Source organism: Martes martes, assembly GCF_963455335.1.
Source record: "Martes martes genome assembly, chromosome: 6".
NCBI classification, from domain to species: Eukaryota; Metazoa; Chordata; class Mammalia; order Carnivora; family Mustelidae; genus Martes; species Martes martes.
The window spans coordinates 48,734,794-48,806,882 of NC_137893.1; the positions used below are offsets into that span (position 1 = coordinate 48,734,794).

Consider the following 72,089-nt stretch of genomic DNA (forward strand, 5'->3'; position numbering starts at 1 on the left):
CATTTGAAGAGCATCGCTTCTTACCTACTCCACCCTTTGACCCAGTTTCTACTAAAAGCTGGCACCACAGCTGTGATACTGCATATAGTTCAGAAATTTTGAATTGGCTTTAAACCTGTCTCTGCAATTGCCAGCCAGGCTATTTAACTTAGTCTGGAAAGGGCAAAAGTCGGAAGACACATATGCAACGAGATTGTTAGGTTCATGCTCTTGCTCACCAATTTCTTAGATCCACCCCTTTTCATCCATACCGAGGTGTAAATGTGCAGATGAGTTAGGGTGGACCCTTCAGTTGGGTCACAAAGAACTTGAGAGGGCCATACAAATGTTGTCAGCTCTGAGAGCTCTCCAGAAACCATGGAAACTCCATATGATGTGGTTCCATGGAGGACAGCCCATTTCACTTAGAAAGTTTGGGTTACCCTGGTTTCCTTTATGATCAGGAAAGGTCCGCTCCTAACATTTGTGAGCTCCACGGCAAGAGTACAAATAGAGGTCCATACACCATATATCTAAACATTTAAATGTTATAGGTCAGACTAACAAGCTGTAAAATGAAGTATGTTCTCTCCTCCTACTGAAACAACAGTACATTTATAATAACAAAAATAAAATATGTGTTTAAAGCTATGGCTAGTTTTTACTGTTAGTTGGCAAAACATAAAAGACGTTTGAATTTAATTATTACTCTACATTTTAGGGATTTTTTGTTGATAGGCCAGAGATGTTTATATTAATAATAACATAAAACTCTATAATTTATAAATAATTTCTAATTTAACTTCACAAATTCATTTTTCTTACTTTCATTAGAAAAAGATCACTCACTGTATTATTCCAGTAAAGATTTTTACATTCTTTGTGTTCTATTGACAGTAAAGAGCCAAAAGATTAAAAATTAATTGCAACTATGTTAAGAGTACAAAATTTGAGTGTATTTTTGCAAAATTAAAATAAATATAAAAGTCAAGATATTTTACATATATTTTTCCAAAAAGTCATTTTCTTCTAAAATATTCAAATTATATGTACATTAAGATTAAGTCAAAATACAAATTCTAATCAATGCATATAAAACAAAATTTTTTAAAGATTTTATTTAATTATTTATTTGACAGAGAGAGAGAGTACAAGCAGGGGGAGCAGCAGGCAGAGGGGGAAGCAGCCTCCCCACTAAGCAGGGAGGCCAATGTGGGACTCAATCCCAGGACCCTGGGATCATGATGTGAGCTGAAGGCAGCCGCTTTACCAAATGAGCCACCCAGGTGCCGGCATATGAAAAATTGTAATCAAAGTTATTAAATAAAGTTGATTTTCTAAATCATTTTTAAATATTTAACTAAATCTTAGTAGACCTTTTTATAAAAATGAAAATATCCACCCATGGACCTTGAGGGCATCATGATAAATGAAAAAGATCAGACAAAAATAAATGCTGTATGATCTCACTTATATGTGAGATGGTAAAATAAAGCAAAACAAAAACCCTAAACTCACAGATGCAGAGAACAGACTCCTGGTTGCCAGAGATGGGGGGTGAGGGCTGAAAAAAAATAGGAAAAGGTGGTCAAAAGGTAAAAATTTTCAATTAAACAATAAATAAGTTCTAGGGATGCAATGTACCACATAGTGACTCCAGTTAATTATACTGTATTATATACTTAAAAGTTGCTAAGAGAGTAGATCTTAAAAGTTCTCATCATAAGGAGAAAAGTGTGTAATTATGTGTGGTGACAGATGTTAACTAGACTTATTCTGGTGATCACTTCATAATACATACAAATATTAAATCATTATGTTGTTCACCTGAAAGTAATATTTGTCAGTTTTATCTCAATTAAAAAAAACTATTCACAATTCTAGCATTGCATGTCCATGTAATTGTTAATTAAGAATCAGTATCATACTTTATAAATATTATGTCTAGATCGGCACTGTCCAATAGAAATGTAGTGCAAGCCACATGCATGACTTTTAATTTTTTACATTAAAAGTTTTCCTATGTTAGAATTAAAAAGTAAACATTTAAAATAATTGAAATTAATTTTAATAATATATTTTATTGAATGCAAAGTATTAAAATATTGTTCCAACATGTAATCTATATAACAATAATTAATGAGGTCTTTCACATTCTTTTTTCATACTGCGTGTGAAAAATTCGATGTCTCTGTTACACTTGTAGCACTTCTCTGTGAGACTACTTACATTTCAGGTGCCTCAACAACCACATGTGGTTAAGGCTACCATACTAGACAGCCATGTAAACTGTTACAAATACCATATTAATTGGTAAAGGCCTTCAGACCCATACATTGAAACACAAAGAGAAGCAAGGAAATGGATGTTCCGCACTACTGGGAATGATGTTAAGAGGAAGAATTTGACAAGTTAATTAGTCTTTTTCTTACCTAAGCACTTCTACCACTAACTGCTCTGAAGCAGTGTCCATCTCCACCGTTGGCAGTGGTACAACCAAAAAACCTTCATGGGGGCAGGTGCCTCTTGTTTCAAAAGTCCTAGGACAAAAGGTTTGGAGAAGCATTTCCTTGGGGCTTGAATGGGGTTAGGACAAGGGTGGGTGTTTAGGGTTACAAATCACACTGTGTAATGCTGAGCAATGGATGAATAACAAAGATTGAACATGTTTGTTAATAAAAGTATTTGTTGGTGTATATGTGAAACTTGGGGCTTAGGCGAGGGGATCTTGCCCTGGTATGAGGGAGGTACTGGATCAGGCATGCCTAGAGCTAGATGGGCTTCCTGGGGGTACAGCAGAATAGGAGGGAGGGAGATAGGCCAGGCCTCCGAGGACTGGGCTATACAGGGACTGTGAATCCACAATCACATGAGTTTCTCAGTGTTGACTTATTGAAATGTTCAGCATAAGGATGTTCACTGTATATATTTTTCTTTCTGCTGTGTTTTTTGATGCATTGGCTCCAATATCAAGGTTAAGTTTGAAAAAAGCAAGGACAGAAGAGAGAGATACCTTTTGCAAGATACATAATAATGACTGATCCGACCTCCCTCACCAACCTCCCATCTCTCAAACACACAGATATATCCCTTACCATACACACACACAAATATGCACAACTCCAGGGGTAAAGTATTGTAGGGTATTACTTTTATGACTTTGTTTTTAAAAATGTGTGTGATAAAATACACGAGAGGACACAGAACCTCCCAGAAATACTTGCTGTCAATACATTTTGCTGAAACTGACTTTCAAAACTTTCACCTGTATTTCATTTTATAACTGAACCTGACAGTTTCCCTGAAAGCCCTGTGAAGAGGAGTTGCACAGGAGCTTTCTGCCTGCCCTTTTAGAGAAATGGTATAATGTAGTATTACATACTTGGTAGCCTTAGCAGGGCTTCACCTCAGAAGCCAATTTTCCATTGTAAAACTTTCTTTTCCCCTTTGTAATTAATGGGATCTGTGTGAAGTGATGTGTCAGATTATGTGACTATCCTGTTCCTTAACAATCCTTCCACCAATAATTTTAACATCTATTAATGGTTCTAGCCAGAATCAACCATTACTACAGCTGTTGGAAAATCATGGCTTTTCTACTTTTTATCAGTCCTTCTGTATTTATTGGAGAGTATATGTGTCAAAAGATACAAAGTCATCACTCATTTTTGTCACTTTTATGGAAGTTGTGGGAATTTCACTTTTCTACCTCTAATATAAGCTATTTCCATCCATATCTTATTTTTTAATAATTTAATCAAAAGCCTATGGAACAGGAAGTGCTATGCTGGAAATACCAAAATAGTGACTAAGGTAGCTTTAGCTTCTTCTTTTACTACTTACCAGCAGTGTTATAAGATAAACTCATTTTTGCTGCATGATATCAAAGGGAACAGATGCTGTAAAATCATATTCAGTCTGGGCATAAAAAGGATATTTTAGAATGTGTACATTACGAGAAATCATTGCTTAGTTCCAGCTGTTTTGTTGTCACAATGTTTTGGGGTTTTTGCCTTCTTACTCTTCTTGACTTTCTTTTTATTAAACTTTACTCTTTTGTCTCACATTCCTACTCAGAAGACATGTCTGCTTGTTTACATCTGCAATGCTCCAAAATTCTGAATAAAATGCTTAAATATCAATTATAGTGACTAGAGATTTTTACAACTATTCATCACACACTATAATTGACTATTTCCTAGCTAGCAAATCAGTAAAGATTAGTGCATTGTAAATAACAATTTTCACTGTACTTTGGTCTTATTTATTTTTGCCAAATGGTAATTAGGAGAGTAGAGACTGGCTCCAGTAATTAGACAAAGAGATAGAATGCCTGGTGTGTGCATGTGTGTACATGGTTGTTATTCCCATCCCTACCTTCAATCCCGCCTCGTCAACAGGGCTGAAAGAGATTGTGATACAATCCTTTAGTCTGTATTTTCTAGAGAAGTCTGTTATATCTACTTATCTATCCATTATCTATTCATCCATCCATTCAACATTCAATGGCATCTATATTGAACATCTTCTCACTGTCAGGCACTGTTCACAGCATCATAGACATAGAGATGAATTGGATACAGTCCCTACTCTTAAATAACTTCTGTTCCTGTATAGGAATCAACCCATCTCTAAGACCTCTTTTCTCAGTTATTTCCTCCAAAATGTACCTGTTGTTTCCCTCCTCAATGCTCCTGCAGATCAAGGCTACTTCTGAGGACTGTTACCCACATTTGCTTCTTCTAGGAAGATAAAAATCACTGTGCAGCACCTCTTGGGCTGTCCTTTTAAGACCACTTGCTAGAGGAACTGTGTATTTCTCTCACTTCTGATGAAATGACTGAAAAGAAAACATGATATAGGGAGAAGGGATAGAAGTATTGGTCATGAGGGGACAGATAAAAATTCTAAGGAATGCTTAAGTTCTCCTTTTTCAATATATCCATCAATAACTTTATGAGAGAGAAAATAATATCTAATCAAAGACTAGAGAATATAGCTCATGTTATTCTTTTTCAGAACAATCAAAACAATCAACAATTCCAAGTTAGGGCACCTGGGTGTTTCAGTTGATTAAGCGTCTGCCTTTGGCTCAGGTCATGATCCCAGAGTCCTGGGACTGAGCCCCATGTTGGGCTCCCTGCTCAATGGGAAGCCTGCTTCTCCCTCTCCCACTCCCCCTGCTTGTATTCTCTCTCTCACTCTCTCTCTCTCTTTCTGTCAAATAATAAATAAAATGTTAAAAAAAATTAACCAGAACTGAGGTCTCCCTGATTCTTGGTCCAGGATGCTTTCCATTATAACATACTATCTTCCTAGTTGCTCTTAATATCTATTATCTGTTGCAGACAAAGTACCAAAGGAAAATAAGGAACCTACTAGTTAGCCTCTAATAAAATGTGCTCAAAATGTGTTGCTTTTCTTCAGTCTTATCCTTATTTACCCTACATCAGAAAAGAATGAATGCATACTACCAGAAATTTACCAAGAGACTAATTATTTTGCAATTGTGTTAAGTTTCCACTAATTCACAGTTCATTCTTTACTTGGAAATTTTTTGTATTATTCTAGACCAAAATCTGACTAGTAATATAAGAAATGTTGCTCAACCTAATTTGTCTATGGCAATTATAATTTGTGATTTTGCTGATCAGTTAGTTAGCTCTACCAGATAAACCTTATTACTTACAGACTTGATTTAGTTTCTTGGTTTAATAACTCATAGTATTTCTTTTATTTTCCACTTTGACTTTAGAAATGGGGAGAAGTTTATGATCATTTAGGTCCTACTCACTGACAAACCCATGCAATTTAATTCTATATATGTCCTGACCAGGATAACACTTTCCAATTCTCAAGATAATTTTTTTTCCCAAAGAATGCCTATTGGCCCCAGATATGATACTGGTTGATTTCAACTATTTTAAAGAAAAAAGTACAAGTTACAGAAGGCAGCAATGTTGTGGGGAAATCACTTTTGATTTCTCAAAACAATGGAATAGTGCCAGATATACATAGTAATAGCTCAGTGAATGTTTGTTGAATGAACACATGAATAGTTAACACTTACTTACATGACACTACTTAGCTATTTCTGGTTTCTAGAAAGCCACTGACATCTCTAGTCTAAGAGATCTTCCTGTTTCCATTGCACTCCATCACACTTCTGTCTTAGATTTGCCATTAATGTCGTTGAGGTTAATGCCATTATTACTACTATATTTACTGGGTGCCAGAAACCGAGGCAGTAGATAAGCTCATTTATTTATCTTTCTATTACACTATCAGTTCTTTTGAGGATTGTGCCTGAGTCAAATCAGCTTTCAATAATAACAAAAACAGTAGCAAAGAGTATTTATTGAGTGCTCATACTACTGTATATGACTGACCTCATTTAAGTTTCACAACATGCTTATGCTCTGGGTACTACTGTAAAACCTACTTTACTACAGGATACATAGTAGTTATTTCTTTAAAAGATATATTCCTAGAACTGAAATTACTGCAAAAGGTTATAACTATTTTTTCTATGCTTTATTTATGTTTATTTATGCTTTATTTATATTTTATTTATGATTTTAAAAAGTATTTTTAGACAGCTTAAGTTTAAATAAAAACTGAAAAAGGGTCCCATATACCCTACAGTCAGTTTCCCTTTTTAATAACATCTTACATTAGTGTGTACATGTGTCTCAGTTACTGAACCACTGTTGAGTTAGTACTTTACTCAGATTTCCTTAGTTTTTGCTTAATGTTGTTTTTCTATGCCAGGATCCCATCCAGATAATACATTACTTTTAGTTTTCATGTACCCTTAGGCTCCTCTTGGCTAGACAGTTTCTCAAACTTTCTTTGTTTTTGATGACCTTGACAATTTTTAAAGAGTACTAGTTATTTTATATAATGTCCCTCAATTGGAATTCATTTGATGTTTTCCACATGATTCTACTTGGGTTATGGGTTTGGGGTATAAAGACCACACAGGTAAAGCACCATTTTCATTACATCAGAGCAAGGGTTATACTATCAACGTTTGTTATCATTGTTGATGTTGACCCTGATCACCTGGCTGAAGTAGTGTTTATTAGATTTATCCATCGTAATGTTTTTCTTTTCCTTCCCTTTCCATATTGTACTCTTTGAAAGAAGTCACTACGTGTAGCCCTTACTTAAGAAATGGGGTGTTATGCTCCACCTCCTTTTTTTTTTTTTTTAAAGATTTTATTTATTTATTTGACAGAGAGAGAGTGAGAGGAAGCACAAGCAGGGGGAGTTGCAGGCAGAGGGAGAAGCAGGCTGCCCACTGAGCAAGGAACCTGATGCAGGACTCCCTCCCAGGACTCTGGGATCATAACCTGAGCAGAAGGCAGACACTTAACCGATTGAGCCACCCAGGCATCCTTACGCTCCACCTCCTTGAAGGTAGAGTATCTACATTATTATTTGGAACTCTTGTGCAAGATATATTTCTCTTTTCTTCCCCACCCATCCAATCATTTGTTTATACCAGTATGTACTCATAAGTATTAATTTTACACTTTGGGTTATAATACAATACTACTTTATTTCGTTGCTCAAACTGTTCCAACTTTGGGCATTGGGAGCTCTTCCAGTCGTCTCTTGTGTTCTATTGCCATAGCTACACCAATTGCTTTTCCCCTTTTAATTTCTTTTAATTTCTAGTACTAACAGATGTTCTGAGATTTTCATATACCTTTCCTGCCCTAGTGTTACAATCAGTCATTTTTCCAAGGATCCCTGGTTATTTCAACTGGAGAATAGTATTATAGACCAAAATCTGGGCACTAAGTGTGCTTATTGCTAGTTGGCTATCAAAACTTTGAAGCCCCTCTCAGCTGATAAAGCATATACTAACCTGTGTATATAACCATATCAATAAATACATCTGTATGTAACCATCTGCATCTATATCAAACTAAACATGAGTTTACAGTGGTGTCTCCCAACTCTAATCTATTACTACATGGATCATTTTAGCTTCCTCTCCTAGTTAACCTACCAACTTCCACTCCAACAATGAGAAACCCAACTCATATAATTTACCATGCATTTGCTTAATTGTTCAACTCTAGGATACACATATAACATTATCAGAATTGTTGACCTATAATTCTGTGGGAAACCACTTTATCATTTAGAGTACATTGACTATCAGCAGTTCCTTTCGCCCTTGGTCTTACAGACTCCACTCATTTCCAAATTTACTTACATCTTCAAATTTTACCCTTACCCCTTTTCAGTGAGGTCATACTATACATTTTGTAATATAATTAGATTCTTTTGTCACAGTCTGTATTCTATCTTGGGATTCCCCAACCTCCTAAATGATTAAGAAAAAAATCTGTAAAGTTCTATGGATTGTGAGAAATGCATAGTGTTATTTTTTTTTATTTTTTTATAAACATATAATGTATTTTTATCCCCAGGGGTACAGGTCTGTGAATCACCAGGTTTACACACTTCACAGCACTCACCATAGCACATACCCTCCCCAATGTCCATAACCTCACCCACCTCTCCCGACCCCCTTCCCCCCAGCAACCCTCAGTTTGTTTTGTGAGATTCAGAGTCAGTTATGGTTTGTCTCCCTCCCGATCCCATCTTGTTTCATTTATTCTTCTCCTACCCCCTTAACCCCCCATGTTGCATCTCCACTTCCTCATATCAGAGAGATCATATGATAGTTGTCTTTCTCCGACTGACTTATTTCACTAAGCATGATACCCTCTAGTTCCATCCACGTCGTCACAAATGGCAAGATTTCATTTCTTTTGATGGCATGCATAGTGTTATTTATCTACCATTACAGTATCATATAGAATAGTTTCATTGTCCTACAAAATGTCCTGTACTAGACATATTCAACCTCCTTTTATCTTCCTGAGCCCATGGAAACCACAGGTCTTTTTACTGTTTCTATAGTTTTGCCTTTTCAGAAATGTCAAACAATTGGAATCATATAGTATATAGCCTTTTCAGATTAGTTTCTTTCAACTAGCAATATACATGTAAGTTTCTTCTATGTCTCCCGTGGCTTGATAGCTTATTTACTTTCATTGACGAATAATATTTCACTGTATGAATGTACCACAACTTGTGGATCCATTCATCTGTTAAAGTGCAGCTTGGTTGCTTTCAGTGATTGTGAATAAAGCTATTACACACATCAATGTGCGACTTTTTGTTGGATATAAGTTTTCAAATTATTTGGGCAAATATCCAGGAGCACAATTTCTGGATTATATGGTAAAACTATATTTAGAACCTGCCAAACTGTCTTTCAAAATGGCTGTACTATTTTTTTTTCTTTTGCATTCATGCTATCAGTGAATGAGAGAGTTTCTGTTGCTCTGTAACCTTACCATGGTATTTGTTAGGCTTCTTTGAAACTTAGCCATTCTAATAGGCATATAGTATACATACACTGTTGTTTCAATTTGCAGTTCTCTAATAGCAAATTGAACATCTCATGTGTTTATTTGCCATGTGTATATTTTCTTTGGTGAGGTATCCAGATCTCTTGCTTTTTTTTTTTTTAATCGAGTTGTTTTATTACTGTTGAGTTTTAAGAATACTTTGTATATTTTGGATACAAGTCCTTTGTCAGATAAGTGTTTTGCAAATATTTTCTCCAGATCTGTGGTTTTTTTCATTCTCTAAACCATCTTTCACAGAGCAGAAGTTTCTATTTTAATGACATTATTTTTTTTCATGGATTATGCTTTTATGCTGTATCTAAAAACTCATTTCCAAAACCAGTCACCTAGATTTTATCCTACCTTTTCAAAAATCCAGAAGTTCCATTATTTTACATTTTACATTTAGGTCTATGGCCAATTTTAGTTAATTTTGATAAAATATAGATCGTCTCTAATTTTTTGTTGTGTTTTCTTTTGCTTTGCATATGGATATACCATTTTTCCAGCACAATTTGTTGAAAAGATTATCCTTTTTCCATTGAATTGGCTTTGTTCCTCTGTCAAAGATGAGTTAACTATATGTGTGTGGGTCTATTTCTGGACTTCATATTTTTTTCCATTATTCTCTGCATCCATTTTTCCAATACCACACTACCTTGATTACTGTGGCTTGATAGCAAGTCTTGACATTAAGTAGTGTAAACTCTCTGATTCTGTCCTTCAGTTATTATGTTTGCTAATCTTTTGCATTTCTTAAAAACTTTACAATCAGTCTGTTAATAGTTACAAAATAGTTTTCTGGGGTTTTGATTGGTATTGCATGTATTGAATGTATAGATCAGATTGGGAAAAATTAACATCTGAACAACATTCAGCCTTCTAATCATTTCCCTCCAATTGTATCATTTCTCTCTATTTACGTATCTATTTTTTTAATTTATTTCAGTAGGGTTTTGTATTTTCTATATATAGAGCTTGTGTATAACTTAGATTATATACCTAAATTAGATTTATACCTAAATATTTAATTTTCATAGATGTCATTATAAATTATACTATTTTTAAATTTCAAATTCCAATTGTTCATTATTGGTAAGGTGATTGACTGCTGTATATTATCCCTGTATCCTATGAACTTCCTATATTTACTTATAAGTGCCAAAAATTTTTTGTTGTTCATTCTTTAGGATTTTCCACATAGATAATCAATGTTATATCTTGTTTTCCAATCTGTATACACTTATTTCCTTTTCTTTTCTTTTCTTTTTTTTTTAAAAGATTTTATTTATTTATTCGACAGACAGATCACAAGTAGGCATAGAGGCAGGCAGAAAGAGAAGGGAGGAAGCAGGCTCCCTGCTGAGCAGAGAGCCCGATGCGGGGCTCGAACCCAGGACGATGCAATCATGACCTGAGCCGAAGGCAGAGGCTTCAACCCACTGAGCCACCCAGGCGCCCCTCCTTTTCTTTTTTAATTGCACTGGCTATGACTTCCAGTACAATGTTGAACAGGAGTAGTGAGAGAAGATATCCTTGTCTTATTCACTATTTTAAATATTTTATTTATTTACTTATTTGTCAGAGAGAGAGAGTACAAGTAGGGGAGCGATACGCAGAGGGAGAAGCAAGCTCCCCACTGAGCAAGGAGCTCAGTGTGGGACTTGATGTGGGAGTTGATCCCAGAACCCTGGGATAATGACCTAAGCCAAAGGCAGACACTTAGCCAATTGAGCCACCTAGGCAATCCATCCTGTTCATTATTTTAAAGAGAAAGTGTCCATTTTCTCATTTTAAATAGGATGTTAGCTGTACATTGTAGAGATTCTTTACCAAGTCGAGGAAATTCCTTGTATTTCCTGTTTGCTGAGAGTTTTTATTGTGAATAGATGTTGGATTTTGTCAAATACCTTTTCTGTATTAGTTGATAAGACCAATAAGAATTTCTCCTTTGATTTGCTGATATGAAAGATTACATTGATTTTTGAACATTGAACCAGCCTTGCATAACTAGAATAAGTCCCACATGATCTTGGTGTCTAATTATTTTTATACACTGTTAGATTTAATTTGGTAATATTTTCTTGAGGATTTTTCATCTATGTTTATGAGAGATCTTGGTCTCTAGTTTTTTCCTTTATTGTAATGTCTTTATCTGGTTTTGGTATTGGGGTAATTTTGGCCTCATAGAATGACTTAGAAAGTGTTCTCTCTGGCTCTATTTTCTGGAAGAGATTGTAGAGAATTTGGTATCATTTTCTCCTTAAATGTTTGGTGGAATTTGCCAGTGAAACCATCTGGGCCTGTGTACTTTTTTGTAAGGTTATGAATTATGAATTACATTTTAAAAATAGATATAATTCTATTTACATTTTCTATTTCTCCTTTTATGAATTTTGGTGGTATCCTTTAGGAAATTGGTCTCTTTCATCTAAGTTATCAAATTTGTGGACATAGATTTGCTCAGTCTTCGTTTATTATCCTTTTAGTGTCCATGGAACCAGTAGCCATGACCATTTTTTCATTTCTGTTAATAATTTGTGTCTTCTTTCCTTTTTCCTTAAAGTTGGTTTGGGTAGAGGCTTATCGATTTTAAACCTTATCTGGCTTCACTAGGCCTTTATCAATTTATTTTTGTTTTCAGAGATGTACTTTTTAGTTTTGTTGATTTTTCTCTGTTGTTTTCTTGTTTTCAATTTCATTAATTTCTCTTCTAATTTTTCTTTTCTTCTGCTTGCTTTAAATTTACATTGCTCTTCTCTTTCTAGCTTCCTAAGGTAAAAGTTTAATGATTTAAGATCTCTTTTTCTAATACATTCATTTAATGCTGTAAAAAAATTTCTAAGTACTGCTTTTGCAGAATCATACAAGTTTTAATTTATATTTTCATTTTAATTCAGAATGTCTTAAAATTTTTCTTGAAACTTCTTTGACCCATGTGTCATTTAGAAATATGTTGTTTAATTTACAAATATTTGAGGTTTTTCAAGTTATTTTTCCGTTACTGATTTCTAGTTTGATTGTATGATGGTCTGAGGACATACTTTGTATGACTTCTACTTTTTTCAATTTGTTACGTGTGTTTATGGCCTAGAATATAGTCTACCTTGGTGAATGCTCCATATAAGTTTGAGAAGAAGGCATATGGGGGTGCCTGGGTGGCTCAAGGGGTTAAAGCCCCTGCCTTCAGCTCAGATCATGATCTCAAGGTCCTGGGATTGAGCGCATCAGGCTCTCTCTGCTCAGCAGGGAGCCTGCTTCCTCCTCTCTCTCTGCCTGCCTCTGCCTACTTGTGATCTCTGTCTGTCAAATAAATAAATAAAATCTTTAAAAAAAAAAAAAAGAAGAAGAAGGCATATGCTACTGTTGTTAAGAGTACTTTGCATCAGATCAGGTTGATTGACAGTATTGTTTAGGTCAATTGTATACTTACTGATTTTTTTTTTTAAGATTTTATTTATTTATTCGACAGACAGAGATCACAAGTAGGCAGAGAGGCAGGCAGAGAGAGAGTGAGGGGGAAGCAGGCTCCCCGCTGAGCAGAGAGCCTGATGTGGGGCTCGATCCCACGACCCTGAGATCCCGACCCGAGCCGAAAGCAGAGGCTTTAACCCACTGAGCCACCCAGGCGCCCCTACTTACTGATATTTTGTCTGCTTCACCCATCAACTACTCAAAAAGGGGTGTTGAGTTCTCCAGTTATAATAATGGAGCTTTCAACTTCTCTTGCAGTTCTATTAGTTTTTGCCTCATGTATTTTACCATGCTGTTATTTGGTGCATACCCATTAGGATGTATGGTCCTTTATCTTTTGTTGAATATGCTTTGATAAAATTTTTTTTAAATGTTTGAGTTCTCGCTCTTTTTTTTTTTTTTTGGAAAGATTTTAATTATTTATTTGACAGAGAGAGATCACAAGCAGGCAGAAAGGCAGGCAGAGAGAGAGCGTGCATGGGAAGCAGTTTCCCTGTTGAGCAGAGAGCCCAATGTGGGGCTCAATCCCAGTGCGGAGCTCAATCCCAGGACCCTGAGATCCTGACCTGAGCTGAAGGCAGAGGCTTTAACCCACTGAGCCACCCAGGCGCCCCTGCTTTGATAAATTTTAAAAGGATTTTTACATCTATGTTCATGAGGATGTTAAACTGTACTTTACATTTCTTGACAAGTCCTTGTTAGATCTTGATAAAAGAGTTATGTTGACATCATAAAATAAGTTAGGAAGAGTTACCTTCTCTGTATTCTAAAAAAAAAAATGTGTAAGATTGGCATTATTTCTTCCTTAAATGTTTCATAGAATTTGGCAATGATGCTACTACCTTGGCCTGGAATTTTTTGCTGGGACATTTTTAAATTACAAACTTAATTTCTCTCATAGTTTACAGCTATTCAGATTTCATATTTCTTCTTGCTTTGGTTTTGTAAGTTACATTTTCTGAGGAGCTAGCCCATTTTATCCAATTTATCAAATCTTCTAGCATAAAGTTGTTCATAATATTATCTTATTATCCTTTTTATGCCTGCAGTTTCTGTGATAATATCCTTCTTTCATTCTCTTTTTTATCTTAGCTCGGGGTTTATCTATTTTCTTAACATTTTCAAAGGTTGACTCGCATACTGTCGTTGGCCATGCTGATTTTTCAAATGGCTATTTTCTATTTTCTTTTAGTTCTGCTCTTTATTATTTTATTTCTTTTACTTATTTTGATTTTACTTTTCTCCCCAGCTCTTTAAGTTAGAAGCTTAGAACATTGATTGTAAATCTTTCCTCTTGTCTAATAAAAGTGTTTTAAGTTATTTCTTTTCTTCTCACAGCTACTTTAGGTACATACCACACATTTCAGTATGTTGTGTTATAACTATTATTCAGTTTGGGGTCCTTTCTAGTTTCTAACTGGAATTCTTTTTTGCCCCATGTGTTAAGATTATGTTGCTTAGTAAATAAATAATTAGCAATGTTATTAGTGCTTTATTGTTATTGATTTCTAATTTAATCCCCTTGTGGTCAGAGAAATAGGGTATATTATTTCAATACTTTGAAACTTACTGAGAATTGAGGACCCAGAAAATCCTAGACCTTTGTGAATGTTCTGTATGTACTAAAAAAAATGTGTATTCTTATTTAACTGGATTTAGTATCCCATAAGCTTCAGCAAGGTCAAGTGATTTACTTTGTGATACAAATCTATTTTTTTGGTCCATTTATTCAAATGTAGGAGATGGGTATTAAAGTCCCTGACAATGATTTCGAACTTGTCTAGTTTTTAACCTAAGTCTAAAAATTACTTAATGTTTTGTTTTTGTTTTTGTTTTACTTAATGTATTTTGAAGTTGTTATAAAATGCTTACTTTTGACTGACCCTTTTCTCTTTACTAGCTTTGGTCAGCCTACATCATAAAAAGAAACTTCCAGTAAGATGTAAAAAGAAAAACTTCCATCATGTTTTAAGCACTCTTATTTGCAGTTACTCTGTCATATATACCTACATAATACCAAATGATATAAATAGTACAATAAAAAAGTAAAAGATACCATGAAAGCATATAAAACCTAGTCATGGAAATCAGGAAAACTTCTTCTTCTTCTTTTTTTTAAAGATTTCATTTATTTATTTGAGATAGAAAGCACAAGCTGCAAGGAGGAGCAGAGGGAGAGGGAGAAGCAGGCTCCCCACTGAGCAGAGAGCCCGATGTAGGGCTTAATCCCAGAACTTCGAGGTCACAACTGAGCAGAAGGCAGACTCTTAAACGACTGAACCACCCAGGTGCCCCAGGAAGAGCTGCTGCTTCTTCTTCTTCTTCTTCTTCTTCTTCTTCTTCTTCTTCTTCTTTTTTTTTTTAAAGATTTTACTTATTTATTTGACAGACAGAGATCACAAGTAGGCAGAGAGGCAGGCAGAGAGAGAGGAGGAAGCAGGATCCCTGCTGAGCAGAGATTCCCAATGCGGGGCTCGATCCCAGGACCCTGAGATCATGACCTGAGCCAAAGGCAGAGGCTATAACCCACCGAGCCACCCAGCCCCCCCACCCCCCAGAAAGAGCTTCTTGATGGAAGTGATATATTAACAGTAAAGTGGAAGTTAGTTTTAATAGAGGAGGTTATGAAAGGATAATTCCAAGAAAGGGAAAATCTGTGTGCACAAGCCTTGAGGCAAGGAGGAGCTTGGCTCTTTGAAGAAACTGAAAGTAGTCAAGAATAGCTTCATCATAGGATGAGGGCAAAAGGGGCAGGGGAATATGTGGAGGCTTGGAAGCTTCCTGAAGCAGTGGGAGCATTAAGAAGTTTTAAGTCAAAGAAGCACCATAATCTGGTGTGCGATCTTTTAAAAAAGGACTTAAACTGTTGTGAGAATACATTGTCGAAGGCAAGAAATGGATGCAGGGAGTTCAGTTAAGAGGTGATTGAGGTGATTAAGCTGCAGGAGATGATGGAGGCTTAGGTTAAAGTGTATGTAGTAGAGCTGAGGTGGGTGGAAGAAGTCAAAGATAAATTTTGCATGTAGAACTGAGAGTTGGTCATGGATTGGTAAGAGAGAATAAAGTGCCAGTAATGACTTTTGGCATATATGGAAATATAGATAAATATGAAAGAAGAACAGATGTGTGTGTGGGGGGGACAGGTTCTAGTACACTGAATTTCAGATGTCTAAGGTGCATCAAAGAGAAGGTGTCACGTAAGATATGAGCTTGAAAGAAGGATCTAGGGTGGGGATATGTATTTTTGGAGTTATAAACTGGTGGCAACTAATGCCATGAGAATGGATCAAATAATTTAGGTAGGAAGTGTGATTATAAGAAAAAGAGAAGACAATTAAAGCAGCTAGAAAGAACTCAAACGTCAGAAAGAAGAGAAGGAGCTGGTGAGAAAGAAAAAAACCCAAACAAACAGAAAAAGGGACCAGATATATAAGTGATGGTACAAAAGTCAAGATTTTTTTTTTTAAGATTTTATTTATTTACTTGAGAGAGAGAGTGAGAGAGAGAGCATGAGTGGGGAGAGGGTTAGAGGGAGAAGCAGACTCCCTGCTGAGCAGGGACCCTGATGCGGGACTCGATCCCAGGACTCCAGGATCATGATCTGAGCGGAAGGCAGTCACTTAACCAGCTGAGCCACCCAGGCGCCCCAAGATTTTTTTTTTTTTTTAAAGTCAATACTTTCCCTCTATTGATGTCTTTTGGCTTTGTGTATGGATTCTTCAGAGTAAAAGTTGTTTCTACAAAGTCTGAAGGACATTATTCATTTTTGTATAGTTATTCATCTTGTGTGCATGTCCCACTGCAAACTAGCTAATTACTAGAAAATTTCTTTAAATTCATTTACATACAGTCATTTTCCTTAAGGCATTCCCAGAATTTCAGGATGTCTCATGAAAGATGGCTTCTGGAACTAGCTAAACACTGGCCTGGAACCAAGGGTCAGATTTTTATACTAAGTTCTTGAAATAGAGCCAATTTCTTTCCTCTATAATGATGAATTAATTTCCCCTCAAGAACCCATCTATCTTTTCCTACAATAAAACCAGACTCACTTTTAGTAATGGGAAGACAAGAGCAGGGTGAAGAAGCATTCTCCTCAACATTTTCCATTTATTACTGATTTCTTGGTCAAGGTTTATATCACTGGTAAAGATGGATATGTTACAGGATGTAGTAAATGAAGGAACTGGAAACCCAGACAATATTCAATTGAGAGTGAGAGAACTTTTCTTGGTGTAACCAAGCCAGGAAAGACTGGCAGAAATACCATGGTTTGGCAGATTTATCTCTCTGTTCTGTAACACATGAGTAGAAGTGTGGCTAAATGGCCTTAAAGGATGGCTATGTGAAGGAGGTCTGGACACTGGCATTGACCATAACAGAGAGACTATACACTAGGTGTACATAGCGGATGACCCCAAAATGATGATTACCCAATGCAGGCTATTTGCAGTTAACATAGTTGGAAAGCTCAGGAAAAAAAAAAAAAAGATTCTTGGAAATCTCCTTGGAAAGGGAGTAGCATATACTTCTAGAAATGTCAATTAGAAATTCCAGGGGTTCTACAGTTTGAGAATGATCACAAGACATTCTGATACATAATTATTTTGGAGGTGGTGGTAGGTGATTCTAACTTATTTCCAGCCTCCAGTATGCCCAGTTGAAAAGTATTATAACAAATCCAGTAAGAGACAAATAAACTGGGAAAATACACTTGCAACATATATAGCAAACAAACTTATTAACTTTATTACATAAAATCTCTTACAAATCAATAAGAAAATTAGACACAACTAATGGTGTGCAAAGAATGTAAAAAGGCAGTTCTCTAAAGAAGCTAAAATGCCAATAAATATGATAAACCACAAAGTAACAGTGAAATAATATTTGCCTATCAGATTGGTAATGATTACAAAGCATAATTAAATTCAGTGAGGAGAATGGAGTGTGGGGATATGAGCACACTTTCACAGATCTTGGTGGCATTGTGAATTGATACAACATTTCTGGAGAGTAATCATGTATCAAAAACTTTAAACTAAAGCTCCCTAAAAATAAACAAACAAATAAAGCTCTCTGGGAAATTTTCCTTGTAAAAAGTTATGCTAAGAAATTAATTAGACAAGTTAACAAAATTGTGTATATAGGGGTATCATTAAATATTACTCACCTTATGTCTATGTAAGGATAGGCTCTCCAACTCTGTCCAAGCCTCCCAACCTTATTTTAGACAATGAATACTCAAGCAATGATGATGATGATGACACAAAACAACTCACAGTTCTTGCTGCAGTTATGAGATTTTTACACAAAGATATACATACATACACAACAGATAAGTTTGTTAAGTGTATGAAATGATGATTATTATTCATTAAGTGCAAGTGGATTATCACAGAGGTCTTCATCCTCAACATCTTCACACTGAGTAGGCTGAGGAGGAGGGAAAGGTCTTTGCTTTGGTCTTTGCTGTCTCAGGAGGAAGAAAAGGTGAAGGAGGTGGAAGGGGAGGTGGGAGGGGCAAACACACTAGGTGTCCCAGTGTAGCTTTACAGAAATACACTGGAATTTCTATCCGAATTTTTTGCCTTTTTTTTTTCTCTAAAATGTTTTTATATGGTACCAATCTTTCTTCCACTGTTAATTATAAAGCAAATGTGTCATAGAAGTTTCTGTCATAAAAGAACTCAAAAGCAGTCTTGAATAATCCGAACACTTCTGTCAGATTGTCTAATGTTAATTCGTTTGCTGGCACTGCTTCTTTTATGTCTTCTTCCTCATCATCTGGTACTGGTTCAAAAGCACTCATCTCCATCAAGTTGTCTTCTGTTAATTCTTGTTGTGTGGTGTCTACTAGCTCTCGAATTTCACCCCCCACTTTTTTTTTTTTTTCCATATCTACAATATCTCTCGTGATTTCCTTGATCGGCTCTGTCATAAATCCTATGAAGTCATGCACAAGATCTGGACAAGGTTTTCTCCTGCAGGAACTTATTGCTTTGGGCTTGACATTTTTCACAGCTTTTTCTGTAACAGTGATCCATCTTCAATGGTGTAGTCCTTCCTCACTTTCATGATGTTCTCCCTATCAGGGTTCTATTCCATAGTATTAACCATCTTTTCCACATAGTATCATGTGTAATGAGCCTTAAAAGTCCTTATGACCCCCTGATCTAGAGGCTGAATTAGAGATACTGTGTTTGGGGGCAAGGAGACCATTTCAACAACTTTGCTGTTGAACTCATGGGGTTTTGGGTGGCCAGAGGCATTGTCCAGTATCAAAACAACGCTAAAAGGCAATCTCCAGAGTGCCTGGGTGGTTAAGTGGCTGGCTCAGGTCATGATCTCAGGGTCCTGGGATTGAGCCTCCTGTCAGGATCCGTGATCAGTGGGGAGTATGCTTTGGGGTTCTCTATCTCCCTCTACCCCTGCTTGCTCACTCTCTCTCTCTAAAATAAAGGGATAGGATGGCTGGGTGATGAACACTGGGGAAGGTATGTGCCTTGGTGAGTGCTGTGAATTGTGTAAGACTGATGAATCACAAACCTGTATCCCTGAAACAAATAATACATTATATGTTAATTTTTTTTAAAGGCAATCCCTTATGGACAAGGTCCTTCTTGATTTCAGGGACAAAGCATTAATGGGACCAATCCAGAAAAAGGGTTATTGTTGTTCGGGTCTTCTTGTTGTACAACCAAAAGACTGGCAGCTGGTATTTATCTTTTCCCTTCAAGGCTCAGGGGTTAGTAGTTTTGTAGATAAGAACAGTCTTGATCATAAACCTGACTGCATTTGCATAAAACAGTACAGTTAGCCTATCCCTTCTTGCTTTAAATCCTGGTACTCACATCTCTTTCTTACTAATAAATGTCTTTTGTGGCATTTTATTCCAGAATAGGGCACTTCTGTCTGCATTAAAAACCTGTTTAAACAGATATCCTTTCTCCTTAATGATTCCTCCCTCCCTCCTTTCCTTCCTTTCTTTCTTTCCTTCTTTCTCTTAATTCCTTAATGGTGTCTGCAAATTCATCTACTGCTTCTTGGTTGGCAGAAGTTGCTTCTCCTGTATCTTGACATTTTTAAAGCCAAACTTCTTTTTAAAATTATCAAACCATCCTTTGCTGGCATTAAATTCTCCAACATCACATACTGCAGCTTCTTTTTGTTTTAAGTTGTCATACAATAGCTGCTTTTTTTTCCAAATCATATTAGAATTTATAGCTATGCCCTTCTTACATCAATCCTGAACCCACATAAAAGCTGCATTTTCAGTACAAGATAAAAGGGATTTTGCAAAAAACGCAAGGTTTCTGCACCTGCTGGCAGAGCTGCAGTAACAGCTTCATGACTTCCCTTCTCTCTCGTTTTTTTTTTGGTAAACAACAGTCCTTACACTGGATTCATTTGTCTTGAAATGGCAGGCAACTGCAGCTGCAGACCTCAATCTATGCTACATATAGCAAGCAATTCACCTTTTTCTTATAATGTCATGACTTTTCTTTGCTTCTTGGGAGCACTTCCAGCATCACTAGTGACACTTTGTATAGGTCCCATGTTTATAACCTTGTTATTCAAGGTTTACAGTATTGCGCTAAACATGATGAAAAATATGTGAGAACCTTAAGGGATCACTTTTTTTTTTTTTTTTTTAAAGATTTTATTTATTTATTTATTTGTCAGAGAGAGAGTATACACAAGCAGGCAGAGAGGCAGGCAGAGGCAGCGAGAGAAGCAGGCTCCCCGCTGAGCAAGGAGCCCGATGCGGGACTCGATCCCAGGACCCTGGGATCATGACCTGAGCCGAAGGCAGTTGCTTAACCAACTGAGCCACCCAGGCGTCCCAAGGGATCACTTTTTACTGTGATTTGCAATTTACTGGAAAGACAAACTATTCACACAGAGATGATTAGTATCACACAGTGTTTTAAGCAGATACTGGCAACACTTGAGCTCACCACAGTAGCAACAGGAAGGGGCTATGAAATTATTATAGTGCTATAGTATGTACTAGTTAATTTGATGCAGTTATGATTTAATATTACCTTTGTTTACATTTCTCTCAACTGTGAATAGTGCCATTCTTTAAATGTTTGTGTGGGTAAGTTTTGATAAGTTTTAACTTTTTATAAGAGATTTGCATGTATTTTATGGTAACAAATGATAAAATAGATTAGTATCTATCTATATTTTATGCAATCATGACATACCTTTTAATTTTTCTCATATTTCTAGACTACGTGGTTCATCTTTGAATTCTTTCAAATTGTTAAAAAGCTCCAAAAATTTATTCAATATATTTATGGGGAAAAATCCACATAGGTGGACCCACTCAGTTCAAACCTGTGTTGTTCAAGGGTCAACTGTATTACCAATGATTTTCTCCATTTTCTGCTAAGTATTAGCTACAATTTACTTCTGTAAGATTTAAGGTCTTTCTACAATTCTTCATCATGCTACCTGCTTTCACTCCTAGTTCAATAGATTCTTAAGTTCACTTTTCTTTGAAAGCACAGGTTGCTGATATTATTGACAATGTGGAAACGCAGAAACACTAGAGAAACAATGGATAGCTTGATTTATGTTAACTCTGTATGGGCTGTAAGAAATGTTAAAATACTTTGCTATTTTAGATAAAACCAATTTTTACTATAATCATATCCTCTCAGTTTTTGTAGATAACTTTATCTTACTTGTATTTAACCCATAACAAAGAACTCTAGTCCTAAAAATTTTGCAAATACTATGAATGCTTATATTTGATTTTGTTCTGTCATGATGCCACCAAGATCTTGGTTAAATGGCTGCCACTCTAGATGAGTAAATATGCAGGTCTCTTTCCCTCTGCACAGATTAGGTAGACTTTGGTTTGGTCAGCATTTAGTATTTGTAAACCACTTGTGAATTGAGTATGTACTGGACTGTTAGTCTCTATGCTGGGTAATAGAGCTCCTGAGTGAGTAAATTCTAGGGTTCTTGTTCTTGGTGTATATTTAATAGCTCATATATGCAAATAAACCTACTACTCTTCCAGGTAGTGTGGAGGAAATGTTAAGTGCCACCCCTAACTTCGATTTGTCATTACTTGCCTAGGAGTTTCTTATATGTGACAGGCGCCCCCTAGTGAATAAAGGGACTTAAGATGGCCTCTACTACAAAGAGGCTAGAAAAATGTCTGAAGCTGTTTTAACAAGTTCACACTGTATTAAACAAGTAAAAGACACAGTGAAGCAACCCATAATAGACTCTTAACTACAGAGAATAGAGGGGGCACTTGTGATGAGCACTGGGTGTTATCTGTAAGCGATGAATCACTAAATTCTACACCTGAAACCAATTTTACCATACATGTTAACTAATTAGAATTTAAATAAAAAAACTTGGGAAAAAAAAGATGCTAATGTTTTGTGCGTGTGAATGCAGGTGAGGGTGGGGATCTGTTCTCCATAAAAAGCAACCAGGATTTCACAATATAAAAGTAGTAATCAATTTTCTAGAAGCAGGCCAAACTAAACTGAACTATGCTAGGTCATCAAAGTACATGAGTAGAGCCCTGATCTTTATCTACTCTCCGGGTATTATGACTTGACTGGATTTTAAAAAAATGTATGTATATATAGAGAGATATTTACATATCTATATATCTATACCTATATATATCTACTAGAATCAGTATGATACACAAAACTTGAGACTTGAGAAACCATAATTCAATCCAAAAACTTTAATCTGGTAAATATATTTGATAAATTACATTTTATTTGGTTAATTTCAGGAACAGAGCATTAAAGAAGATTGTGGTTGCTTGATACAATAAATCAATTACATTTAATTACCTCTTCCTAAAGCTCCTCTCACTTATAACAGTCTTCAAGTTCTGAAATAAGCATGTTATAAATTTGACATCATCATAAATATTATTATTTATAGCACTGGGTTAAGTCCTCAACGAAGAACCAAAAATAATTCTTATTCTCTAGGATGTTTCCAATATAAAATAAAGTCAAAGAATATGCAACCAAATCAACTGGAAAACAAATAAATATGATAAAAAACAGTATTCACATTATTTTAACAGTGTCAAAGAGCAGATGCAATCACACACCTGACTCTGTGGCCTCTAAATGGAGCATCCTAAACCAACAATTGGAGAAAAGGTTAAACAGGGAGTAGGTCAAGTATTTAAGCAAGAAGTAGGTGAGAAGTTTACCAAACTATTCTCCTAGGTCTTGTCTGATGTCAAAAACTATCAAATTAAGAACTGTATGTACTGTATATTTGCTACTTTTCAGGAGGTTCACTTTTCAGGGATAGATTATCCTGTTGACTCCCACCTTACCATCTAAACATTTTTTTCCTTTTTTTTTTAATTTTAATAAACATATAATGTATTTTTATCCCCAGGGGTACAGGTCTGTGAATCACCAGGTTTACACATTTCACAGCACTCATCATAGCACATACCTTCCCCAATGTCCATATCCTCACCACCCTCTCCCGTCCCCCCTCCCCCCAGCAACCCTCAGTCTGTTTTTTGAGATTGAGTCTTTTATGGTTTAAACATTTTTTTTTAAATAAAAAAATATTTTTTCCACTTTCACCTAGATTGTCCTTTGTCTCCTAAGCAATGATCCTTTCACATTCATCTCAAATCCTTCAGGTCCAAGAGGACTTCTCTAATCCTAAATCCCCTCTAGGTCCTACTTCCTCTCTGAAGCTGTAACGACATTATTTAATACAACTATATTGCTTTGATTATTCCACGTATATTAAAAGAGTTTACAAAACACAAGCAAGCATTCATTCAAATTATTTGTAAACTGGTTAATGAGTAGACCCCACAGTCCATCATTCTCCACCACGGCTGCTTGGAAGAGAAATAGCACTTGGCTAACTTAGAGGGATAACTTGTGCGTTTCTCTTGTCATGACAGGCATGTGCTGGTGGGGAGTGAAAAAAAAAAAGGAACCCAAAGGAGATAGAAGTGAATGACAGGTAAGGACCAAAGCACCTCGCCTACCTCATCCTTGCCCACAAAACGCCCATTCTTCCCCGTCCTGTTTCCTAAGATGTGTCAGGGGCGGATGCGAGGTCACCCATGGGAAGGCGGCATACTGCTCCGCAGGGGCGGCGTACCCTCCTCCTGTGGGCGGAGAGGGAGAGGGTTGGGGAGACTCGCGGTCGCAGGTAACCAAGAGTGGCCCAAGGGTCTTGCTCCGGCGCGACCCGGGAAAAGGTGAGAGACGAGAGGTGTGGGCCGGCGCGCGCCTGCGCGGACCTGACTCTCGCGGTCCCACGACAGCCGCATCCCTGCGCAAGAGTCCTAGCGCGCGGGCGGGAGGAGGGGCACTAGCCCCTCCGCCTCCCGCGCGGCCACGTGACTCGGGCCGAGGAGATTGGAGCGGCGGCAGCGCGAGGCGACAGACTGGTGCAGCGCCTGGCGCTCACGGCGGGATCTCCTCCTCCTCCGCTTTTTCCTAGGAGCCTGGACGGTACCTTCTACTCCGCCCGGCTAGTCGACGCGGCGGCCGCATCCCTGTCGCCGCGGCGCCCCGAGGAGGAGGAGGAGACGCAACTGGGCCGCCGCCGTTAGAGGGGTCCCCGGCTGCCGCTCACTCGGTCGGCCGTCGCCTCCGAGGTCAACCCTCCCACGGTGTCTCCGCTTTCTCCTCCCGCTGCCGCCGGCGCCCGCTTACCGCCGAGATGGGGCTCCTGGACTCGGAGCCGGGCAGTGTCCTCAACGTGGTGTCCACGGCGCTCAACGACACCGTGGAGTTCTACCGCTGGACCTGGTCCATCGCAGGTAAAGCGGCTGCCTTCCCTGTCTTCGTCCGGCCCTGCGGCGAGACACCCGTCCCGGGCCCTGCAGTCCCTCGCTCCCTGCGGCTGTTAGGATGCTGCGGATCAGAGGAGATGCCCGGGCGCTGGGCCCGCGATCGGGCCCTGGTTAATCTGATCCGAACGTTAAGGCCTCCCCCTCCCCCCGCGACGTTTGCACGGTTTTCCTCTGAGCTTCCATCTCTCTTCAGCTTCTCGGATGCTGGAGCTGACATATCAGATGGAGCCTGTGCTGCTGAGAGCTCGTCGCAGGAACCACTCCGCCCTACTCCCACATCTCCCAGTCTCATCTGACAGTTTTAACTTACGCACAGGATTGATTTTTAACATTTAGTAATAGTCCATTTAGCGAGATGGCCGGGGGGGGGGGAGGGGGGCGTTGGGGGAAGGAGGAGGGCTTTAGTGGTAGCTGTGTTTTTGCTTCTTCGGCCTCCTGGTTGCTTTGACACAACCTGCTAACCGGCTGGTATTTTGTCTACCTCATCCATCTGTAGTGTAATTTGGAGTAAAAAGTAAAAAGCCATGGCTTCTTGAACCTTGAAGAATGTCAATTTCTGAGGCTTTTTCAACAGCAAATATGTTTGAAGTGATTGTAATGGCTTTGCGCAGTGCAGTGCAGTTAGGGGGAGGGGGAGGCTAAAATAGAGGGGAAGAAATAAGTCTTTAGGAAGGGGGTCTCTACAGCAGCACCTAGAGGTTGTCCAGCAGCCTACATATATATAGTTTTCTTATATTAGCAAACTTTTCCCTTTAGCGGCTGGAGTTTGATAAGGATCCTCAGTTGGTTGATTCTTCTAGTGGAAGTAGTTGTGCTATTTATGTTATTTTTACACTTTACCATTTATTCTCTTAATTTGTTTCAATTGCTTTTAGTTTTAAAGCATCTAAAAGGCTTTTGAAATAAAAAATTAGCCGAACAGGATTTTAGAAATGATCTTATGATTTAAAATTATCTAGTCCTTTTGCAGTATTGCACTGCCTCCCAGTAGCGGAAGAGACTAATGTTACATTTTGTGACTCTGCCTTCCTTCCCTAGAAATGAAAATATATTCTTGTAGTTTTGTATTTGTTGTTAGTGTAAATGGAACAGTGGTTACAGCATGATTGCAATACATGGAATTTGTTTTGTGGAGAAAATGTGTACTGGAATTATTTCTGTATGTGACAAAATTTGTTCTTTGACATTGATGTGGCTTTAACTTCTTTAGTAGGAATCTCAAGTTTGGCACTGAGAAATAAGCTATTTCAATTGCTATTTCATTGCAATTGAAAGTGGTTAAAAGGCAGTTTTTAATGGAATCTTTCCTTAAATCTTTCTTCTATGTGCTGTTACACTGAAGTTATGCTGCACCTACAAAAACTGGGTAGGATATACCCTTCCCTTCATCTCTGTGATTTTGGTTATTTAGGCATTGCATCAGGGTTTCCCATTACACAATTGTGCGGAGCTGAACATCAGCTTTGGCAGATAATTGCACTTTGCATACTTCAGAGTTCAGACATTGTCAAAGTTCTCCAATCTCCATACAGTCAGAGCCACACCCAAAAGTTCCTGTCTATCATTCCCTTCCTATCTCAGAGCTTCCCTACCTCTTGTGTCTCAGAAAGACAAACTGAGCACAAAGGTAGAACACACCTTTCTGTGTTGGTTAATTCCTTCCTAATGGTGCTGGTGTAAAAAATATCACGAATGAAATAGGAAATTTTATGTAGTTGCTTCATGTGAAAACTTGCTATTACCCTGGGGAGGGCATATAAAATAATACTGTAGGCTAAGCCTGAGAAATGAGAGTAGCCACTGGAACACAAGTGACCTCTCACTAGTAAGTCAGAGGGAAGGAGGTATTCACCTATGCTCTGGCTATCCACTTAACGAAACCTGAGACTGCTTCTGTGCTTTCTGTAATGAGCTACCTAGTGTAGGTAGATGGTATTTCTTAAACCAACTTAGAGGCTTAATGGGATATAGTTTGTTCTGCCTTGCTACTGTGAAAAAGTGAAAAGAGGAGTATTTTTTAGATTCAGGCAGAATGGACCTGTACCCTGTGGTTTCCCATTTCCTTTCATCCCTATCCCATGCTCTCCATGTTCTCTTTCTTTGACTTATTCACAATGCTCTGATTCCACAAGGATCTCCTCTTGCTGTAATTTCACAAAAATCTGAGTGAATGCATTTCGAAGCCTTATTACATGAGGCTGAATAAAAAGTTGATGAGTCAGATGTTTGGAAAGAGGGGGAAATAAAAATGGGTGGAGAGAATGATGGTCTTGAGAAATCTTAGTGTGGCGAAAGGATACAAATTATTCAGAGAGCAAGATATGAACTAGGCTCTGTGCCCTTGAGTGCTTTCATGCCTAGACTGTAGTTCCATGCTTCTGCCTTTGTTTTATTTGTTCATTAACTATGTCTCTTCACTGAAGTTTCTACCTAAGTGTAAAGGAGTATATCTACTTTGGACTGTCATGATAAGAATAGTTATAGATTTTGTAGAGTATATTTGGTGATTCCAGAGATTTATGCCCCAGGGCAAACAGTTTCCGGGAAAATACCATTTTGTGCTATCGTAATCAAATGGTGCTATTTAATAAAACACAAAACAATGTTCAAAGCAAAGTAGACAAAAGTGGGCTTTTCAAAGGTGCATATCTAGCAAATATACAATATGACCCATAGAGTATTAACATAGAAAATGTTACTTTTACTGTAATTGTTAATACTTTATACAATGATACTAAAACTCTGAAAAAGCTATACTTTTAGAAAAACAACAAAAATAATTTTCTACTTCCGTATATTATATTTTTAGATATTTTGAACAAGTAAGTTAATCTCAGTTTATATTAATAGGAATGTATAGGCTGATGTAGAACTTTATACTAGCTAGTGGCATGGGAGTAGGAACTCTGATATCATTGTATTTTATTCTTCTATTCCTTTACTTTATGAGTACATTAAAATTATTAGGACTGGGATCCTAGGCTCTCTCTCTATATATATATATTCAAAGTTTATGTAAATTTTTAAAACTGGTGAATCTTAATATTCTCCAATTTATAAATACCCAAGTTATCTACATTATCCATTGTATTTATTTTAATAAATGCGTATTAGTAGCTTTTTGTGTAACTGAAATTAGCAAAGAAGCATCCTGCAAAGTTAATAGCCAGCCTGCCTACAATAAGGCCAGATATCTCCTGAGCTGCCATATTTCTTTTTGACCACATGTTTTTAAACAGCCATTGTTCATGAAGTATTTACACCATATGCGTGTGTGTGTGTGTGTGTGTGTATGGGGTGGTGGTTGGCATTACTCTCTGTTCACAGATATAGTAGCCCATATATATTTTTTTTAAGATTTATTTATTTATTTATTTGTCAGAGAGAGAGAGAGCGAGAGAGCGAGAGTGAGCACAGGCAGACAGAGTGAGAAGCCGCTCCCTGCCGAGCAAGGAGCCCGATGTGGGATTCGATTCCAGGACGCTGGGATCATGACCTGAACCGAAGGCAGCTGCTTAACCAACTGAGCCACCCAGGCGTCCCAGTAGCCCATATTTTGATGCAAAATTTGTGTCTACTTGGGATTTGAACTTAGAGCATAGAAGGCCAACGAAGCTGGCCTTAAATTCACTTTGGAGGGGCAGAAGGGGATGAGTAGTATAGGAAGAAGGAGGACTGCTGTAGGATGATGATGAAATTTGGAAGCAAGGTTTATGTAATAATTTATTCTTTCCGCATCACTTACTATGTGTGGAATAGTTCTGGGCTCTGGGGAGAGAATGAGCACACTTGGTCACTGCCACCCATGCACTTATGAAGTCATGGCTCTTCCACCTTGCTTGGTATCATAGTCTGAAGGCATGATCTGTGATCTGTCCGAATCAGGCCTCGCTGGCACATGGGGAAGTCAGAAGAGTCCTTCTTTACTATTCTTATCCTCACTTCTTTTACCTGCACCACAGTCTTGAGTTATAAGATTCTATTGGAATATTTTAACTGTCACCATGTGGAGTTGATGTGTATATTGTCAGAGAGTATTTGGATAGATGGACTAAGGAGAAGGGCATCAAAGACAAAAAATTCATGGAAACTGGGAATGTTTTTACCAGTCAGTGAGTCATCCTGACTTGGTGAAACTGGGGGCTTGTGGGAAGGGGTATTTAACTCAGCTTATCTCAAATAAACTGGGGCAAAAGATCTGTCCCAGGGAGTTCTAGGTCCCAGAGGAACCTGTGTCTTACAGTATATTTATATTAGTATTATTATTTGTCACAGTCAATGTATAGTCTTTAATCTGTTACTGTCTAAAATATGTTTTTTTGTTTGTTTAGCCTAGCCTGGAAACCTCGTTGCCATTTTTAATGTTTCTTTGAGAAAAGAAATTCTAAATTCTAGGCAGCTAATTAAAGAGAAATATGTGGAACATTAGCTCCTAACCTGGGATCTTCCTTACCCATGTTTTCAGTGAGGTCCTAAAGTTATCCTTCTCTCTCATTACCTCCCTGAAACCTCTAGGAGGTCCATACCATTTTAGGAGTTTTTGTTTGTTTGGTTGGTTCTTATTTTTGATGGCAGACTCTTAGACTTTAATACCTGATACTCTTGTCTGTTCCTCAGCAGCCTCATCATAGAACATCCAATCACAGATGAAATTACAGAAGGGTAAAACAATGCAAATTCTAAAACTGGTGCCAGGACACAGTATTATACAGTTAGATTTTTTGGCTTAGGAAGACAGGGTTTTAAGAATTACATATGTGATTATATCAGACCATGCCTTTCTGAGCCACAAAGACATGGTCATCCTTTTAAAATTGAACTTGATAGATTTTTTCTCAAGTCACATGATAATGTCATTAGTGAGTGATTTACTATTAGTAACCTAAGTATTATTTTAGGATTAATTGAGTCATTTATTATTTCAAATTAGACATATAAGAACATAGAGAAGCGTTGTGTGTCAGAATCTGTCTTTTCTCACTGTAGATGGCTCTTTTTTTTTTTTCCTTTTCATGATCAGGACATTTCTCCTTTTAAAAATCAAGATGCTATTTTATTTTCCCTTGGAATGAGAATGAATTCAAATACATTTTAAAACTCATCAGGGTTTTGAATTTTTAAAAAGAGGAGGGAGGAAACACATGGCCTTTCAAACCAAGTTTACAAATTCCTTGTTAACCTGGTCAGCCAGTGTATCCTGGGCCCATTGACCTGCAGCTCCAGGCAACTTGGATACCTCCCCACTAAGTAAAACATGCACATGTCTGTCTTTGTTTTTCTTGTCACACTGTTCCCTTTGCCTTCACTGCCCTTTCTCCTCTCCATCTTTCCAGGAACCCTCCTTCACAAAGCCTTTCTTGGCCATGGTACTCTAGAGCAGTTCATTTCTTCATTGGATCCCTTTCCCTTCAGCAACTGCAAGTGCACTTCCTTGTGCCATTCCTTCTGTAACTCTATTGTCTTGAACTATTTTAACCTTTTTTATTATTTGCCCTTTAGCTTCGTATTTTTTTCCCCAACACTAGGGAGTGCTCTTGTATTTGTTGATTTAATATGTATCAATAGATAACACCCATAATCTAGCATAATTTCAAATAGTGATATATTCTGGTTGCTAAACACTAACAAGGTTTGGTGCCACACTAAGTTGTAAGGAGTTTTTTTTTTTTTCTTTTAAGGATCTTTGTCATAAGTTAGCAATAAATTCAGCTGATGTTGATATATTTAATGAAGGAATCAAACTATTAAATCATTTATTAGCACAAAATACTTTCAAGAGATATAAAATTAGATATAATTTTCTCTTCCTTGTCTATGCAGAAATATTGTGATGGGTGTGGAAGTGAGGAGGGCAGCATGAAATAAAGAATGGAAAGAAAACTGGACTGGAATTTAGATGTCCTAGGCTTTAGTCCTAGGCTTTAGTCTCACTAATTAGCTCTGAGAGTTTGGACAGGTCCTTTTGTTTTTCCAAACTCAACTTTTTTCATCTATAAATTGAGAGAGTTGAATTAGATAATCTCTAAGGTATCAGCTGGCTCTTAAATTCTGGGTATATGTGAAATTAAAAAAAATATTTACATAGGTCAAGCAATTTCAAATAAACATACATTGATTAGTGATTTTAAAACCTCTGCAATAATTCCAGTCTTTTCCAACAAACCTGTTATTAGTTTGCTAAGATAGAACAAATAACAGATTCATATTTAATCCTTTTTACTTTCTTATCTGCTCTATAAGAAATAGGTAAAGAAATAGAAAAATGAGGGACACAGATATTTAAGTATCTGCTTTGACATAGCACTGTTTGTTGCCATAATACTGCATCTATTTAATTATCTAGATATTTCTTGAAAAACCAAGCATTATCTATTTTGTAAAAAATAATAGCAATAACTTTAAGTAATTAGGTTAATATATATATGTAATATATATAATTATACATTACATTTATTATGTAACATACCACTTCTAAGGATGGCTTGTTATGTGGTTTGGGGCAAGTTGTTCTTGATCCTTTGGGTTTCATATTGCTACCTGTCCCCTGAGGTAGTTGAAACTATATCATCTCTTATGGCCACTTTACTGAGTCCTCATAAGGTCTCCTATAGTGTCTCCTTAATCTTACTTTATATTTTTTTCTACAAGAAATGCAAAATTTTGTCATATGTCATTACAAAAGATTTTCAATTATAGGCACTTGAGCATTTCTAATATTTGGAAGTGTGGCTTAAAATTCTTATAAAATTGCTGCAAATATATAGGTCTTAGCATATGGGGAGACAAAAGAAATTAAATAATTTTGGTATAAGTATGTTCCTTGACCAAATGTTAATTTAAAAAATCTTTGTTTTTGTCATATATTTTTCTTTATGGAATATTGTTATTCTTAAATAGCTCTCAATATATTTTGTGATTGCATTTTACTTAGAATATAAGTCTTGGAATTTGAAAGGCAAATGCATTAGTCCACTGAAGGAATCATCTACTCCCTGTTAGATGTACTCAGAAAGGCATTTGTGACTTTTGAACTGGGGTATTCAAAGGAGTAAGCTTTGTTTTCATTTTTATTTATCAAATGGAAACGTAAGCACAGATAGATATTGTTAAAGAGTTTCATGTAGTTTTGCACACCAGTGTTCATAGAAGCATTCACAGTGGCCAAGAGGTGGAAAATATCCATCAGTGAATGAATGGATAAGCAAAATGGAGCATATACAGACGATGGAATGTTAGTTAGACTTAAAATGGAAGGAAATTCTGACACATGCCACAATATGGGTGAGCCTTGATGATACCACTTATATAAGGTCTCTAAAGTAGTGTAATTCACAGAAACAGAAAGTAGAGTGTTGATTGCCAGGGTTTGTAGGAAGGGGGAGATGGGGAGTTGTTCAGTGGGTATAGAGTTTCAGTTTTACCAGATGAGAAAGTTCTGGAAATTCGTTGTACAACAATGTGGTAAACTTAATGTCATTGAACTGTACACTCAAAAATGGTTAAGTACATTTTACATTATGTCTTTTTTACCATAATTTTTTAAAACATTTCATATAAAATTAATATAGTACCTCTAGACGTGATTTTTCTTCAGTGTTCAGTTGTAAAACCGTTGATTCTGTGAAAATGAGTAAAAGAAAAGCCATTCAGAATGGAATTGGGAGACACCTGGCTGGGTCAGTCAGAAAAGCATGCAACTCTTGATCTTGGGATTGTGAGTTTGAGCCCCATGTTGGGTGCAGAGATTACTAAAAATAAAAAAACAAATAACAATTTTAAAAATGGAGTTGGGAAGTTCTGAAGGGGGAATTCTCAGGCATGTACCACTTGTCACGGCCTACTTTATGCACTCTAACCCACAGGAAGAGGCTTACTTTAACTCCTCAGTAGGAGGAAGATTTTCCCCTTGCCCAGTAGCAACCCAGCCAATGAGAAGTTGCCACAGCCCTGAACTCTCACCTTCTTCCAATGGTTCATTCTAACCAACCCCTCCCAACTTGTTTTTCCCTTTATTAAATGGATGCTCTCCTCCTTTGTTCTCAGGGCTTGCCGATGTTTCACCATGGTTTGCATGTCCAAAATTGTAATTCCTCTGCTATCCTCGCATAAACTCATTTTGCTGATAAACTGGCTAGTTTATTTTATTTTATTTTTTTAAAAGATTTTATTTATTTATTCATTTGACAGACAGAGATCACAAGAAGGCAAAGAGGCAGGCAGAGAGAGAGAAGGAAGCAGGCTACTTGCTGAGCAGAGAGCCCGATGCGGAGCTCGATCCCAGGACCCCGAGATCATGACCTGAGCCAAAGGCAGAGGCTCTAACCCACTGAGCCACCCAGGCGCCCCTGGCTAGTTTATTTTTGTTGACAGTCTTTTATTGTTTTTTCAGCTTACGGTAAAATGGCTTTATAAAGAGAATGTATAACTGTTGCCTAAAAAAAAAGTACCCAATGGCCAGAAAGTAGCAAATAACATTTGTTATTTTTTGCTGTACAATTTTACCAAGAACTTTACAACCCTGGAAGATAGGCCTGGAAGGCATTATTATTTTCATATTTTTAGAAGTCTGAGAATCACAGAGATTAAGTCACTTGTGGATGAACACTGTAGTGGAAATGGGCTTAACAAGTTGTTTTGTCTCTTAGCCCAGTGCTCTTGTCTCCCCATCACACTAGCCAAGCAGGAAGGCAATAATCAATCCTCTGATCTATATATTTTCTCTTACTTTACCTTGTCTTACTTATAGTGCTATCTTATCTATATAGTATCACTACTTAGAATATTAAATCTGAACAATGACTACCAGAGGTAAACTAAAGAAAAACATCTGAAATACTCAAAGGTACTGTAAGGGCTCTTGTATTCAATTAAACTAAAAAGTGAAACTTATTTATTTATTTGAATCATATATATGGATATACATATATAAAGTATAAAAAATGGTATTTAGCCCGAGATGAAGTTGACTTCTATATTATGGATTGGCTAGGACAAAGAAAGTATATTCAAAGAGAGTTATGGAGATGTTTGCCAAATTTCACAGGGTAAGAACCTGAAACTATTGGTAATTAGTGAAAAGGAGTAAATTCAGATAAAATAATATTTTACCCATTGGATATTCAGCCTATAGAACTGTAAGCAAGAGAAGACTATGGCCACAGTTCCCATATATTTATACATATATACATGCTCCAATGGTAGCTTCAATCTTTTTTATTATTTCTTTATTTATTTATTGCTAAAGGGAAGCACCATTTCAGTTTTCTTTTCTTTTTTTTTTTTTAAGATTTTATTTATGTATTTGACAGAGATCACAAGTAGGCAGAGAGGCAGGCAGAGAGAGAAGAGGAAGCAGGATCCCCGCTGAGCAGAGAGCCTGATGCGGGGCTCCATCCTAGGACTCTGGCACCATGACCTGATCCGAAGGCAGAGGCCTTAACCCACTGAGCCACCCAGGCACCCCCCATTTCAGTTTTCTTAAATCTGTAAGGTCATTAGTGGCACTGAGGGGAATGTTTGGACTTTGAACTCCCAGATTAGCAAAGGGAGGAAGTTTTATGACTGCTTTTTCTGAGAAGTCAAACAAAATATGAAAGTGGGGTGAGAAGGAAACCACTTATCTGCATTTTTATCTTGGCTTCCAGGGATGTGAGGCATCATTCTTTTATATCAAACACACATGTGTATATATGATATATTCATAAAATCCCATTCATAGGGAAAAGGAAAACAGTTCCAAAAGGCAGGGGAATCTGGGGCAATAATAGGTCTGAGGAAAAAATATACAATTGATTCTTGAATAATGCAGTAGTTAAGGGATGCTGATCCCCTGCATAGTCAAAAATCCATGTATAACCTTTGACTCCCTCAGAATTTAACTACTAATAGCCTACTGTTGACCAGAAACCTTACCATAATAGTTGATTAACATGCATTCTTATAGTATTATATGCTGTGTTCTTTTTTTTTTTTTTAATTTATTTGTCAGAGATCACAAGTAGGCAGAGAGGCAGGCAGAGAGAGAGGAAGGGAAGCAGCCTCCCTGCTGACAGAGAGCCCGATGCGGGGCTCGATCCCAGGACCCTGGGATCATGACCCGAGCGAAGGCAGAGGCTTTAACCCACTGAGCCACCCAGGTGCCCCTATATGCTGTATTCTTAATGATAAAGTAAGCTAGAGAAAAGAAATGTTGTTAAGAAAAACATAAAATACATTTATAGTATTGTATTTATTGAAAAAATTCAGGTATTTAAGTGGCTCCCTGCGGTTTAAACCCATGTTGTCCAAAATATGTATATATAGATCCCATATATATATATATATATATATATATATATATTTTTTTTTTTACCATGGATTTAGATATCTTCTGCACATGGTGAAACTCACTGCTATTTATTGAGCTTCTAGTATGGGACCCTTATGGGCTATGACATGCTGTAGTGTGCATTTTATACACTTTATTTAATGTTCATAGCATGTTCGTAGCATCCCTAAGGCAGGAAATAACACACTTAATTCTGGAAACTAAGCCGGCCTGAGGTAGAGGATATTTACAAAGGAAGATGACTGGAGCCTTATGGGTAGAGCAGACCTGGGAGAGTCTTACAAGCTATGCCAGAGAGGTTAGAATCTGTCTGGTAGCTAACAGGGAGATGCTTAATTGCTTAAAAATAGGGGATCACATTTAGCTTTTGAAAGATAATAGCAGAAGCAATGGGAGATGGACTGAAAGGGAATAGGAGACATCACAAAGTGGGGAAACCAGTTGGATCAGTGGTTCTTCAGAATCTGTGCTTTAGTTCTAGGGTATATCTCAGGTCGTTACATGTCCATTGTACCCAGTTGTATGAAGACCCTTAGTCCTCTACTTCTGCCTTCTTTCCCTCACTGATACCTAGGATCTTACGTGGGGTGGAGAATTATGCATCACATTTTAGACTAGAACCTAGAAGAAGCTACTTAGTATCTCTAGTTGGTTGTTAGGCATGTGTTTTTTTTTTTTCATTTATGGCAGGTCAAATAGATGTAGATATTGTTAAAAAAAATAACTGATTCATTCAGGTAGACTCTAGGGACAAATAAATAAAACAAATATATAAAATAGGCCCACATTTATGAGTAGACTAGAGTAGTTCTTCTTAGATTTTAATGTGTAAATCTCTTGGGAATCTTACTAAAACAGATTCTGGCTTAGGTCTGGAGTGAGGCCTGAGATTCTGCATTTCTAGTAGACATACTTTTTTGCTGGGGTACCACACTTTGAATAGGAAGGGAATAGAGGATTCTTAATTTCTTTGATAATCTACTATATGTACTAATACGGAAAAAGAAGAATTAAAAATGTTCTTAAGCTATAGATTTAAAAATATATTTAAGAAAACCGAAAAATGGGATACAGTTCTATAGAGCGTTTAGTTTTTGGTTTTTTTATACCCCCACAGGAACTTTGTATATCTTTTAGAACCATATTGATCCATAACTCTTGCTAATTTTACCTGAATCAAAAGGGCAGTTGAGAAATGTCTCCAATATGTATTCTCACAGTGGGAGTTGCCAAAATAATATTTATTTTCTAGATCCTTTGTTGCCTTCATTTGGTCTGCTAATCCTCAGCCATTTGCTGGGTACATCCAGTATTGCAAGCCTTTGTGGCTATAGAAATAACAATAAGGCCCCTGCGCAGCCTGTGTGGGACACACTCAAACAGACTAAAAGGGCAGCTGCATGGTATGATAGAGGTAATCATAGTGTGCTTTCAAGGTTACAAAGGAAATACATATTCAAGTGCAAACAAGAGTTAATGTTGGAGGGGCTTCTTACAGAGGGCTTTCAATTTGAACCTCAAAGCAACACTGTGGTTGGAATAATCTTATTATTACCCCCATTTTACATAGCAGGATTTGTGGCTCCATGAGTTTCAGGTCCAAGTCGTGGGACTAGCACATGACAGATAGACCTGGAATCCAGTTGTTCCTAATTTAAGTCCTGTCCCTTGCCCCTCTATGACACTCCCTCTGTTCTGTGTGTCTTAAGTCATCACTGACTAGATTTACTTCCTACTCTTGTGCTTACTCTTGTTAATTCGAAGAATTTGGATGTCCTAAAAATTAAAAATTTTACTGATTTTTCTTTTGGGAAATGATAACTAGCTTAGACTACTTAGGGGATAAAGTTCATTCTGACCGGCAGATACCCTGAATTTTAAAAAGCTTTAAGAAAATCAGCCTTTCCAAAACAAAAAGGAGGCCTATTACAGATTTTTTTTTTTTTAATTTGAGACACAAAGAGAGCGTGAATGGGGGGAGGGGCAGAGGAAGAGGGAGAGAGAAACCTCAAGCAGACTCCCTGCTGACCACAGAGCCCTATGCAGGGCTCCATCCCAGGACCCCGAGATCATGACCTGAACCAAAATCAGTAGTTGGACACTCAACTGATGGAGCCACCGAGGCACCCCAACCTATTAGAGATTTTAAAGTTAGTTACTTTAATATACATAGGGATAATTTGTTGTAAGAATTAATTACAGTTGTTTGTATATAAGTATGTTTTCTAAAAGACTTGAATTACTTCAAAACTACTGGATCACAAATATTATTTATTGAAATTTGGTTTACATTTTCTTAAAGTTTTTTTAAAACAGCCTCTCTAATTCAAAATTCAGATTTAGACTTGTTATGTATTGTTCTCCTGCATAAATTATAGAATGTGCTGTCTTCTCAGTGTATGTTATAAAATGTTCTGTTTTCTCAGTTTAAACTCTTATAATTATGAATGGTACTTTCTCTTTAATTTGGTTAAACTCTTCTCTTGGAAAAGAGGATTTAGTGGTTTGATTATTATCAATGATAATACCAGTGCCAACATTTACTGAGCTCTTATTCTGTGTCAGGCACCATACATTTATCAATATCTTATTCCTTCCAGCAACCCTGTTATCATCCATAAAGCCAAAGAGACTTAATGTAATTCACTCAGTGTATTTACCTAGTAAATGAGAAAGCTAGGATTCTAATGTTGGTGGACTGACTTGAGAGTCAATATTTGGAACCTAGGTAACTTCTCTCGATCAGGAAGAAAAGACCTAGAAGACATCAAAGGACTTGACTTTTAATGGAAGGGCCTCAGATTATTCCTGACCTGTGTGAAAGGTCACACCTGTGTGAAAATGTGGTATGGATAGGGGATGGGTTATAACAGAAGGAACAACTCTGCAACATTCGTGTATGCTATAACTTTTACATTTAATCATCACACATCAACCTTGTGAAGTAGCTGTTATTTCCTCACTGAAAAGAAAAGAGCAGGTGAGTCTCCATTTATAATCATCAATTGCCTACCCCATCATTTTGAAAACATCGTACTCTCTTGCTCTCCATGTCATTTTCTCTTTTCCTTTTTCTCTGCTTGCTTCACTGCCATTTCTCCCACTCTTCCCTTAAGTGTTCCCCAGGGTTCAATCCTTGTTCATTTTTCTGTCATCCCATGTGCTCTTTCCCTTGTAACCTCATACCTGATGTGATTTTCATTGCCAATGACCCCTCCATATGTCTGCAGTGCTGGTAGAGCCTACTGGATACCTCCACCCAGCAGGTGTCCATAAGTACTTCAGACACAGGATGTTTAAAAATTCACCCAATCATCTCCTTCCAGATCCGTTCCTCTTTATGCTCTGTCCTGGATCCTGACTTCTCTATCTCCACCACCAGCCATGCCAGAATTTAGGAGAAATCCTGGAACTCTTATATCCATATCAGTCACCAAGTCTAGATTTTACTTTCATATCTGCCCGTCTTGATAATCACCAATGCAGCCCTCTAAATTCAGGTTTCCATAACTTCTGCATTATAGTGGTGCCCAACCTGGCTGCCCATCAGAATCACCAGAGGAACTTTGAGATCACAGTCCTGGGCCCTGTCCACAGAGATTTTGATTTAGTAGATCTGGGGTGGGGCCCAACAATCTTCACTTTTAACAAGCAGACGGTTCTTATGTGGGTGGCCCAGCATCATAGAGATGTTTGAGAACCACTGATCCAACTGGTTTCCCCACCTTGTGATGTCTCCTCTTCCCCTTTAGTCCATCTCCCATTGCTTCTGCTATTATCTTTCAAAAGCTAAATGTGATCCCCTATTTTTAAGCAATTAAGCATCTCCCTGTTAGCTACCAGACAGATTCTAACCTCTTTGGCATAGCTTGTAAGACTCTCCCAGGTCTGCTCTACCCATAAGGCTCCAGTCATCTTCCTTTGTAAATATCCTCTACCTCAGGCCTGCTTAGTTTCCAGAATAAGTGTGTTATTTCCTGCTTTGGGGCTATTTATATATATGGCTCTCTCTTCAAGAAACAATTCAAATGTCTGTTTTTGAAGTCCATCTTGTCCCCTCTCACCTGCCCTTCCATTATTCTTAAGACTGATCCCTTGTTCTTTTTTTTTTTTTTTTAAGATTTTATTTATTTATTTGACAGATCACAAGTAGGCAGAGAGGCAGGCAGAGAGAGAGGGGGAGGCAGGCTCCCTGCTCCTATCCCAGGACCCTGAGATCTTGACCTGAGCAGAAGGCAGAGGCTTTAACTCACTGAGCCACCCAGGCGCCCCTTATCCCTTGTTCTTAAGACTTACACTTACCATCCTGCAAAGCAGTAGATTTTCTATGTCTGTCTCCTTTCATATCTGTCAAAACCTATGAGTTTTGAGAGGTCAAGAACCAAATAACCTGCCCCAAATCACCTAGCTTAGAAGTGGTGGAGAGTTTGACCTGAAAGTCTGTTCTATCCATCTATCATGCTGTGTGATTTTAAGATGCAGATCAGGTTAAAAATAAAAACCTGTTGGTGGAGGGTATTTGAAGGAAGCCCCACGTCAGATATACCATTTTTCCTCCCACTTGTATAAAGTTATAATTTACACATAATAAAACTAAATCCTTTTTAGTTAACAAGTTTGTGAGTTTTGACAAACACCACTGTATGTTGTAACCATGTAACCATTATATGACCATTACATACAGTTGTGTAAGCATTATATGACCTTTATTATATGGGATAAAATAGTTTGATTTGTGACCTAATTAATGTTGGCAAGTAAATCAGTCCTATTTGGCATGAACTTTATGAAATAATCAAAATGTTCTAAATAGAATACCCCTTAAGGATCCAGAAGGGTTAAAGTAATGTGTCTTAGTAATTCTTATTATTAAAATATAGGTTCTTGCTCCTGAACTTGTTTTCTATAATACTTAGCTTGAGGTTTGTTTAAATTTAATTTGAAACTAAGATAAGGAATTCATTGCCAAAGAAGACAGCTCTTTCTACTTACAGAAAGGCCCACTGCTTATAAATTTTCTGAATTTAGGTATAATTCAGCTTCCTAAAACAACTTCTCATTGTTTCTAATTCTACACTCTAGAAATGAAGAACAAATCTGAGCTCTCTTTAGATCTTTTAGCAATTGATGAGGCCTCTTTCTTTTCTCCAGGCTAGAGATCCTTAGTTTTTTCCCACCTTTCTTTGTGGCATGGCCTCCAAAGCGTTCATGATCCTAGACCAGCTCTGTCAGATGCAGCACCTAAGGAAGTGTGAGTATCTCTTGTCCTTCTTTCTACTAAGGGAACTTTTGTAGGTCTCTCTTTTTTTCTTTCCCTTGAAGAAACATGATAGGTAGTCATAGTTCTATCTTAAAATATCGCTTATACCAATGATTGAGAAAATTGATGGAAATTATCTCCCTTAAAATTAAAGACTGAGTGGTACTGGAATAGCTGGTGGGATGCATGAGGCTCTTGACTTCTCTGAATCTCATTGTTAAGATAAAGAGATCATATCTAAATCTAAATCTAAAATTCTGCAGCCCCAGGTTAGGTAAAGGTTTACATGTAATGGTTTAAAATTGTTAATAAGCTCAAAATAATGGCAAAATCACTAACACACGAAGGCATAAACATGTTAATAAACATATTAATAGTTATAAAATATAGGACAATTTGACAAATAAATCAACTAGAGTCAGTTTATATTTGTGCCACATATTGTTCCCTTCTCCGTCCACCCAAAGCTTTGCAAATAGAGAATTCCCAAGAATGTTATCTAAAACCTATTTGAATATTGGTATTTCTTGATGACAGAGTTTGACTTCAGTGGTGGTAGGAAGAATAGCGTTTCAGTTGAATTGTTTTCTCTCTCTTTTGTCCCCCTAATAAATTATTCCCCTAATAAATGGAATCCTATTCATAAATGCATAGAGGGCGCTTGGGTGGCTCAGTTGATTAAACATCTGCCTTCGGCTCAGGTCATGATCCCAGGGTCTTGGGATCTAATCCCACATCGTCAGGCCCCCTGCTCAGTGGGGAATCTCTTTCTCCCTCTGCCTCTCCTCACCACTTGTGCGTACTCTCTCTTGTTCTCTCAAAAATAAATAAATAAAAAATCTTTAAAAAGTAACTGTGTAGAATTCAGATAGTGACAGTCTACTGAAAATATGTCTTCTTTTTACTCTAATGTGCATAATCTATATTTGGATTCAGTTTAACTGAAATGAATAGAAAATTTACCCTTGAAATATATTATTTGAAATAAATAAACAGACAAAACTCATAGAAAAAGAGATTAGATTTGTCCTTACTAGATGTGGAAGGGAGAAGATAGTGTTGGAGGAAGGTGGTCAAAAGGTACAAACGTCCAGTTATGAACTAAAGAAGCACTAGGAATGTACTGTACAACATGATGACTAGAGCACTGCTGGATGGCACACAGGAAGGTTGTTGAGAGTAAATCCTAAGAGTTCTCATTACAAGGAAAACATTTTTTTTCTGTATTTTTTTTCTTCTTTCTTTTCTTTCTCTTGTAACTATATGAGAAGATAGATGTTAGCTGAACCTATTGTGGTCATCATTCACAATATGTGTAAATCAGACCATCATGCTGCATGCCTTACACTCACACAGTAAAGTTTGTCAATTATGTCTCAGTAAAACTGGGGAGAGGGAATCTAAGCAAATTCATCTTTCTTGAAGAAAGGCAACATATAAAAATATGTTACTGAAACATTTGAGTTCATGAAAGGCTGGATAATTCAATATTTTAAGGTTTATAAAATACATAAAGCTTCAGTACTCATGATATTCCTGTACTGTTCTAATTCCTCAGTTCCACATCTTTTTTTCTCTTTTCTTTTCTTTCTTTTTTTTTCTTTTTTTTTTTTGGTTCAAGACTTGTGGTGTATCTGTTATTAATGGTAAATTTTCATATCATTGTATGGCACTACAGTGACTCACTCAGTCCTTTTAAGTGGAAAAGGGAACAAGTAAAAAGAAGCATGGATATTTGAATTTTGTCAGAAGTACTAAAGAAAAAATTGTGCAAATTTAGAAAGACACACATAACAGCAAAGACATGAGAAATATCATGCGAATATTATCATAGGATGGGATTGTGATGCTGTGGTTCAGGTAGCTGACAGTTACTGCAGTATCCATAGTGTTCATTGGAGGTGGAATTTTTAAGAGCCTTCTGACCCTGGTGAACTGGAAGAGCTAATCTGAGAAAGAGATGGTGTGAACCATGCCTTTTATAGGCTGGAGATAGGGTTTTGTTAAGTGGTTGCTGACTGAATGCATGATTGGGCTGTTGGGTAAAGAAATGGGAGCTTTGATTTTTTTCCCCGGAGAAAGCAATGAAGTAAACACACTGTGCCTGTACCCCTAAATACTGGACTGAAGTGTTGGTGACAGCAGGTTCAAGTTGTATGCCAGCATAAAGGAGGATCTGGGAAGAGCTGTAGGGAAAGTTTGCTGCATGAAGAAACCTGGAATATCAATAAATGTACTGTTGGATTTTATTTGAAGGGATAGAGAATAAAGGACTAATATGAAAAAAATTACCCACTCATCATTTATTCATCAAATACATGTTGTTTAGGCACCCCGCTAAGCCTTGCAGTACATGAACAAGAGACCCAGCCCCTGCCTTCAGGGAGATTACATTTTCAAGTATGTAATGTGTGATGAGTGCTGTAGTGGAACAGAAATGTGCAGGAACTTGTGAGCCCAATGAAAGTTACCCATTTTTTGGATCCAGTTTTCCTCATCTTCAATTCAATTCTTCCTCCTAATTACCATGTTTAAAAGTAATGATTTTCAGAAGTTTAAAAAAAATCCTAAAGGATTATCTAGTTTCTTGCTACTTAGAGGATGGTCCATGGAATATTGACATAGCATCAGTTGGAGCTTCCTAGAAAATGCAGAATCTTCCTAAAAATGGGCTTCACCCCAGACCTACTGAGTCAGAACCTGCATTTTGACTATACCCCTCTCCCCTGTGATTCTTTTTCTCATGCAAGTTGGAGAACCACTAACTCATTCCCCTTCTCTTGAGCAGGTTTTACAGGTGAAGGGATCTAAGACAGATTGTGCCCTTTAAGCCCTATGTGCAGTAGCAGAGCTGATAGTAAAACTCAGGCCATCTGTTTACTGATAGAGTCTAGAATGCCTTTTCTAATATCTCTGTTATTTCTTATCTACTTCCCTCTACCTTTTTATTCTTCTGTTGGCCTGTGTTAGTGTTTCACATTGTCAGATCTTCAGCTTCTTACTCATGTCTCTTCCTCTCACTGTCTTTCTTAGTTCTCTCTCTAAACTTCTCTGTTGAAGGAGAGAATGGCATGGGTTAACCACACTATACATCAAAAAGAATGAGCATTTTAATTTATTCTTGATTTTGGGAAAATTTTTGAACCTGTTTCTCTTACTTTTTTTCTACTTGTTGTTCAGAACTTCCTTTGAAGTCAGCAGGAATCCTGTGTGTGATTAAGAGTGTTAGAATTGGGGTGCCTGGGTGGGCAGCTTAGTGGGTTGAGCAGCCAGCTCTTGATTTTGGCTCAGGTCATGATCTCAGGGTCCTGGGATCGAGCCCCACGTTGGGCTCTGTGCTCAGTGGGGCATCTACTTGAGGATTCTCTCTCTGCCTCTCCCTCTGCCTCTTCCCCCACTCATGCACGTGCTCTCTCCTTTTTCTCTAAAATAAATAAATTTTTTTTAATTTTTTTATTTTAATAAACATATAATGTATTTTTATCCCCAGGGGTACAGGTCTGTGAATCGTCAGGTTTACACATTTCACAGCACTCATTATAGCCCATACCCTCCCCAATGTCCATTTCCCCATCACCCTCTCCCGTCCCCCCTCCCCCCTGCAACCCTCAGTCTGTTTCTTGAGATTGAGTCTTTTATGGTTTGTCTCCCTCCCAATCCCATCTTTTCATTTTTTCTTTTCCTACCTCCCCCTAACCCCCCCGCCTTGCATCTCCACTTCCTCATATCAAAGAGATCATATGATAGTTGTCTTTCTCCGATTGACTTATTTCGCTAAGCATGATACCCTCTAGTTCCATCCACGTCGTCGCAAATGGCAAGATTTCATGTCTTTTGATGGCTGCATAGTATTCCATGTGTATATATACCACATCTTCTTTATCCATTCATCTGTTGATGGACATCTAGGCTCTTTCCACAGTTTGGCTATTGTGGACATTGCTGCTATAAACATTCGGGTGCACGTGCCCCTTCGGAGCACCACTAAAATAAATAAATTTTTAAAAAAGATTTTATTTATTTATTTGACAAAGAGAGACAAAGTGAGAGAGGGAACACAAGCAGGGGGAATGGGAGAGGGAGAAGCAGGCTTCCCACCAAGCAGGGAGCCCGATGCCAGGCTCAATCCCAGGACCTGAGCCAAAGGCAGACGCTTAATGACTAAGCCACCCAGGTGCCCCTAAATAAATCTTTTCTTTTAATAAAAGTGTGATCTAATCCATGATATTAGAAATTAGAATCTCCTTACCGTTAAATTTATATTCCTTTCTTTGTTACATGGGATTATCCTATAACAGATTCCTTTGCTCTTTGTATCAAAGAGCATGGAAAAAAACAGTGTCTACCCTCTAGTTTCTGGATAGGAATAGGAAGCCACAGCTACTCCTTCTCTAGTTCCTGAAGTAAGTAGAGCAGGCCTTTAGGATTTAGGAGTATGTCTTAAGTATTTTTCTGATAGAAAATAAATATGTAAGTAGATAAATAGTCCATGTTTTAAGGGAGGCTTTGCCATAGAGAGATACATAGCGGGATAATATGATAATGAAGAAAAGCAAACAATCAGTAATAAGACCATAGTGATACAATGCTTTCAGTAGAAGTCAGCCACTCATCTTTTAAGCTACACCCTCTCATAAGAGGATTATTCTCTCTTGTCCTGTGTTTTCATTTATTTTTAATTCTGGAATATGTTTTGATTTGAGTACAGAACCATAATTTCCATGAATATAGATAGATAGTAAGCCTCTCCTGTAAACTCTGAAATAAAATTAGTTTTTGTTTTTCTTGTTTTCATATGTGTTCTTCTTTCAAGTCACTAGCACATCTTTCTAACAACTCTTATTTCATAGAAACCATAGTTATGTCACTTCTTGTTTCCTTCCACATTGTTCCATTTGTTTCCTTCCCTTTATTTTATTTTCTATCAGTATATAGAAACAGGCTAATTTTAAGTAAGATATTTTGAAACCTGATTATCTAATCCAGAGCTATTTTGCATATATAGTTTTAGTAAAACTGACAGATTAGATGGTGGAACATTGTAATGAGCAATTAAGTTTAATTCATTTAGGCTAGCTAGGTCTTAGGAACTAAATGAAAGGTAGAATTTTTTGTTGTTGCTGTTTTAAAATTACATTCTATTTCTCAGCATAGAACATAGAAATATTTTTGTATTACTAAGCATAAACTAGATATTAGATTCACAACCTATAAAATGCTGTTTAGGTTTTAGAAATATAAATTTAGTATCTTTTTATAATGTATTAGAAAATAAATTTTTGTTAGCCGTATATTTCATTACCACTCTTTTCTTAGAAATGTTATTTCTGGCAGAACTCTAATTATAAAATTGATTCAGGGTTGCATATTTGAATATTAGGGACAGTTGACTCATTTTAAATGAAATATTTACACATATGTGATGTAAATGCTTATAGCTTTAAAGAAAAGCACATAAGTTGGTTATATTCATAGCAAAATAGGCTCATGCTGTCAAAGAAAAAGGAAAATGTCTTGAATATGGTGATTTCCATGTAAAGAAATCATAGAACTGTAACCCCCCCCTAGTTTTTTCCCCCAAATATAACTCTACTTTTGTCCTCAGTATCCAAAAGTATTCCAGGGAATGGCTTTCATTGCTCTACCTCTTCAGTTTACTGTTCTTTTCCTGCTTTTGGCAAGGAGGACACAGCTTCCAAATTGTACTGATACATTTCACGTGTTTAATATGAAAGACAAGTTTCTCCTTAAAATATTTATTTTCTGTCTGTGAAGTCTTTGATCAACTTTTCATGCCCAGCTTGTCCTATATTTCTAGCAGGTTTTATTTCTGGGCTTTGTTTTCTAGGTCTCTATAAAACTTAATGTGTGCTATATGTAATAAAACATTATTTTCAAAAGCTACTCACAAGAATTGGGCTCACTTCTTTAGTTTTAATGCCATGTATTTTTGTTGTGACTCAAGGGAAACTGACCCGCATTTGGTCAAATTAGGGAAAAAAGCTAAGTTGAAATATTATAATTCCTAACAAGTTTGTTCCAAACAAATTTATTGTTTAATGAATTTAATGTTATTTTGTTCTCTAGATAAACGTGTGGAGAATTGGCCTCTGATGCAGTCTCCATTGCCTACACTTTGTATAAGCACTCTTTATCTCCTGTTCGTGTGGCTGGGTCCAAAGTGGATGAAGGACCGAGAACCTTTCCAGATGCGCTTAGTGCTTATTATCTATAATTTTGGAATGGTTTTGCTTAACTTTTTTATCTTCAGAGAGGTAGGTTTACTAAAATCACCTTATTATTCCTCAGGGTTCTTGAAAAGAAATTAAAATATGTAAAGCCATCATTGTATATTGTATCCCAAGATAACTGTTGGCTACTCTGAAAGTAAATTTCACTTTATTGAAATTTTTCATGTTTGGATAACAAAAATATGAAGCATATGGAAAGTATAGGACAGTCGTTTAAAATAGCAATGTTGAAGCAGACACACTAGATTCCAAAATAACCATTATTAACTGACAGTAGAAGTTATTTAACTTTTCTGAGACTTATTTTCCCCATCTATAAACTGGGGATAAATATCTGCCTTCTAGATCAGAGATAAGTGATTTTTTTCATAGTGTTTGGCACATATTAGGTAGCTGGTAAATAGTTGTAGCTCTTTTTCATAATTCTTATTCAACAGTTTCAGCTTTGGTAACTGATCAAAATTTGCAGATGTAAAGTTACTGATTTTGAGTTAAATCCTACTACATAATGTCATTGTATTTTAACAAAAATGAGTTAACTGTTATACACTGTTGCTGCTAATCATCTTGTTCTTTTCTGGACTCCAGCAAATTCTCTATGACATTCTGAAAAGAAATCCTAAAGGTTAGATTGACATAGACATTTTTTAAGTTGTAAGAGTGGAAGGAATTTGTTTCCCAAATGGAAGGAATTTGTTTCCCAAGAGATTCCTCATTAAAATTCTGTATGAACCCAGAGAACTGGACTGGTGATGCTAGGAAGATAAACACTACTCTCCTTTAAAGAAATCTGTATTTGACAACTTAGTCTATAGAATCCCAACTTCATAAAAACTTTAATTTATTTGGATACTTTGATCTTGTTTGTTAGATGCAAACCACTCTGGATCAAGAATAGAAATCAATGCAAGTGTTAGATCTGAGTCATGGTTAATCAAAATTTCTCTTAATATTATAAAGTAGATAAGAGTTGAAGTCTCGGTCCAAGAGTTACATGTGATTTTTAATTTAGATTTCAACTTTGGAATAAATTGACACCGCAAATTTTAGACACTCCCAACACATTAAATGTTTAATGCATTTCAATTTTTTTTTTTAAGATTTATTTATTTATTTATTTATTTATTTATTTGATGGACAAAGATCGCAAGTAGGCAGAGAGGCAGGCACAGAGAGAGGAGGAAGCAGGCTCCCTGCTGATCAGATAGCCCGATGCGGGGCTTGATCCCAGGATGCTGAGATCATGACCTGAGCCGAAGGCAGAGGCTTTAACCCAGTGAGCCACCCAGCGCCGCTGCATTTCAATTTTTTTAGACAAGATTGCTCTTTAAAATAATTTGAAAGGTTGCATATTATATTTAGTGTTTTAAATTCCATGTCTACTAAAACTTTATTTTAAATATTATTCCCCTTTTTTCCAGTTATTCATGGGATCATATAATGCAGGATACAGCTATATTTGCCAGAGTGTGGATTATTCTGATAATGTTAATGAAGTTAGGGTAAGTACATTCAAGATACCATTAATTAATAGAAGTGGGTTTAATTTTATAATCCCCAGTCTGAAAAACATGCTTCTGTAAAATGGTGTAAAAGTGTATAAGATTGTGTTGAGTCAAGAAAGCTATGCTTTTCTTTAAAAGTACGTAATTGAAAAATGTTTTCATAGCTATAGTGTCCTATATGATTGTGTGAGAGTGAGTATGTGTTGGATTACTAGAATGCAGTACTTAAAAAAGTTCCATGTTTAGTGTAATGATGATATTTTTGATTTTTGTGTTTTGGGTCAAGAATAGAAACTCATAAAGAGAGTCTAATTCACTTGTTAAGAGTCTGAGGATAAACAAATGTTCTATAAACTATGTAATGGGTAGTAAGTTAAGCATAGCACTATATGTATAGGTATAAACTCAGTTTTTATTATGTTTGCAGAAAAATAAACCAGGTAATATAATGTTGTATTTTACTTTCTAGTCACCCTTGACATACAAAGATTTATAAGTAGATTTCAGTTATATACTGTCTTCTTTGTTTGTACATAGAACATACATCATAAAAGTACTTAACATAAAAAATGTTGAGTTTAGGTTACTTTTATAATAGGGTTCTTGTAAAATATTTTAAAACACTTGTAGAGGTCACCTCTCACTGGATCCTTGGATCCTTAATCTCAGCGTTGTAACATAATCTTTCTGTACCATCTGGTGTCTTAATTAGAGCCCAGGAAAAGAAAAGACTTATTCATGTAAGTAGGATTATATTTATGACCTAGGAAATATTTGTTATTTTTGTTTGTGTGTGTGTTTTAATTTACCACTTTAAAGATTTTACTGCCTAATACAAAGTACTGTGATGAGGTATTTGCTTTATTGCACATGTTCAAGTGAGGGACAGAAGCTAACAGAGGCCAGTTGCTACACAAACATGCTTGCAAGAATATCTGAGATATAATGTAGGCTAAGCATGAACAACTGAAATACCTTTACAAAGAAAATATCTCGGTTTTTCTGCCATGCTGAAAAATAGCAGTGTGAAGGTGTTTATAGCTCTATGTTCAGAAATTTTGTACTTCATGACATCTAGCTATGTAAAAGACTAAACATTTTCTCTAAATCATTGCCACTTGGGACTTGGGACTCCTTCTTTCCCACTTTTTCCCTCCTGGATAGATGCCTAGGTTTCACACCCACTTAGGCAAAAATGATTCTGTACCTTCTACGTTTTGTGCAATAAAGACTGCTTAGACTAACTTAAGAGTAAATAGAAAACCATACGATAGTGTCACTCTGCTGTTTATAAAATGCTTTCCCTTTCTTTTTACAGATAGCTGCTGCTCTATGGTGGTACTTTGTATCTAAAGGGGTTGAGTATTTGGACACGGTGTTTTTTATCCTGAGGAAGAAAAACAACCAAGTCTCTTTCCTTCATGTATACCATCACTGTACAATGTTTACGTTGTGGTGGATTGGAATTAAGTGGGTCGCAGGGGGACAAGGTGAGCATTTTGAGACATATCTGCCTACATTAAATTATGTATATATGTTGGGTGGAAAAGTAATGAGAAGCTGGAAATTTGACTTGGTCTTTAACTTGCTTTCATGATTAATTGTTTCTGTGTTAATTTCATTTTTGTCTTTTTTGTTTGTTTATTTGTTTGATGAGAAGTAATTTATTTAAAGCTATATAGTAATCCAGTGGCAAATCTGGAAATGTGTCCTCTAGATACCAGACAATGTAGAATTTTCTTCTGAAGCAAAATAATCTCAAAAAAGATCATTAGGATCACTAAATAAGTATGGTCGCAATTAATTCTGTCTGATTATTACATAGATGCAAAAGAATGTGCATTTAACACAGAATTTTCTATCATTTTGCCTAAAATTTTATAAGAAGTCTGACTAAATTTTTTAAAATTTTATTTTATTTTTTTCTAGCTTTTTAAAAAAATTTATTTTTTAAATTTCCTTTCAGTGTACCAGAATTCATAGTTTATGTACCACTGGTACATACCACTGGTACTCCATGCAATACATGCCCTCCATAATACCCACCACCAGGCTCACCCAGCCCCCCATCCTCCTCCCCTCCAAAACCCTCAGATTGTTTCTCAGAGTCCACAGTCTCTCATGGTTCGTCTCTCCCTCCAATTTTCCCCAGCTCACTTCTCCTCTCTGTCTCCCATATCCTCCATGTTATTCCTAATGCTCCACAAATAAGCGAAACCATAAAATAATTGACTCTCTCTGCTTGACTTATTTCACTCAGCATAATCTCTTCCAGTCCCGTCCATGTTGATAGAAAAGTTGGGTATTCGTCCTTTCTGATGGAGGCGTAATACTCCATAGTATATATGGACCACATCTTCCTTATCCATTCATCCATTGAAGGGCATCTTGGTTCTTTCCACAGTTTGGCGACTGTGGCTATTGCTGCTATGAACATTGGGGTTAATTTCATTTTAAAGAAATATGAAGAAGAAAAAGAAATTTGAAGAAAGTAAAGTTTTGGCTTTTATCTGTGGGTACTTAAATACCAAAAGATTTTCCTCAGAGATAAGCATAAACTAAGCTTAAGTGTAGCAATTAATATTTTGATGGGGAGCAGTTATAGTAGTTTTGAGTCAAAGGATACTGAACTAGGGGCACCTGGGTGACTCAGTCTGTTAAGCATCTGACTCTTGGTCTTAGCTCAGGTCTTGATCTTAGGGTCGTGAGTTCAGGTCCCACATTGGATTCCAAACTGGGTGTGGAGCCTACTTAAAAAAAAAGAGAATGACAAAGGATACTAAGCTTTAACTTCTCAGTTTGAAGCCTCCGTCACCAGTCCAAGCCCAGAGCCCACTCCTGCTCTAAAATGGGCCTTAAATGAACCTATTGGTTCTTACTCAAAGGAAACTAAACAGCTTTGTGAAAGAGGATCTGAATTCACAGTTTGGTCAAGGTAAGTCTGCAGCTTTTCAGATGCTTGAACTGAAGATGATTTATGTCACTGAGCTGGAAACAGACTATTTCTCTATTGTGGACCCAGGGTACAGGTCATTAGTACAGTTTACCTTCTACTTTCATTTAAAACTGTTTAGAAACCTAAGAAATAAATAATATTTTGTTGTTGATATGTTTATGTTGATATATGTATGTTGATAAGTTGGTATGCCTCTCAAGGCAATAATGAGGCTTTAAAAAATCCATTTTCTAAAAGGTCCTTTTTACTTTATTATTATTTTTGTAAGTAATCTCTATACCTCACGTGGGGCTTGAATTTATGACCCCCACCAAGATCAAGAGTCCGGTGCTCTTCCAACTGAGCCAGCCCATTGCTCCATTAAATATCTATTTAAACAATTATATGAACCATGATTTTTTTTTCCCCAAGAATAATAGCATGAAAAATAATACAGACAGTAGTTCTGTGTTATGGCTTACTTAAATCACTGGGGTACTCCGTTTGGAAACTTGCCACTGTGAAAGTCCTATGCATCTGAAGAACACTCATTTTTAGTTATATGCTAAAAGCCTGAGTCTAAACTGTAAAAATACCTAACTTGGTCTGAGGAGAAGTCTTTTCCATTATTCCTACTTTACAATTTTTATCCCTAATGTGTACTCAAGATTAAAAGTTAGAATATAATGTGGATTCATTTATTTTATGTCCAGATGGTTTATTGACTACTAAATGTTTCTGTATCTTCTAACTCTGTTTTTCTGAAGCATTTTTTGGAGCACAGCTGAATTCCTTCATCCACGTGATAATGTACTCATACTATGGGCTAACTGCATTTGGCCCGTGGATTCAGAAGTATCTTTGGTGGAAAAGATACTTGACCATGTTGCAGCTGGTGAGTAAAATGCTTCTAAAGTTTCTTCTGGTGAAACACTGCATATATTTGAATTTGCTGATTTTAAAGGGCTAAGTTATCCTTGACAATTTTCTGTTACAAAGTTGACTTTCTGTGTGCTCCAGCTGTGGAAGTTGAGGCTTCTTGGCTCTGAGCTTCTTGTTCATAGACCTAGTTGTCACTGCCATTAATTTTTTTTAATGTTCTTAAAAGACTAAACACAACTCTTGTCTAAGAGAAATGTTGTTTAAAAATATCTGTGAAATGGATGAGTCAAGATCTAAGTACACCATAAAGTACATAGACTCATATATGACCAAAAAAATAATAAAAGTTCTCTCTTAGCTGATTTTTTAAGACTTAAAATGTTATTATTACCTCTCTTTATCCTGCTTTTGCTTGAGTTTTGTTTTCTATTCTATTTCAGTCCCTGTTAACAGATCCCATACATTCAGGATATAAAAGTTGAAGAGAAGCCAGACAACCGAGGAAGGGGTGGGGTAAAGGAAAGGAACAGAGACGAGAGAACTCCTCTTAATTTTCTAACATACAGTCCTTAGAGCACATACCCCTAGTGGGACTTCTTATAGCATCTTATAGTACCTCAGTGAAATATTCAAGCAAGGTACTGGCCCAGTCATCAAACTGGAAATCCCAAACCAACCTGGTAGCTATTCTTCAAGCTTTGGAATTTATTATAATTTGCTATAATCATAGCATGTGCACAATTTATCAGTGGAATCACATTTGGAAATATTATTCATCTCTGCTTTAAGTTGCTAAACAGCTGGCTGGCTGAACAGGAAACACAACTTTTGGGGAATGCTGGGTGGGAAAGATTCGTTTGTAACTAAAATGCTACAGGAAGCTTCCTCCAGTTTTTGTGTAAGCTGTTTATATAGTTTGTGTAATTCATTTCTCTCAGTAATTAGAAAATGGGCACAAGAAAATGAAGAGATGACAGAAGTCATCTGAACTCTTTGTATCTACTTTGTTGGAGTCCTCACTTGAGTCTCCTTGAGTGAGACCATACTTAGTCACACCTATATACATAATCCTTTTGGTGAGTTAGGTTCGAAGAACCATTGTGAAAGCAAAAGTTCTTAAAATCTGGATTTTACCATGGAGAATTTAAAGTTATTTAGTCTGATCTAAATTTGGGGCTTACATAGAATAAATTATTTTAATCATATTTAATATAATAGTTAATACGGATAATGCTATGCTTCAAAGAGAAAACGCAGTTGCCCATTCCAAATAGGATGTTAGTTTCATGAAGAGTAGAATATTTCCAAGCCAGAAGTTCTCACAGTGGTTAATCATGTAACTTATTCTTGTAAAAAGTTACCCTTGTTTAACACTGTGGAATTCATAATTCCTGTATTGAGAACCACTCATTTATTGAAATATTAAAATTTCAACTGATTTGCCTTATCTGAACTACAAAGCATCTTAATTTTGGTTTTTCTTCTTTTAAAAACTTCTAAAGTGGACAGTTAGTCTTTCTGCTCTTATTCTCAAATATCTACTAAATTTTACCAAAAATCTTAATTTGTAGATAGCATTAATTCATTTAGAGAGGGAGAAAGAGTGAGAACCTGGGGCCAGGGGTGTGGGTGGGAGGGAGGAGAAGGAGAGAATCTCAGGCAACTCTGTGCTGAGCATGGAAATGGGGCTCAGTCCCATGAGCCATGAGATCATGGTCTGAGCTGAATCAAGAGTTTGACGCTTAACCGACTGAGCCTCCCAGGTGCCCCAAAGATAGTGTTAACTCAAATACAGTTTTACCTGTGTGCTATTTTGTGTGAAATAAATAATGAATCCTTTTGATAGGTTCATTTTTAAAAGCCTATGTACCATTCTGCTGATAGTTTTGTGGAAAGAAGTCAGTCTAAAATGTGGGAGGAAAGCAAATAACAAAAAGAGTATATTGTACTATTAGTTTAGTCTCTTAGGCGATTGATATTCCCTCTTACTAATAACATCATTTAACATTATCCAACAAATACTCTATGAATCCAGACCCTGTGCCAAGGACTCCTCAGGGAAGCACAGAATCATACCCTCTGAAGTTATATACTCTTGGAAAGATGGACAATCAAGAAGTTCAGAAGTCCACATAGTTTTGTTCTCAGGAAAAAAGCCCACACCAAACAGAAGCCCACATTAATGGGATTGAGAGGGCCAGGTGGATGGAGTTGCTTCGTCCTAGCAGTCAGGAAGCCGTTGCTGAGGGAATGACATCTGAGCTGCCACCTGATAGATGAGAGGGGGCTGGAGTCTATTGAACTTTGCACAGTGTGGCAAGATTCAGGCCTGTCTTAGCTAGATAGAAGATTCTGATTTGTTAAAAGTTACTTACTATCCCTACATTGTTGTTTTGTTTTTCAGGTTCAGTTCCATGTGACCATTGGCCACACAGCGCTGTCTCTTTACACGGATTGTCCCTTCCCCAAATGGATGCACTGGGCCCTCATCGCTTATGCGATCAGCTTCATATTTCTCTTTCTTAACTTCTATGTTCGGACATATAAAGAGCCTAAGAAAGCAAAAACTGGAAAAACAGCTGTGAATGGTATTTCAGCAAATGGTGTGAGCAAATCAGAGAAAGAACTAGTGGTAGAAAATGGAAAAAAGCTGAAAAACGGAAAAGCAAAAGGAGAGTAAATTGAACTGGGCCTTAACTGTTGTTGACAGTGAGGAAGCTCCCATTTTATATGAAATTTCAGGGAAAACAGAAGCAAATGAGGGTTTGGGGTGGGGAGAAAAAGGCAAATGTGCTCTATGCCTCAGTAATCTTTAGATAGAGTAAAGTGTTAAATGCAATGCCCGGATGTTTTATTTATGAAGTTTTATTTTAAACATTTTTTTTATTAGCCTTGATGTTGTCCAGACCAAAGCAATCATTATGTGACTTTGGAGGCTCTCCCTCTGTTCACATCCATTTGTCTAATGCATGAGATTTTTTCATGGATCTTATATACAGTCATTCTTCAGTCTGATGATCACAGAAACACAGTATGAATTTTTTGGCTAAATTACTATTACCTACTGATTACAATCAGTTACCTTACATTTTCTGGTCCAAAGCTGAAACTGTAGATACTTTAAAATTTGCACATTTGAATTCATTTGCTGACTGGAATGGTCGAATCTCTCCACCTCTAGTCTGAATATACCCTTTTGGTTGTAATTAAATTTTAAAAAATCTGATGATCTCTGTAGATTCCTAGAGGCTTGATGATGATGGTGTTGGTGAAAATAAGAAAGAATTACAGTAAAATCCTGTCTAGCGACCCAAAGGTCACCATGACTTATGACACAAATCACTGTAGGAAACAATTTTTGTGATGAAAAGGCAGCCTTTCAATACTCCTGTTACTATCAGAAATATATTATGAAAATTAAGATTGTCTGATTGGAACATGAAACAACTCATGTCTTTATTAGTAACATCATAAAAGAGTTACATTTATGTGCTGTTAGAAGAGAGTATGTTGATTTTTATCAGGCTTTCCTTGTTTTGATTTGTGGCTGTTACCGATTTTTCATATGTGGAAATATACCTACCTCTTCTGTTGGAAAGAACATTGAAAATTAAATAAATTTTAATTAAAAAATCAAGGAGTCCTTTAATGTAAATTTTAATATTAACTTTCAAATCCACTAGTATTTTTTTGCTTTTTTTTACAAATAGCATACACCCAACTTTTCTGTGAAACTATCCTTCTCTTTCAGTGTGTTTAATTTTGAAGTGTTATTTTCCTTATGACAAAGTTCAAGATCTTATTTATTAACTAGACATGAAGTGTAAACCCATTTTGGTGCAATATTCTTGACTCCTTGGTGCTAAAGATCATTAAATTTAGTGTGTGATTGTTACAAGGTGTTAATTGTTAAGATGCAAAGTGAATAGAAGTAAGAGTAGTCAGAACCAGAAAATGAAGTTTACTATTTACAAATGAAGTGTTTCATGTAATATAAATGAACAACTGGAAATATACTAGCAAAGAGAACTTGTACATTGTCTTATTGCATAGGTTGAGAGATGTTGACCAGGGATCATTACAGAAAGAGAACATGTGACAAAAAAAAAAAAAAAGGCATGACTATTTCTAAGTATCTCAACATGTCAAAACTGCATGTGCAGGATGTATGCTGTTTGTGCAGACAAACTATTTTAGAATATTTTGTTAACTATAAAATATTTATTGTGCATTAAAATTACACACTTTTCCCCCTGAAGGCATGCAGTCCTGAGAAATACAGAATATTTGCAACATTTATAATGGTTTGACCTGAAAGGATTCGACCCCTTTGTCTTTGCTGCTCGGTGTATAATGACTAGAGATCTGTAAATCTTTGTGAACATTCTGTACTGGTTCCCCAAACCTATTCATTCCCTGCTACCTGATTTCAGCACAATAAATATACAACTGCTGTGGGAAAATGATTTTTTTTTGTTAATCAGTTTATTACATAAATCATCTGCTAGATGTTTATTTGATTCAGTTGTTAATATTCAAATATCTTTTCTGCTGCTAATTTCTACTGTAGAAAAGAAGTGTAACTAGAAGATTCCTGGAGAAAAGCTTATTTTTTTTTTATGGTGGCGTATTTTTACTTTAAAAATTAGTTGCCTTTGGAAGAGCTTTTGGATCCAGACATATAATATATAACATATAATTTTCTTCTAAACTACTCTTACATTTGTCATTTCAAATGTAAGCTTTAACACTTTTTAATGCTATGGGTTTTTCTTGTTCCAGAAATAAGGTGGAGGAGGTCTTGTGTTCTTACATTAGATCATTCAGCTCTTACTACAGTTTTTTAGGTTCTTTATCTAAGATGACTCTAAGCTGTGTAATGCAGCCTGTTCTGGTAGCTTTCATAATTTCTCAGGCATCACACTGAGTTGCATGCCTCATACCTAAAAATCAGTAGAAGAGGACTGCATCCTTCCTTTTGGTAAAACTTTGTCACTAACTAAAGAAATGTTTTCTTACACAGAAAATGGAATTTATTAAATATTTTCAATGGCTAGAAATACCTTAGGCATGTACAGTGCATTTTCCAGTAGAATCATCAATGACTGTATCTCTTCTTTTTTCTCTTTTCTGTGTTACCCTTGACTCTGTTTTGCTGACGGATACTGAATGATGACTGGTTTCAGTTTTAGCATTATTAATTTAGTCATTCTTTTTTTCTCTCTGCATACTTCTGGGTATTCAAAAATATTTTCATATGGACTTCTATATTCATATTTTAGAACATAGAATCTAGTGTTTTGTAGTTTATTAGGAATATTTTAATTTACAGTTTTGTTTCAGATATGCAGCTCAGTTATCCTATAAATAATGAGAACATGGAGGTGGAAGTGATTTTTGCTGCCCTGTCCATCTGATAATACGACCATCCAGGCATTATATTCATACTGATGATTGGGACGTTTGTGAGAATGTGACATCATGCTGAGCTGTCCTTCTCTCTCAGCTCATGTCTTGTTGTAGCCTAAAGCCCAGCCAGCTGAATGCCTAACACCGTCCTTCTTGAGAAAAAGATGGCCACAGATTGTGTAGGAGCTCAAGTGGAGTGCTAGGTACAGACATGGGTGAGGTGAACTTGGGATCCTGCTAGTTGGTAGATAGGGCTGCAGGGCTGAGGTGCTGAGCTACACATACAGGAACATAACACCTGCTTCCTGGTCTGATCACCTGCCCCCTCAGCATGCAAGCGATTTTGACAAGTCACCTTGGAAATCAAGTCCTTAAGAGTATATTTTAGAATCCATGCTTAACCTTAGGTATTTTAGGCAGATGCCACCTGAACCAGAGAAGCAGTTATGAAGAGGCAGAGAAATAGAAACAGATTTCATTGTTTCAAAACACAACAAAATCATAGAAGTATTAGAAGTTGGTTTTCCTAGTTCTCTCCCGAATTTCCTAATTTCCTTCCTAAACTACGGAGGGAAGACACAGCTGTAAATTGAAAGGCATACATTTTTTTTTTCAAGTTTTAAAAATAGGATGTAACATGATTCTACATATCTAAAGGGGATTCAGGGGTATAAATTAAGAATTATAATTGACGTATAGAACCACTCAGATAAAGACTGAGATTCTAGAATATTTCGTTAAAAGAGTATGTGAGTTACGAAGAAGGTGGTCAATAGCTGTCTTTAGATCATGATTAATTAGTGGGAATTTTAGGTTTGGAAGGGTTGATCTGAGATAAATACATCTTTGTGTTCGCTTAACCGACTGAGCCACCCAGAAGTCCCTAAACTTTTTTCTATCTGTTAAGAAAAAAAAGGCCTAGAACTTAGGTCTCCTTTTCTCTTTGTCTTCTTCATTTTACCAGATGAAGGCCTGTTTACATGTCCACATGTGAACAGATTTCCTTCATACTTTCACTCCTTGGAGAGCCGTCCTATCTTAAATAGAAATTCAACAGAATTTTTTCTCTTTTTCTCACTCTCATAGATGAGGTTCTCCCAGGGCTTGTGTCCTTAAAGTAGTATCTCCTTTGAGAATAAATACATGCTGAAACACACCACTTGATATCGATCTACCTAATTATAATAATCTAATGCAGCTACCAGAAGGTCACATTGTAATTGAACATCTACACAGAGAATATGTCCAAATTAAAAGCCCTTCAAAAACTAAATTATCTTGGAAGGTTTAAATAATACAGCCATTTCTAAAAAGGGTGTGGAAGTGATTGGGTATTTCCCAACTTAAATTTAAGACTGAGTTGTAAAGAGAATTTGTCAGTCCGCATGCATATTCCATATATTCTGTCTCTCTCCAGGAATCCCTGGGTACCTTCTCTGCAATTTGAGAGAAGCTAGTTAGGTTGCTCCTTCTCTCAGTTTTAAAATTTTCTTTTGAATTTGCCTTTGGGAAAGAGGAAAGCGCCCAGGTGAAATTCCTTCCTTGTCATCCCTGATGCATCATATTTAAACTGAGTTTCTCCTCCCTGTGAGGAAGCTATCCTAAGAACCAGTCTTTCAGGAATACTGATTACCTAGCTATTTGGTAATGAGAGGGTGGTAGATTATGTGTCTCACACAGGAGGTAGCATTATGTTAGTGACACTCACACCTCACCTTTGAAAGTGGCTTGTGTTCTAATTTAGTTATTCTGGGAATCAAATACAATGTTTACATTTTTATAAGTATGTTATATAGTTGGGGTTTCTTGGCTGTACAAGTACAGTTGGATTTTATTTAAATTAAAAAAAATTTTTTTTCAGTTGGATTTTAAATATGTTTTTAGTTCAGTCCTCATGGTGAAAATTTAATAAAGATGTTACACGATCACAAAAGAGCAAATAGCTACTCTTAAAAGCTGTATTTATTCGCGAACACTTAAGTATTTTCATTATGCTTGAATTATTACTGTCGGCCCACGTAAACGTGGCGTCTGGTCTTTTTTCCAGAACGAAAAATTATGGGAGCCTGTGAGGCAAAAAGAAAAGACAGAAGAATTTGGGGAACACATTTCTAATTTATAATTAGAGTAGAGATTTGGAGTTTACATACTAGCGTCTACCCTACATATTAACTACTTCAGAAAGCCAGCACCACGTTAGTTTGCTAGATGTTAATTGGTTTTATGAATCCATCTCTATCCCCTCAATATGTCTCCCTTCTTCCCTCCCCCAGTGTTACAGAGTCTAAAGAAATAAAAATTACATTTCTCAGATTCCCTCACAGATTTAGGTTATGTCAACAAGAGGCACTCGTGAAATTTTTGGAAGGCATAAGGGAGGTGGATGCCATCCTTCTATAGTAATGCAATTATATAAATGGGCTCCTTACAGACATAGGTGTTGGCAGCAGCTGAATTACATGATCCACTGTCTTGACACCACTTTTATAAATCAGGCAGTGGTAATGTGACAGTGATCATGGCAGATGTGGTCATACTAATTTGAAGTCAAAGACTAGGGGTGGCCTTCTGACTCAAGTCACCAATAATCTAATCCTTTGAATTAAAGTACTCTCTGCTTGAAATACCTGAGGGGTATCTATTTCATACAGTGACCCTTATCTAATTAAGTAGTCAGTGCCAGAATTTGATCAGGAAAGAGACTGCCGAAAATACTATGAAACTGGTTATTGACCTACTTGAATTTATAGACAGTGATAACTTAATGACCACTGGGAAATGGGATACTGTTTTCCACGTAGCAAATAGCTGATTTTCACCTATGACCTTATAGAATGAAATCATTATTGCAGGGATGCCTGGGTGGCTCAGGTCATAATCCCAGCGTCCTGGGATTGGGTCCTGTACTAGGCTCCTTGCTCAGTGGGGAGCCTGCTTCTCCCTCTGCCTGCAGTTCCCCCTGCTTGTAGTCTCTCACTCTCTCTCTGGAAGTAAATAAATAAAATCTTTAAAAAAAAAAATCATTATTGCAAGCAAAGCCTTTGACCAAACAAGTGACTGCTGCATTGTAGTATTGTGATGGAAATGAGGAATATAGAGATTTGAGTGAGATAGTTGATTCTGATTGCCCTGCAGTGCTTACAGAATAAAAATTAGCTTGTGTCTTAAATTCTTGGCTGCCCTACAAGGCCCTGTTGTATCCTGTAGGTACAGTTCTGAAACATCTTAAGACAAGATCCAAAGGGTGATGATCCAAAGTGAGCTGCAGAATTATAACTTAAGTTCACAGCCTCAATAGTTTTCTATGTGAAAGTTGTGGCACTAATTGGGAAGGGTTGTGGGGTGGGTACCTGAAGAATTGGAATGGGGACACTTGACAGATTGAGATGAATCTGAGAACCTGAATCTCTAAATCCCATTAAATATCCCTGGCCAAGAAAAGCAGCCCATCCTCCCTTGTCAGATAACCTCAGTTCTTTATTGCTTGAGATCCTGTAATGGCTTCAACCAAGGTATACCAAGGGATACCAAAGGGATACTGATCTTCCTTTTGCCTGCCTTCTACTCTTTCAGTGCCACCAGATCTGTAAAGACAATTAGAACATAGCATGCCTCAGGGAGACAAGCACAAAATCTACCTTGGGAGGAGATGGCTTAGAATGATAGGATTTGGCTAGTTTTCATCTGCAGAAATGCATAGGAATAGATTCAAAGAGTGCTAAACAAAGAAGAAAGAAACATACCTTTAGATTGGACTGAAATTATTAATATAGGTACATTTACCAGAAATTCGTAATTTGAGGATATAGCCTAACAGAAGTAGCTGTAATGACTTGGTAGTTTTTAACAGAAATTTGAAATCCTTGGTGGCCTACATTAAAATGAAATATATGCTAGAGATTCATTGGAATAATGTGAAGCTTAGGGAGTAAGGAATGTCGGAGATGGTTTATCCTGTGCAACGCACTTGACCACTCCCTCCCTATGAGAATTACATAGGCAAATGTACGTTGGTAATAGGTGCTTGAAAAATTCTCTAGTGGCTATTTCCTATAGGCTGGACACTATAAGGAGGAAAACTCTTCCCCCCCAATCTTAGGTTAGTGACCGAGACTTGTGAATTCAACTGACAAAAGACAATAGGAGGAAAAATTTATCACTTTTGTTGATACTAATATTTTAAATTTTATGTGTATGGGGGCTTCATGGAAAAAAAGTGAAAAACTCAAGTCGTTAGCTTTATGGACTTATATACCATTGTAACAAAAGGCAATCCATTGTGGAAAGGGAGTCTGATAAATTGTGGGAAAGTGACGAGGGAACGTGGTGGGAACTAATGGTAGATAAGGGTTATTTCATAACCTTCTGTTTGGGCAGACTCACCTCAGTGCCACCATTGTTTCCAGAGATAAGGCTTATTGTCTTTTTCTTGATACAGGAGAGGGGTACAGCTTCACAAATTTATGGCCTGCTGTTAGGCAGATAGAGGGAGGGCAAAGAGCTCTTCTTCTGTCTGCTTTTTCTCAATTGCCTTCAGCTCAAAATAATCTTTTTGTCAAAGCAGCGTATTTTAGGGTGACATATTCTGATCACCTTCAGAGGGTGATCAGAGGGGGAGGGAGGCTGTCTCTAAAATGGGCTCTTTGACTTCAGTAGCGATGATGGTATTACAGAAGACTAGAGGCCAAATGGCAATACTTAGATGCCAGAGACGAAATGGATATGATTACAGTGATGGGCAGCAGAGTCCAAGTGGTTGTTAGAATGTCTTAGTATATGAGTAGCTCTGATGGTGGCTAATTTATTATGATGTTCCTAGGACTGAAATAGATGGTCATTAATCATACACCCAATAACTCTTCTGCTTGACTTGAACAGAAATTGGAGAGTCTTGGAGAATAACAGTGGATTATCATTAAGTTAACCACGTATTTCCAAGTTCAGTAGCTGTTCCAGATATACTCAGTTAACTGAAACAAATCAACATGATTTTGACACCTGATACTCAGTGACCAATCTGTTAAATGCTTTCTTCTCCTTTCCAATTAAGAGATTACAGAAGTTTCTTTCACCTGTATTCCTTCATGGTCTTGCCTCAGGACAGTATCAATTATTCAGTATTTTTTAATAATCTAGGAACCTCGTTTGTCTCATCGTGGGGTAAGACACTGCTTTGGTCCATCATGCTGACTGCATTTGGTGAGTAGGAGGTAGCAAGTATCATAGATTCCCTGGTAAGGAACATGTATGCCAGAGGGCGGGAAGGGAAAATATGAATTCAGGGGCCATGACATCAATAAAGTTTTTGGTAGTCCTGTGATCTATAGGAGATTGAGACTTTTCTTCCTCAGTGAAAGATGATTGCTACACCCATCACTGTTAAAGAGGTGAATTTCTTAGACTAGTAAATCTCATTGGACTTTTGAAACAACATATATACATTTCAGGGTACTGCTATGACTCACTTGTCAAGTAACCCCATAGGGCTGCCACTTCTGCATAGGGCCACACTATGAGAAGGCTTCATTACTGCTGTGGACTGCAGTGCAAGTTGTCCTTCATTTGAGCCTTACGATCCAGTAGATCAAATGGTGCTTGAAGTGTCTGGAGAAAGCAATCCTCTAGGGAAAAGAAAGTCTTGATTTAGAATTACATTGTAGAGCAAAGCTGTGACCTATTCTCCAGATAATGATTCTTTTAAGAAACAGATCCTAGGTTGATTCTGGACCATGGTAGAAATTTGTGTTTCTGACCACAGAATATCATATGATCATGTAAGCTGAGCTGCATGTCATGGACTGGGTGTTATCTGATCCACCATGTAATAAACTAGGGCATACACAGCAGCACTCTTTCATCAAGTGGAAGGTTGTGAAGGCACAGGTAAGTGGCATGATCAGTGCCTAAGTACCATTGCATCACTCCTGATACTTTGTCACTTCTCCCTCAACCCATATGTTGGACCTCTTCAAAGTTGCTATGAAATGTTGGCTGGTTGTGTGTGCACACCTCTGATTCATTTTGCCCTTGTTTTGTGTCCTAAGATAGTGACCCATATGGACACTGCATCAACTTGTCTTCCTTGCCATCTGGTTTCCAGTTGGGTGAAATCTATAGAAGACCAATAGGTAGATGGATAGAGTAGGTAGGACATTTCTTCTATGCTGTCTCCCTACTTCCGTGTTTTATCTCTGACTCTAGGTATTTCCCTCCACAAACATAGTCCCTGCCATAGTTTTAATTCTCATTGAGCTCCAGGATCACAATTCTTCTCTTGTTTCTTCAGTTCTAGAAATGATAATAACATCACTCTTGATGGCATTTGGGTACCTCACCATCCTTTGATCCTTTGACCTTGCCTATACCTCTATAAGCAATTCTTCATTGAAAGCTCATTTAAACCACAGAAGATAAATTTTAATTTATGCTGGAACCCTGATTGAGAAATTGGAAAAGAAAATAATCTATCTTGGCTTACTAACTATTCCACATAATATACAAGCACAAACTGGAAATGGACTGTAGTGGCATTTCCGCTCTAGTTAGGAGTGAGCCTGAAAGATATGTGGAAGGAAAATGCTCCCAATGAAAGGACTTTGAGTAGTACATCTTCTTGGCCACTTTTCCAGAAGGAAGAATTACCAGAGTTATAAATATACATTGGCTTTTGGATAGTTGACAATGGTCTGGCCAGAGGTTCAAGGGCTTAGAAGAGATAAAATTGAGGATCGGTAATAAGAAGTTCTGAGAAGCTCTGAACGTAACATTATTTGTGTCCCATGTAAATGCTTACCAAAGGCACCCACTACAGAAGAGATTCTCAACAAACAGAGGGACAGAGAGACCGACTCTACGGATATCAGTTAGCCTATTTTCCTAGCCACCCCATGTTTGCTCGGTGGGTTCGTGAACAAAATAAGCCAGGTGGAATGTAATGGGCTGAATGGTGGTGCCGAAGATATCAAGGCCTATCCCTAAGACCTAAAAAGTTTACCCTGTTTAGATAAAAAAAAAGGGGGGGGAGGGTCTTTATAGATGTGATTAAGTCAGGATCTTGAGGTGAGACAATAACCCTAGATTATCTAGGTGGGCCCTAAATGCATTGTAATTGTTCCTCTAATAGAGAGATGACACAAGATGGAGGGGTAATGTGAAGATGGAGGCAGAGTTTAGAGTGGTACAGGTCAAGAAGTGGAAGAGATAAGGAACAGATGCTCCTCTAGAGCCTCTAGAAGAAATGTGGCCCTGCTGACACCTTGATTTCAGACTTCTGTCCTTTCTCACTTCTGTGAGAAAATAAATTTCTGTTGTTTAAGCTAACAGTAGTGTGGTAACTTGTTAAGTGGCCACAGGAAACTAATATATATAGGGAGGGAGGTTATATTGGGACTCAAACAGTGTGGACTTCTCAGCAAGGCTGATGTGTCTAGGACTACTGAGTGTCCAACCTGCCAACAGCAGAGACCAACACAGTCCTTGTGGTATGGGACCATGGCTGGACTAGCCATCCACTTGGTGGCTCCACTATGGAGAGGGCATCCATTAATTCTTACTAGAATAACACTTATTCTAAAGTGTATTTTCCAGGAAATGCCATCCAGCTGCAGACTTATTGAGTGTTTTATTCAACACAATGGTATACCACAATACATTGCTTCTCATCTGGAAAATTATTATATAACAGAAGAACTGGGGTAATGGGCTTACACCTCTGGGATTTCAATTATACTTCCATTTATTCTTTAGGATAGGCAACTACTAAAACAAACACACCCAAATGAAAGGATAATAAATACAATACATTGATAATTTAAAAAATTCTATTTCACATGCACTCCACAAGCCAGAAGAAATCATCAGGGCAGGGCAGTAGAGGTGGAAGGCTCTGACCCCATGCAATTGTTCGGGGACCCCAAGTCTTCTCCCTTCAACTAGCCTTCTGCATTCAGTCATAGAGATGCGATTAGACAGAGATTGCTCAGAAGATTTTATGGAAGGAGTGGCCTGTAATTGGAACTAGTTTGGAGGTGACAGTCATCAAATACAACTCATACTCCATTGGTAAGAACTCATTCAATTACAGCACTTAAGAGCAAGGGACACCGAGAAGTGTAATCTAAATATGTTTCTAGGAGGAGCTGTGTTTGTGAGCTTCTAGCCATTATCTGCAACATCCCATATACTCATACTCTGTTCCCTGAAGCATGTGACCTTTAAAGCAGTAAAAGATTCTCTTGAAGACTGTAACAGCTTTGGGGGAAGACGATAGTTCGAGAAGCTTCGGTGCTTTCCTACTCAATGCAGTATATGCTCTTAGCCAGTCTCAAACGTATGGCACTATTCCTCCCTTAGCCAGAATATTTGGGTTTGGGAACTAAGGCATAGGTTTGTAAGTGGATCTTTTCGCTATTACACCTACATGCAACACTGAGAATTTTTTACCTTTGCAACTTTGTGCTGTATTGGTTTAGATAGCTGAGTTTCCATACAAGGAGCGTCTTTACTGAGGGATACAGTTACTATTTCAGTGAACTTGAAGTTGAAACTGCTACCTGAAATTTAGGGATTCTTACAGCATTGAGCAAGCGGGCAAAAAAGGGAACATAGCACCGGCTGGGTTAATTGCTGTTGCAAAAGGGAGAAAAGAGGATTATTTCTGTAACCGACTCTCTTTGTTGGATCCAAGTATTCACATGGCCAGTGGCAAAATTTAATGGATTCCTTTAGCAATCCCAAAGGGCAGGGCTATCAAGTGCTCCAGCCTTTCAGCGATAAAGGTTCAGGTTATCTTACCATGAGAAGAGCCTGTACAACTTAAGTTATGGCCCAGACAAAACACAATTGGAAGGAGCAGTGGAAAAATTAAGTTAACCATACTGTTTATGGTTTTATGACCAGTTCTTGCAGGAATAAGATCTGAGATCATTTTGCATATTTTTTCTTGCTTGATGTGTATATTTGTGTATCATATGCAAATACAATGAACAGACTTTAGATCTTCCCTTTTGGGAGACAGTGAGAACATTTTTGTTTATATGCAGGCTACTTGTATTATGCAAGATTGAGAACATGTTGGTTTTGCTCTGGTGTTTGGGAGTTAAACATGGGCAGAAGATTATGGATGCTGGGTGGACTGTGCCCAATATTGCTTTCCACCTCTTCATTCTCCCTTTCCCCTCATCACGTATTGCAAGGGCTGGAGTGCTAAAAGCCACATTTCCAGACTTCTCTGAAGTTAGAGTCCTGGAACTAGTTTATATTATGCCAATGAAATGCCCTTTAATGACTGTGTTTTTTGGAGGAAGAAGGCAGTCCAAACCTTCAGGTGGACTTAACATTGACAGCAGCTGGATCCCGTGTACATTCATTCATCATCAGCTTCATTATTGTGGAGCAGCTGTGATGTCATCATTGGTGGGAGCAATGGCAGAAGCAGTTTCCTGCCCCCGAATCCCAGTCACAGGAGTGGTTCCTTGGATTACGAAGTAGAGTGGTGGCCTCTTAACTTCTCTCCTTCCAGACTTCCACCATTTTGTGAGCACCTGATTTCCTCTATTTCTGCTCGAAAACACAAGTTTCCTGCACAGAACCCTAAATAGTACAAATGAGTATTGAGAAATTTCACAAGTACTTAAATTTTAAGTACAGTATGATACAAACCACTCAAAGGAGGCAGCAGCAATACAATTTCATACGGCTCTAGCATCTAAAATGGTCTTTCTTATCTTCGACATGACCTTTTCCCTTTGCTGCGTCCAGGCATGCTGGAAAATAAGTACTGAAATGTTTCTCTATATTTGAAGGGGTGCCAAATAATTGGCCTAACTTGGGTATCTATGTATTTCAGCAGTCTTGATTCCTAGACCTCTTGCTTTTTTTTTTTTTTTTTTTTGCAGTGGGGGGGAGGTTCCTGAAAAGCCTAAGACAAGGTCTTAGATACAGATAATTTGAGAGTTGATTCCAAGAAGCTGGAGTGAGCATGTAAAGAAAGTAAGATAGGCACAGAGGAAAAACCAATAAAGGCTCCAAATAGGTTAGTTAGCATGGCAGGTGACTGGAATACAGTTCTGCTGGGAACTCTCTAACGAACCATAAAGAAATCTTAGAATTTTTTTTTATCTGGAGAATGGGAGACCCAGGCATCTATCTGTACATTTCTGTCTCTTGTTGATTACACTGGAGAGTGTTCTGTATGCCTGTCCCCTCCTGCTGACTTCTGCAACATGTCTGTTCTCAGTGTAACAGCCCTGAGGCAGAAACAAAGAAAAGCAACCAAAATGAGCTTCAAGTGGGACACTGTCCCACTTTTTTAAGGAACTGTCCCTTCTGGAACTGAAATTAGAGAGAAATTGAGGGAACGTGGTTCTAGCAACAAATGCTTCTTCTATATCTGACTTGACTCTTAAGAAGGCTGCCTTTAAAAAAAAAGAAGAGGTTACTCTCACTCTGCTTATAGTGTAGTTTTTAGTATGTGTAGTTGCTTCTAAAGTCATCGTGTAGTTTGTAGTGCTTTTTAAGGGTCATTACAGGTGTTGTGATAGCAAATTGCTTCGAGAATTTTTTTTTTTAAAGATTTTATTTATTTATCTGACAGAGAGAGAGATCACAAGTAGGCAGAGAGGCAGACACAGAGAGAGGAGGGAAGCAGGCTCCACACTGAACAGAGAGCCTGATGCGGGGCTTGATCCCAGGAGCCTGAGATCATGATCCGAGCTGAAGGCAGAGGCTTAACCAGCTGAGCCACCCGGGCGCCCCTGCTTCGAGAATTTGTATAACTCTCATCCATTGCTTGTCACAAGTAGTCATCTGGTAGGATTGACTACTTAAAAAATTCTAAGATATAAATTTTATGTATATAACAATTAAAAAGTATACAGGATCTTGTAATTTTAAATTAATAGTCCCTCACTTCCTTCCTCTCCCGCCTCGGTTCTGTTAAAGAAGCAACACTTTTTGACTTTTCTGTTTGATTTCTTCTGTGGTCTTTTATTTGTGTTTCTTTTTTCCTTTTCTTTCTTTCTTTTTTTTTTTTTTTTTTAAGACTTATTTATTTGAGGGACACCTGGGTAGCTCAGTCAGATAAGCCTCTGCCTTTGGTCAGGTCATAATTCCAGGCTCCTGGGATCGAGTCTGCATAGGGCTTCCTGCTCCAGTGGGGAGCCTGCTTCTCCCTCTACCTGCTGCTCCCCCTGCTTGTGCTCTCTCGCTCTCTGACAAATAGATATATAAAATCTTAAAAAAAAAAAAAAAGATTTATTTGAGAGAGAGAGAAAAAAAAAACACGCACGAGCTGGGGAGAGGCTAAGGAGGAGAGAGAATCTTGAGCAGACTCCCACGAAGTACAGAGTCCAACCTGGGGCTGGATCCCACCCACAACTCTGAGATCATGACCTGAGCTGAAACCAAGCCACCCAGACACCCCTTATTTGTGTTTCTAAAGATCTCCTATCTTCTAGTGGTCTAATATTTATATTTCTAAATAATAAATACGGTTTTCCAAGATTTGCCAACTCGAGAGGATTATATACCGAGTTCCACTCACATAGATGAGGATTCAGCTCCATTACATCACACCTACCTTGTTTAAGTCCAAATGATATACTTGCGCCTCTACTTCTCTTTACATGAGCTATAGAAAGTGTCTGTGATGTCACATTTTGTAAGATGTGAGTATAAATGCCCCCTCTATTTCCTTTCTCTCGGTTCCTCCCCAGTTTGTATTCTGCGTCTGTATTTTTTGGCCTCTATTGTCAATGGTGATACTGTTTACATTCTGTTCTGTTATCATAATTACGTCTCCTACCAGCTGGCCGGTTAGCTCAGTTGGTTAGAGCGTGGTGCTAATAATTAGGTCTATGTTTTGTCTTCAAGATTATTCTAAAAGTTGAAAAATCAATAAAATCCATTTGCATTATTTAGAGTATGTAGATTCAATGATCTTTAAAACCAAGTACTATGTCCTGATCACACTTCCTTTTTTATATAGCTTTGTGTTATTCTTAGACTTTCGGATTGCCTTTCTGTTTTCTTGAATTTCCTCTTTGTTTTCCAGTGTCTCAAGGGTACTACAAAATCTACAGAAGCTCTTTTGTCCCTAGCTATCTCACACCTTGTTGTTTGCAGAATATGTCCTCCCTAGGCCTTTTATAAAGCTGTCATCCTAGTAATTCCCTTCATGGTTCCCGGGGTTAAAACTGCTGCGTCTTGCGTCAATGTCTTCCCTTCCCTGGTTCATTCTCTCATTTTTCTGGATCATGTTCTTTCCTAAGACCAGTTATGTGGGTGGTATATTTCCTGAGTGCTTGTATCTCTCAAATTGTCTATTCGTGTGCTTAATAATTCAGCCAAGTGCAGAATTCTAAGTTGAATATCAGTATTTTTTCCTTGGGAATTTGGGAAGAAAATACTCTTTGTCTTCATGTGACTAATGTTGTTTAGGAAAAAATCAAATGCCAGTTTGAATTTTATTCCTTTGTTAGTGACATGTTTTCCCTTGTCTGAAAGCATTTCTTTACACTTAGGTTTCTGAAATTCTAAGTAATTTGTCTCGGTGTGGTTATTTATTTTTTATGTATTCTGTCACACACCTAGAAGTCTCTTTTAATTTGACAAATACATTTCTTTTCAGTAAATGAATATTCTCTACCATTTCTACAATTCCTTCCCCTTTCATCTTTTTTTCTGGTCTTTCTGAAAAACTATTATTTGGACTTTAGAGCACCTGAATTGATCCTCCGAATCCCTTGTGCTTTCACTAATATATATTTTTTGCCTTTTATTTCTTCTGCATTCCTTTTTTTTTTTTTTAAAGATTTTATTTATTTATTTGACAGACAGAGATCACAAGTAGGCAGAGAGGCAGGCAGGAGAGAGAGGAGGAAGCGGGCTCCCTGCTGAGCAGAGAGCCCGATGTGGGGCTCGATCCCAGGACCCTGAGATCATGACCTGAGCCAAAGGCAGAGGCTTTAACCCACTGAGCCACCCAGGTGCCCCATCTTCTGCATTCCTTAATTGTATATTCCCATCTTTCTATTGTTTCATCAATCACATTTAAAATTTCTAAGAACATTTATATTCTCTGATTATTTATTTTCCCTGCAGCATTTATTTTTGTTTTATAGGTGCAACATATTCTGGAATCTTTCTAACATTCTTAAAGCATTTTTCAAAATTATTCTTGTTCCCCGAGTTACCCATTTCCTCTCACGTCAAATTTTCAGTGTATCTATCTTGGTCTTACTATGTCAGAGCTGTATAATCTGTGCTGTCATTCATATTTGAGCATGACCCAAGACCAAGGCTCATTTGGAGTTGTGTGCTCATGGCAGGGTGTGTTGTCTGGTAAGCTCTACTTCACTGTGAGTGGGCAAGGACAGGGCTGTCACCCCGGGGGGCGGGTCTCATTGACAGAATGAGGGTGACTATAATTTAAAGTGCCAATACTTATCTAGCTGCCTTAGTTCTCACCATAATTTTTTTTGTCCAAGACAAGAACTTTGTTTTTTTCAGGGAGGGCATAAGAAGTAAATGTTGGTGTGGTAATGCTATAACTTTTTTGGATGAAAGTGCTAGAAAGGAATGGGTGTTTTCATTGTACCATACATAGGCTTTCCAAACCTGTCTCTTCAACTCAATTTCTCATGCCCCATGTCCATCGGGGTGGCATTTTCCAGGCCTTATGAGAGAATGTTGGGTCCCTTCTTCATGATAGCCAACCCTGCACGTGACTCAGGAACAACTTCCTCTAACTTACCTCGTGCATCAATAATTTAACTACGTACTTTCCATCTTCCAGAAAATTATTGAAATCTCTCTCCTGCGATGGCCCCTTCATATTCTGCCTGTTAGGCATTAGGCATTTTACTACTCCTTTAATATCTTTTATTTATTTTTTTAAAGATTTTATTTATTTATTTGACAGAGATCACAAGTAGGCAGAGAGGTAGGCAGAGAGAGAGAGAGAGAGGAGATAGCAGGCTCCCCGCTGAGCAGAGAGCCCAATGTGGGACTCAATCCCAGGATCCTGAGATCACGACCCAGCCGAAGGCAGAGGCCCAACCCACTGAGCCACCCAGGCGCCCTAGTATCTTTTAAATAGAGCCTCGAGAGGGATAAATGGTAGGTAATAATTATAAAACAGGTACACAGGTTAAAAAAAATAAGTAGAATAAATAGGCGAGCTCACTCTCTTGTCTTGAGTCAGAGGGCTTTTTAATGTTTCTGAAGAAGAAAATGTTCTTGAAGACATTCTTAGAGCAAATGGGGACTTCAAATCCAAGGTTTGTTACTTATATAACCTTGAACAAGTTCTTTAATCTTTTTGGGTCTGTTTGTTCATCTGTAAAGCAGAGATAACAATATCTAACTCAGATAGTTAATATATAAGAACTAAATATAAAAATGTATGTAAAGTATTTAGTACAGTATGTTGCTTGTAGAAATTGCTTCATGTGAATTCCTTGCATTTTTCTTGGCATCTCCTTGAAAGTTCATTCATTCTCAGATCTGGAAGAATTGTCTTATTTTTATCTCTTAATTTACTTTGTGGCAGTAATGGGGAGAATTTAGCCATTTTCAGGACTGTTATTCTTTCCACAGTTATAAAAGGAAAAAGACTACTACCCTAGGCTTTCTTTAATTGGAAGTAATCCGCAATCTGTTTTTATATTCACCTCCACAAAAGATTATTTCTCCCCTCAAAGAGACAGACTAGTCATTACTTATTTAAGATAATTTATGATTTTCTTCTTGTTTTCTATTTATAGCTTAAAACCTATTTCTCAAATGGCTTTGC

At 37.3% G+C, this 72,089-nt stretch overlaps 1 protein-coding gene across 1 annotated transcript; it reads left to right on the plus strand.

Annotated features, from left to right (window-relative positions):
• Positions 1–24,281: 24,281 nt before the first annotated feature.
• On the plus strand, positions 24,282–56,345 carry ELOVL4 (ELOVL fatty acid elongase 4). The gene is made up of 6 exons (XM_080805672.1): positions 24,282–24,693; positions 46,401–46,588; positions 47,986–48,066; positions 49,388–49,559; positions 51,772–51,899; positions 54,291–56,345. Exons 1-6 carry the CDS (start codon positions 24,594–24,596, stop codon positions 54,564–54,566), a joined length of 945 nt encoding a protein of 314 aa, XP_080661798.1. The 5' UTR covers positions 24,282–24,593; the 3' UTR covers positions 54,567–56,345.
• The last annotated feature ends 15,744 nt before the right edge of the window (positions 56,346–72,089 follow it).

Bases quoted from the DNA above. Each gene is read 5' to 3' on its own strand.
- ELOVL4 (XM_080805672.1), top strand. From the start codon at position 24,594: ATGGGGCTCCTGGACTCGGAGCCGGGCAGTGTCCTCAACGTGGTGTCC. The intron at 24,694-46,400 runs GTAAAGCGGCTG...TTTGTTCTCTAG, and splicing joins CTGGACCTGGTCCATCGCAG to ATAAACGTGTGGAGAATTGG. The intron at 49,560-51,771 runs GTGAGCATTTTG...GTTTTTCTGAAG, and splicing joins GTGGGTCGCAGGGGGACAAG to CATTTTTTGGAGCACAGCTG.